The sequence below is a fragment of the Pinus tabuliformis genome, chromosome 2_1 (assembly GCF_031772625.1).
Source record: "Pinus tabuliformis cultivar Carrire ecotype Pingquan chromosome 2_1, CPIR1, whole genome shotgun sequence".
In the NCBI taxonomy this organism is placed as follows: Eukaryota; Viridiplantae; Streptophyta; class Pinopsida; order Pinales; family Pinaceae; genus Pinus; species Pinus tabuliformis.
Genome location: NC_142299.1, coordinates 39272119 through 39344207, shown reverse-complemented (window position 1 = coordinate 39344207; position 72089 = coordinate 39272119).

Genomic DNA, 72089 nt, shown 5'->3' with positions numbered 1-72089 from the left:
GGGAAGCATAATTTTTATTCCAAATCCAGAGCTGCTCCAATTTACCTGAGAGAAAAAAAACAATTCCCTCATGCTATTTCTCAGCACTTCGCCTCCTCGCTAGACCATTACTCTCATAGCCGCCAAAAACTCACTAGCTCCGATACCTTGTTAAAATTAGAAGAAACAAGCATATATTCAGAAACTGTGCAGCTCACAGGTGAGGAGTCTCACCTAGAGACTACCTCTAGAAGAAAGCTCTACACATTCATCATTAATCATCAAGAATATATAGTTTACATGCATATAAGACAGATAGAACAACCACCTAAAGTATAGGAACTAATTCCTAAACTAAGACTCACACACAACTGATGAACAAACGTTCTCCAATAATACATTCTACCTTAATTTGAACAAGGACATCGAAATACATGGGGAATAAGCAAGAAATTATGATCATGGAAAACTCAGTGGTTAAGGGATCCATCCTCAACAAAGGTTTCCACTTGCTACTGGAATTAATTGGGTCAGCAATATGCTAGCCAAGATGGTGCCAGCAGGAGAGGTTGGGTCACTGTAAGCATGTGAGGAGGATGGCACTCATGTTGAGCTTAATGGCAACTTCTATTCTAAAAAGGTTTGTATAGCAAGGTAAAAGTAAGGAGCTGGTAGGAGAAATGAATTGCAACCTACAAAGTGTTTATTATTAGGTGAAGATTGTTCCTTGGCATGGTACTAGTGGTTGTTGGTAGGGAGAAGATAGATTTGTAAGATGCAGTCTCAAAGAAAGGGAGGATTTTGTGACAAACATTGAGGTGCAATGGGTGGGAACTTGACCCAGAAGTTCAACGAAGCGAGCAACACAGTGGAAAAGTTTGACATGAAAAAGGGATGGGGGCCAAAGGCCCCTTACATCTGTATCAAGTAGTTGATTTTCTAGGGATTGATCGGTCTTTTGTAGTTTCTAGTTCTAGTTTTCTTTTTGACAATTATACCTGAGAATATCCCCCACCCTTAGCTAGAATATGTGAAAAATTTTGTAATGTTTATATTTATAATAATGTTTCTCACTATTGAGGTGGAAATGTATAAATGAGTGGATAATGTGGTGGATGGCATCTCTTGTCCCTTAAGGGGATATATAGATCTTGTTCCCTAGAAAGAGCTATTTGAGGGAATTAATTTAGTTGAATTTTGGTGCGGCGGGACCAGGAAAGGTCACATACTAGACGATAAGAGAAGCAAGGTATTGAGGGTGTTTCTTGGGTTTATCTGGTATCCATAAGATCATTTTGAAGAGAGGATGGAGAGAAAATTAGACCCACACCTATGGTTAGTTGCGAGTGTAGTGTGATGTGCATTTAGTCTTGTTTTCGATAGTATTTTATTCGTAGGCATAGGGAACAATACATTAAAAAAACCTGTGACTCAATGGAGTTTGACATTTGGTATAATTTAGAGTTGGACAATTGAAGTAATCGACGTTGTCCATCCTCCTTAAAGGGCTTCCTTGACATTAGAAGTTAAATAAATACTTAATAAACCATATCCTACAAATCAAACCAGTGATGTGAAGGTCACCATTCCAAGGGAGATGGGTTGAGCAAGAGAATATGTTTACTATGAAGAACAATCATGAAGGAGAAACTCCCACCTTCATAACGGATCCACATCTTTTACAACAAGATATCATGAAAAGACTCCCTTATGGATGCAGGAATATTGACATGGTGTTGATAGTGCTGGATTTCACCAAAATTGTAATGATATCTCCCTAATGTGAAGTCCCAATTAGACCTCAAATTGTTTGGAATAGTAGTCCTATTTGGTCATACAGCCCAGTTAACATTGAATGGTTTTCCAGGATATGCCTTGTTTACAATGAGACATAAGAGAACACAACGCCTCTTTGTGTCAGCAAGAATGCGAGCTTTGTGAGACACCTAATGTAAGGTATACTAGGAAGATTTACGCGACTGATGAGAGAAACGAGCCACAATTAGAAAAGTAATAGTACTATCCTAAAGGGGTACTCGATGAAATGAGAAAGACTTGTTGAGTGCTTGTAGATTATTCCACACAGTAAACAACAATCGTTAAAACATAACAACATTCATTCAATAGTAGACATAAATAAGCAACAAAATAATTCATTAACTTAGTATGTGAATAAAGCAACATATACCATACACATAACCAGAATATTCCAACTACACCTATGATACATGTATGAAGGAATGTAGGATCATTGAGCTTCTAATTATAAGCATGAGATCCCAAGTACATTGTTACATGAATGAAACATTGTATCTAGTAGTGAAGACGAAGCCACAACTTGCTTCTCCAAAGAATAATATTTCTCCTATGAGAGGCCAAGGCTAAAAATCCTAAGAGCTTGGTCCCAAAAATACTTTTTCTAGAGTTATGAGGAGCTATTTATAACAAGTACAATGACCTTTGATCTTCCTCATGACTCTTGAATTCCTATGACTATTCATATTCACTATATGTCATTTACATTCCAATATGTGGATTTTTATATTCCACGTGTCCCTTGGACTTCATTACATAACATTTATTACATAAAACAATTTACAAATGAGATGGTGGCCTAATAAGAAAAAACTGCTAAAAGGACAAAGAATCATCAAATGGATAAATCATTTTCTTCTTCATGTAGTTCATTTGTGATGTAAGTGTGCCATGCTTTGAACTACTTTGCGATGTCTTCGATCCGATCTGGAAAGTCCCCTTTGTAGCGCATCTTCACCTCCACTGCCTCCATCAGTAAGTTCTTGAAGCTTGATTGCATATTATTTCACATCCATGAAAGCTTTATGTATGCTTTGACTGGTGCAAATGCATACTGCTGAATAATATCTTTAGTTACTTCCAAGCTCTCCCATTATATTACTTGCTTGATTTGTTCAATGTAATCCCGATCTCCTGGAAGATAACCTCGCTGCCTCTAATTGCTTCAAGGGTTTTGATGGCAGGCATCCTATGTTTTTGTGTTATAGTCTCGAACCCATTATGTAGTCGATTGTATGCAGCCATATTACTAACCAACTGTGCTCCAAGATGTGAATAATTTTGTAGGTGGAGTCTCAAATGAACTCTATCTATCTCAACAGAAACCTTGTCTCTCCTTTCCAAATGTTACGGAGCATTTGGATATTTGGTAGCCCACTCCTGCATTTGATCAACTACTCTCTTTTCTATCTTCAGGAGTTTCACCACTTCTTGTTCATTCCTCTAAATGTCAATGAGAAGAGTCATGACCTGTTGTATAAGTATCATCTCATCACATAGTCGCACTATGGTATCCTCCATTGGTACCAATTATTCTAGCATGGATAATTGCGATTATGTGGCATTGATGTTCTATGATGATAGCTGTTGGTTTTCCACTGAGATATGTTCTACCTATTACTTCACTACAGTCATTTCTCTTCTCAACCTGGAATTCTCATTCAACAAGTATTATGAGTTATCCTATGATTTTGTAGCGAATGCAACATTTGTCAACATAATTCCCCTCAGATTTATTCTAGTGTTGGAGGTGATCACCTTTTTTTGTTTCTACTGAGACTAGGTTCTGAGGATCACTGGGAAAGTACCTATGCCTTTGCTGCATGATTTTCAACTTTAGTTGATCAAACATTGCGTTGAAAACATCTGTGACTCTATCTTCCAGTGGAAGTGTAATCCCCATCTCTCCAAATGGAAGATAACCTCATGTGAGGGATTGTTCATTTGAAGTATCGGGCTCATCATCGATGGTTTGGATGCTATCTTCTTCCACTAACTGCTCCTCCTTTAGCTCTTGAGTCAATTTTTATTCTTCTATTCTTTGCATTACTTCCTCCTCCTGGGATTGCCTCTCTTGCTTTTACTCTATATGTGTCCTCTCTTCTTCTTTTGTTTGTTGCTTCTCAAGCAACTCATCCTGCTTCCTTCTCTCCTCTTCTTCTTCTTCTTTTCCCCCTTCTCTACTCTCTGGCTCTATTTGTTTAGCTCCCATGTTGAAAATATCGACCTTCCATTTCTTGTTGCTCTCTCTGAATAAATACCTGATCCTTTTCCTGGTAGCCATCTTCTTCACTTGATGCATTGTTTCCTCCTCCTCTTGCTCCTGCAAGTCATGAGCTGATGGATCATGGGGTGAATTGGTCTTCATGGATGGATATGTATTGATTCTGGCATAATACCAATTCTTTATCTTTTCATCTTCTATTCTACATGTTGGTGAATACCCCGTGTTATGACTGATCCTTTGACAATGTTGCTTGACAATTCACCTAGGATCATATGCATGGAAGTATTTGGTGCCGAAGTGTAGATGCTTTGACTCTTCTATCTCAATTGTTATCACCCTGTGACTCTTTAATTCATACAATTCAATCCTCAATGGAAAGATAGGACACAGGGCTTTCTTTCTCCTGTGAAGAGTCATTGACAACCCCTTGTCCAACTAATTTTCCACTTATTGCATGACCACCTTGTTTGTCACATAGTGCGGCATAAGATGAGGGGTTGTTTGAAATCTGAAGCATATGATGTATGCTCCCTCAAGAGTTTCAAAGAAATATGCAATATCTTGAAGTGACTCCTTCACTTGCTCAGTTATGCATGGTTGATTGGTCTTGAGTATCATGCGAAAAATGGATACAAAGAAGTGTTTGGCTAATTTGTCATATGTGTCTTTGAAGCTTTCTTCTTATAACATCCTGTAGTGGAAATAAATTGGGAACTTCTATTTAGGAATCCATTTCCAATATAGTTTTGGGAATGCATACCGTGCACATATTCCATCCAGAAGAAATGCAAATAAGTAAAATTTTGATGCTTGATTTTCATGAAAAGATGCTTTATCCGGCCCCGCCTCACGCTGCAATTCGTATGATCCCAATTGAAATATTTTCCATGTGTCACCTCCAGATTGAGCGTATATATCCAATTCTCTTGGAACACTTCAGCGTTCTTGTGCCAAAACATTCGACAATACATAGTCATCAAATACTTATATACATCTCTTAAGATCTTTGTCAGATAAAATGTTGATGGGTGATGGCGAAACTTGGCAGGATCTCAGTATGATTATTTGATAACAATAATCATGTCGAGGGTAGCCCATATTTTTTATAAGTTGTCCTTTTTATATTCGTTGGGTTTGAGCATCTTCCTGAGGGCACATCCTTCACAATCAACATGAACATTTTTTAAAACAGGGAGACCATTGACCATACCTTGTTTTTGTAGTAGCACTAAATCAAGAATATTGATGTGTCTGAATCTTTGGTGCCAAAGATTCTTTGTTGTCATTGTTGTTGAAGTCAAAGCCTTGTGTGGTACACTTGTGAATTTCAACTTGTACAGGCATCCAACTCAACTTCCAGAAGCAATTTATTTATGTGTATCCAACAAATCCTTAATGATACAATAGGTTTTTAAAAACTCTACCTTCAAGTTTTGGTCTCCAATCATTGAAACATAAATTAAATTCTTTTTAAATTATGGTACACACATCACATTCTAGATTTTCGTGATATTGCCATCAGGAAAAAGCACAAGAATATCTCCATGTCCTTTGATTTGGTAGGCTCTGTCATCACCAAGGTATATATTATAACCACCATTGGTTTCTTTAAAACTTTTGAACCAGTGCCTGTTATCTGTCATGTTAGTGGAAGCTCCTGAATCCACAAACCAAATTTATGCTTCATCATTCTCAGCAGAGAAGGCAGAATCAGATACAAACAATTTGAGGTTCTGATTCTAATCTTCATCAGCAAAGTGCCTTTCATGCTTCTTATGTTTATGTCGACCTTCATCAAGCTTATTCTTATGGAAATTTCTAGAAATGTGACCAACTCTACAACAATAAAATAATTTGGTTCTTGAATCACTTCTGTTTGAAGACATACCTTGACGTGGATTTCTTTGTGGTGTACCTCCACCTTTCTGTCTTGTGCTTGCTTTCCCTCTGAAAGGCTTCTTCTTTTCCAATAATGCAAGATCTGAATTCTGGGGTTTCAGAGTCATCTGCGTCTCTTCCTCTTGCATCAGAATCCTTGTCAATTTTTCAAAATTTGGGGCTTTATCTCTCACATTCAAGCCTTTGATGAACATTTGATAATCATCATTCATACCATTCATGGTAACCATGATGAGATCAGTGTTCGATACTGTCTCCCCTATATCAGCCAACTTATTTCTCAGCTTCTTGATCCGAGAGATAAATGCAACAATTGATTCATTCTCCTCCATTTTAATGGAGAGAATCTTGCTCTTTAGGAATAATAAGCAATTTGTATTTTTTATCTCATACAAATCCTTGAGAGTTGTCCAAATCTCATTTGTTGATTTACACTCTCTGATGTGAGGGATAATGCAGTCTTTCACTGACAATTTCAACAACACTTTCGCCTTGTTCTCCCTCTTCTCCCAATCCTGAATTGCTGCAGTTGTTCCGCCTCCTGCTACAATTGGCTTCAATTCATCCCCATTTGCAATCGCCCATGCACTTTTCCCCTCAAGCAGGGTCTGCAACTTGAATTTCCAATTAGAATAATTGGACCCATCAAGCTTATTGCTCTTGTTCAAGTACACCTCTACCATTTGATTATTCATCGTGATAGGTATTCCTCAATAAAAAAACTTTCAACCTCATAAATTGATTAAAATACGGATCTATCTCCAAATCTAGAGAAGGGATCTCTCAAGAGAAAAAAAATATGGGTACCCTCTTTTGAAAAAAGAGTATAAATTTTTAAAATACAACCCCTTCAGATGGATGCTAAAAAAAATCCCTTAAAAAAAAAATAAGAGCCCCTTTTCACATGGGTGCCCCAAAAGAAACACAGAACCCGCTTTTCCTTTTTAAAATATTAAATTTTTTATTTTTATTTTTATGTTTATTTTATTTTTTATTTTTATGTTTATTTTATTTTTTATTTTTATTTTTATTTTTTATTTTTATTTTTATTTTTATTTTTATTTATTTTATTTTATTTATTTATTTATTATTATTTTATTTATTTTATATATATATGTTTTCAAAAAACGGTTCTGAAAATACCCTTAACAGGACATCTCAATATGTCTTCTTTGATTGTGTAAAGGCCTCACGCTCACCGCATCACTTCGGCCTTGATGCCACCAGCCAGCACGCAGATCCACCACACAGTCAAAGATCTGATATTTAAAAGGCCACCCATCAGTCCTGTGCTGGACCTGTGGATCTCGGCCACCAAGCAACGATTTTCAAGTCAATACACAATCGAGAACACAGAGAATAGCTCCCAACAATTCTTAGACAAACGATGTCTTGCGAGTAATTTCTTTAACGTTTAGTGCACCACCATGGATGAACACACATTATTTTTTGTCGCCACCAGCACCAATATCATAACCAGTGGATAGTTTCTCGAGCCTCACGAACTCTTCTCAAACACTTCATCTCATTGTCACTTTCGTTGTTAGATCCACACTACTTGCTCGGATCTTGCTCTCCAACTGGTAGACACACCATAACTGATGATCTACTGTCATGGCTACTGATATTCTTCTCCGACTGGAAGACACCGCAGTTTGGACCTCGGCTTATGTTGCACCTATTGGAAAAGAAAAAAATAAACATCTAGATCCACACCAGGATTCCACACCACATCGATGTCATTGCAGACTCAGAAGATCGGCCTACAAAACACCATGGGAGATCGACATACAAAAACACACCACAATTTCCAACTAGATTTCTAATTTACCTGTGAGAAGGCACCACGAATTCATCTTGTACCACACACCTGCAACAATCGAAGGCCCCATGCACTTATAGTGATCTAAGGCACCATAGTTCCAGATCCACCAATGCAGGCAGATCCACAACACCACGACAACCTTCCAGCTCAAACACCGTAGCTCATCATCTGGGGGTTGGATCCGTGCTTATTGAGCACGTTGAACAGAAATGGTAAGAGCAAAGAGTGAACAACACGCTTTTTAAAGCAAATCCCGCGACGCTCCAAAGCTAGGGAAGCACAATTTTTAAGGAAAATCCAACGCTACTCCAATTTACCTCAGAGAAAAGAAAAATCCCTTGTGCTATTTCTCAGCACTTCACCTCCTTGCCAGGCTAATACTTTCACAACCGCTAAAAGATCACTAGCTTCAATACCATTTTAAAATTAGAAGAAACAAGCATATATTCAGAAACTATGTAGCTCACAGGTGAGGAGTTTCACCTGGAGACTGCCTCTGGTAGAACTCTCTACACATTCATCATTAATCATCAAGAATATACAGTTTACATGCATATAAGAGAGTTAGAACAACCACCTAAAATATAGGAACTAATTCCTAAACTAAGATTCACACACAAATGATGAGCCTACTTTCTCCAATAATACATTCTCCATTAATTTCAACAAGGGCATCGAAATACATGGGGAACAAGCAAGCAATTATGATCATGGAAAACTCGGTGGTTAAGGGATCTGTCCTAAACAAAGGTTTTCATTTGCTACTGGAATTAATTGGGTCAGCAATATGCCAGCCAAGATGGTGCCAGTAGGAGAGGTTGGGTGATTGTAACCGTGTGAGGAGGATGGCACTCATGTTGAGCTTAATGACAACTTCTCTTGTGGGGGAAGATGTAGTCCAAAGAGCAACATGATAAAAAGGTTTGTATACCAAGGTAAAAGTAAGGAGATGGAAGGAGAAACAAATTGCAACCTGCAAAGTGTTTATTATTAGGTGAATATTGTGCCCTAGCATGGTACTAGTGGTTGTTGGTAGGGAGAAGATAGATTTGTAAGATGCAGTCTCAAAGAAAGGGAGGATATTGTGACACACTATGAGGGAGAATTGGTGGGAACTTGACCCATAAGTTCAACAAAGCGAGCAACACAGTGGCAAGGTTTGAGATGACAAAGGGATGGGGGCCAAAGGCCCCTTGCATCTATATCAAGTAATTATTTTTCTAGGGATTGGTTGGTATTTTTCCTAGTTCCGGTTTGATTTTGACAATTATACTTGAGAATATCCCCCACTCTTAGCTATACTATGGGAAAAATTTGGTAATGTTCATCTTTATAATAATTTTTCTCACTATTGAGGTGGAAATGTAGAAATGAGTGGATGATGAAGGATATTTGGACCGGTATTCTCTTGGTGATATATAGAGGTTTGGAGGCTAGTGTGGTGGATGGTATCTCTTGTCTCCCGAGGGGATATATAGATCTTGGGCCCTAGAAAGATTTATTTGAGGAACTTAATTTAGTTAAATTCTGGTGCGGCGGGACCAGGAAAGTTCACATACTAGATGATAAGAGAAGAAAAGTATCAAGGGTATTTCTTGGGTTTTTCTTGTATCCCTAAGATCATTTTGAAGAGAGGATGGAGAGAAAAGTAGACCCACACCTGTGGTTAGTTGCGAGTGTAGTGTGGTGTGCATTTAGTATTATTTTTTATAGTATTTTATTCATAGGCAGAGGGAACAATACATTAAAAAAATTGTGACTCAATGGAGTTTGACATTTGGTATAATTTATAGTTGAACAATTGAAGTAATCGACGTCAAAGGACTTCCTTGACATTAGAAGTTCAATTAATACCTAATAAACCATATACTACAAATCAAATCAGTGAGGTTAAGGCCACCATTCCAAGGGAGAGGGGTTGAGCAAGGAGATAATATGTTTACTATGAAGAACAAGCACGAAGGAGAAACTGCCACCTTCATAATAGATTCATAGATTTTACAACAAGATATCATGAAAATACTCCCTTATAGATGTAGGAAGAGTTGGCATGGTGTTGATAGTGTTGGATTCATCAACATTGTGTTGAAAATGGCAACAAGAAATGCCAAAAATAGAAGTGCTCAAATAGCACTGCTATAAATAGAAGTTTGGTTACCAGTGCTGGATTGAGCAACAGGAAATGAAAAATGGAAGTGCTAAAAATAGAATTCTATTTTTAGCAGTTTAGGATGGATTTCTATTTTAGTCAGTCCATGGACTAAAAATAGGAAGTAAAATTCAAATTTGAACTTAACAACTGTTTGAAAATAAATTAATTAATTCTCCATGAGTTAATTAGATGTGAAAAATCAAACATGAAGTCTATGTGAGGACATGCAACAGTTTCTCCATTAATTGAGGAATCTATCCATCAGTTAAAGCGATAAGAATGAGTTCTAATTTGAGTTGTAATTATTTGGCTTAGTTAACTGAGTCAAGTCTAGTTAGATTGATTTAAACAGTTTGTTTAAATTAATGTGAGTTCAGTTAGTTAATGCATGCTTGCATATAATTGTTGCAGTTCAGATAACTGAATATTATCTCATGAATAACTTATGCATGTCAGTTTAGATAGGGACCCAGTTGAGATCAAAGGAGGGACAATTTACTATCAATTGGATGGATTTTTCCTATAAAGGAAGCTCCTCCATGGAGAAGGATTTATCTCCTTCAGGATTGCACAATTAGATCAGAGGTTAGTGAGTGTGTGAAGAGGCCAATTCACATAAGTGGCTACACTAGACCCCAAGGAAAATTGCACAAAGAAATAGGAGGCTTGGAGGGCAGAGGAGAAGGTTTGAGAGAGGCTTTTGACTGTCTATGAGCAGTAGAGGGATTGCAGAGAGAGTAGGATAGCTTGTGAACTGATTCTTTTTGTAATCGAGACTATATTTCCACTTGTATGATAATACAGAGTTGGGGTTTTAGGCTGAGGCATTCCCCGGGTTGTTTCTTCTGTGTTATGTCTGATTGATTTGTCCTTATCAGTTATATGTGTTCAATTGATCTTGCTCAATTCGATTAAGCTTCCACATAATTGTTTGTAGAAGTGGATCGAATATTTTTCTTTAGTATATTGCATTATCAGGTGATCTACAGTGGGAATTTCTACATGGTACCGAAGCAAAGGTGATCAAGGAAGAACAATATACAAGAAGGGAGAAGTTTGAAGTTTGTGATTCCTGAATATAGAAATCAAGTTCTTATCACATCTCTATTTCACCTATGGCGTTCAATGGTTTAAGACTCAAATATGCCCTTGATGGCAGTTCGAATTATATAGCATAGAAGGATCGCTTGGAAGTAGTACTAGAGGATAACGGTTTAAAGGACTTCATTGATCAAGGAGTCCCCAACTCGATTGGTGCTGCTGAATTGGCTGAATGGAAGAAATGTGTGGCTAGAGCAAGGAGAATCCTTCTGGAGGGAGTTTGAGATCACATAGTCTCGAGTCTCCATGGGAAGGAGACACCATTTTCAATGTGGAAAACATTGAAATATCTATATCAGAATAGCAGTGATCAGAGGAAGCTGGCACTGAAAGACAAGCTTCGAAATATCAAGTGTGAAAAGGGCGACACAATCTCTATGTATCTGAAAAAGCTCACCACATGCAGGGATGAGCTTGGAAGTTTAGGGATCACAGCAGCTGATGATGATATGGTGAGTCTTTCACTCCTCGATCTTCCTAAGAGTTGGCATAACTACCAAGACTTGGTTAATGGAAGAGAGAAATTGCGAGATTGGGAATGACTTTGGTCGGATCTAATGCAGGAGGAGATAAGAAGAAGCACTAGAGATGGTTCTTCATCCATGGAGGATGAATAAAATTGTGCTTTAGTGAGTAAGGTGAATAAGGGGAAGGAGAAGGTTTCTCATTTCGAATCCAGTTCTTCCCATGGCGGGAAGAAGTTTGACAAATCGAAGGTGCGATACTTTCATTGTCATGAGGTGGGCCATTTTGCTCTAAATTGTCCATTAAGGAAATCCAAGAAGGGATCTGTGGAAGGATCAGAAGGTGAGGCACTAGCCTCATAGTTCGAGTTGGGTTTCACATTGTTCGCATGCATGGTTTCATCCATGGTGGGAAGTGGTTGGTTTCTTGACAGTGGAGCTTCTTTCCACATGACCGGTGACAAGAGTTTGTTCAGTACTTTGGAGGAGAAAGATCTCCAGATACTCATAGCGATGGATAATAATGAAAAGTATAGTGTCTCAGGTGTAGGCACGATTGTTTTTCAGAGGGAGCATGGAGCTCGCATTACCTTGACTGATGTCAAGTATGTACCAGGATTGAAGAGAAATTTGGTGTTGATCGCGATGTTGGAAGACAGAGGCTATGATGTAGCCTTCAGTAAGGGAAAGGTTTTCCTTAGACACATCATCACTAGACAAGTGAAGCAGATTAGTTCACGGGTCAAGAACCTGTATGCTCTTGAGGTTCAAGATGCATGCAAAACCTTGAGGAGCAAGGCAACTGATGGAGACGTGGTGGTTGAGAGGGAGAGTACATTACCTCTCAACATGCAGCACTAGAAGAAGTCTTAAACGATTGTGGAGGAGCCATGATTGGTGAAGCAACTTTAGGAGGTTGTGGAGTAGCCACAACTAGAGAAGCTGAGAGGAGATCAAGTAGAGACATCTACTCATGCAGAGACCTCCAGTAGGGGGAAATTTCAAGCCAGGTGGGTAGCAGGATCACATGCATCCATACCTCCAGGTAGGTGGTGGGGCGATGTGGAGTGATCGTCCCACGAAGGCTGAAATAGGGGCATGATCCTTGAGGTACCCAAACTCTTTGATTCGAATTTACTATAGGAGCCCCATCAAGGAGTAGTAGGACTGATTGATTGGGTAGAGACAGATGCAGATGGAGCAACAAAGAGAGCTACGGTGCAGGAGTCCTAGGACTGTATAGAGCTAGCAAGCTGCAGCAATGCGAGAGGCACAGAAGTGTTGCACCAGTGTAGGATGGCACAGAGAGGTGTGCAACAGTGCAAGATGTATGGATTGTTGCAGCAGCTCAGAGGTCAGAGAGGGAGAACTTGTCAGCAGCAGGTAGAGCTTCAGCATCAGAGTATGTTTCTATCCCAACAGAGAGGTCAGTGGGAGTTCTTTTGTTTTTAGAGTTGCTGAAGCAACCACACTTGGGAGAAGTGTTGCATGCAGAACATTCCAAAGGTACATGATCGGGTTCGAGCTGAATGCCTTTCTTGTTGAGAGGGAGTGTTGAAAATGGCAACAAGAAATGCTAAAAATAGAAGTGCTAAAAATAACAGTTTGGGTACCAGTGCTGGATTGAACAACAGGGAATGAAAAATGGAAGTGCTAAAAATAGCATTCTATTTTTAGCAGTTCAGGATGGATTCCTATTTTAGTCAATCCCTGGACTAAAAATAGGAAGTAAAATTAGAATTTGAACTTAAACAACTATTTGAAAATAAATTAATTAATTCTCCATGAGTTAATTAGATGTGAAAAATCAAACATGAAGTCTATGTGAGGACATGCAACAGTTTCTCCATTAATTGAGGAATTTACCCATCAGTTAAAGAGATGAGGTTGAGTTCTAATTTGAGTTGTAATTAGTTGGCTCAGTTAACTGAGTCAAGTCTAGTTAGATTGATTTAAATAATTTGTTTAAATTAATGTGAGTTCAGTTAGTTAATGCATGCTTGCATATAACTGCTGCACTTCAGATAACTGAATATTATCTCATGAATAACTCATGCATGTCAGTTCAGACAGAGACCCAGTTGAGATCAAAGGAGGGACAATGTACTATCAGTTGGATGGATTTTTCCTATAAAGGAAGCTCATCCATGGAGAAGGATTTATCTCCTTCAGGATTGTGCAGTTAGATCAGAGGTTAGTGAGTGTGTGAAGAGGCCAATTCACACAAGTGGATGCACTAAACCCCAAGGAAAATTGCGCAAAGAAATAGGAGGCTTGGAGGGTAGAGGAGAAGGTTTGAGAGAGGCCTTTGACTATCAATGAGCAGTAGAGGGACTGCAGAGAGAGCAGGATAGCTTGTGAGCTGATTATTTTTGTAATTCAGACTATATTTCCACTTGTATGATAATACAAAGTTGAGGTTTTAGGCTGAGGCTTTCCCCGGGTTATTTTTTCTATGTTATGTGTGATTGATTTCTCCTTATCAGTTATATGTGTTCAATTGATCTTGCTCAATTCGATTAAGATTCCGCATAATTGTTTGTAGAAGTGGATCAAGTATTTTGCTTTAGTATATTGTATTATTAGGTGATCTACAGTGGGAATTTCTACACATTGTAAGGCGGTCTCCCCAATGTGAAATCCCAATTAGACCTCAGATTTTTTGGCATATGAGTCTCATATGGTCATACTGCCCAGCCAACGTTGAATAATTTTCCAGGATATGCCTTGTTTACAATCAAACTGATTTGAAAATGGGGCACTAAAGGCTTCTTGCCAATCAACAAGAACCTCTCCCACTCCAAAGCTTATATATTCCCAAGATATATGCTTATGTTTACAAATGCGGAATTAAGAACTTGAAATAGGTATGCTTGCATTTGTCTTTAACTGTTTATGTGCTTTAAGTTGATTTTCTTTTTGTGATATAAAAAAGATATAACATCAAATAATGCAAATAATAACCAACACACATAACAACAATATAATTAGGAGTTCACCCAAACCTCTTGGGCTACATCTCCATGAGCTCTTGTCAACTCGACTTGGCTCTTTGGGATTATGTCTTAAATTCTTTTACAAGTTCCACACTCAACTCCATACGTTTACAACTGTACCTATGGGCTTAGAATACCATATTATCCCTAGTTGTCCTTGTTCTGCAGACAGATCTAGGCTTCTCTGGAATAGACTCCTTCAATTAGTGCTGGTGAGCTCCAGTATTGCAGCAATAATGCTGCAACTCCTCGGACTCCCTTCTTTACTTTTATCAACCCGGTAGTTCGTAACAAACTTGGAAGCGACGGTGTTATATGCACAAGTACTAGCTCTTGCCGCAGCTGTCACTTGGTCAGTTGGCACAAGTCCGCTAGGAGCTTAAGCCAACTTCTATGAGCTCTAAGAAGAAGCTTTTTAACTGATGGATGAAAGCTAATTCAAAGAAGACTGATCTACTTGCAGAAAGAACTGGAAAGCTGAAAGGAAACGTAAACCCTAGCAAACCCTAATTTTACCAGCTATCCCTACCGATGCAAGAAAGAGGATGCAAGCTAATGAAAGAAATGCCATTGACTTCTAGGAAGGTAAATACATGTATCTAAGCTACTTCTACAGTAACATCTGAAAAAAAACATTTTTTTGTATTTTTGAATAAGTTGCCAGAATTATCATGCATGCGATTTGACTGTGTAGAGGTGGATCGGCGAGAGGAAATGCTTGGATGAGGTCGGGAAGGTTCAGAGAGGGCCTAAGGGGTCCCTAACACCCTTCCAGAGAGTTTCACAGAGTTTGGCTATCAAGAAACCTCATTCGTGAGCTTCTACAGGAATTATGCAAGGGTTCTACAGGATGTCTGTGATTTTCTACAGGATGTCTGTAATTTTTCTACAGGCTGTTCAGAAATGGGATTTTGGAGGGTGGATGGAGGAAGAAAGCTGAAGGAGTGGGTATGGAGGTAAGATAAGGGTTGGAGGTGGTCCAGGACTTGGTGGATGGAGTTGAGGATAGATGTAGATGGCTGGATTTGTTCAAGGAGGACTGAAGTGATGTTGCACAAAACTAGGGTTATGTGAGCAAATGGAAAACGTAAGGCAAGAAGCTGAGCTAAGGGATGGAGTAGATGGGTTGATGGAGTATGGGTAGGTAGAGAAGTGGTACAGGTGCTCTGCAAGTTGTTTTTCCAACTGAACCAACGAAGACTTGTAAAATCAAAGACCTAGTTACATTGAACTAATCTGATCTAGCTGCCAGTAAAGAGAATGAACAGAAGTTTGACCTGCAATGAAACCATGTATACTAACTTATGCAACTAAGCAAGCAAAAATCTGAACATGTAACCAACTTCTACAAATGAAAATCAAACACTAGTGATTGCATGGCAAAGCAAAGTCAGTGTTTTTATGGGCAGCAAGGTCATCCTGTTCCCAGCTCCTAATCCCACTGATGGAGAGGTGAAATCAGAGGTGTTTGATGGCCCTTTTTTGAAGTTTTTCATTGTTAACAACTTATCAACTCAATCTGAACATCAAAAGTCTTTCTAACCACTAATAGTGACCTAGTTAATCAACAAGATTTAATCTACTTAACAAAAATGATTTTGCAAATACATAAAGAACAAATAACAATACATAAAGGAGGCCTTAGCACTCGGGTTGGGCCCAACCCCAAGAGCTGTAGGCTCCTATAAAGAACTCAGATTTGATGCCAAGTAAAGCTGCTTCTCATTACTCAAAAATAATCATCACAAGAAAGTTGTACAACAGTAGCTAAGAAAAACGAGCTGAAAAGGATAGCACTCTAGTGCAAATACCAACAGTTCCAAAAGTAAACTACGAAGGCTGAAGCCTTCCTATTTATACAATACGAGGGGGCTAGTAGCCCTCCTAAATTCAAGGGACTCGGCCGTTCCAACTGCTAGTAAATATTCACTCTTCCCAAAGCTGCTTGGCTGCCTTTAGAACTCGTTTTAGTGGTCTGTTGAGCTCGAAGTTGAGGGTGGAAATTTCGAGGAAGGGAAATTTAATGCCACAGACAACCTCCCTACGAATCCTCACCTCAAGTTTGGCTGTCACCTGGGCCATAATTGCTTGGTTTTGCTCCAAAATTTTTCCAAAAAACCTGAAATGACCATGTATTAGCCTCGTTGGTAGAGTGAACACCCTTATTCGTTCAAATAGCATAAACATACTATAAAAACATGCATAATATATGAAAAATGGAGGATTGAACAAGGACAATTAGGCAAAATGAGCCCAATAAGTTACCCAATTCGGGGCTCATCATCACCCCCTGCTAAATGGGTTGCTCATCCTCTGAGCAACTAGTCCAGCTCATCATCCTTTATGGCTTTGATTGCCTCCCTCACGTCCCAGGCCTCTACGGTGATATCCTCTTCCCGGTCGTGGAATCCTGCCTTCCTTTCCTCTTCCTCCCATTGTCTACCTTCCTCCTCTTCCTTCACTCCTTTTAGCAATCCCTAAAGTAAAGGAGGACTGAATTTCAAGCCAATCCAATTGGCCTGCAAATTCTGCATCAACTGTTTGTAGAGAGGTACCCTTGCCAAGGCTTCCCTCATCTTGGTGGGAGAGTGGTATTCTTTTATCTTCAGGCTATGAGGCAGTGTGTTCCACCGCCTTGTGCATGCATGCAGGCAGTTTTCTCCCAATAGTCTCTCCATGTCCTCAAAGTGGGCAGTGGCTTGAGCCTATTGCTCAATGTATTCTGGTAGATCCTGAGGACTGTTGGCCAAGTGTTGGTGGGAACTTATCACTGCTGAGGGGTCATCCGGCTCTGCTTTGATCATGAGTGGCTCACTAAGCTCTCAGCCTATGATACTGCGGACCTCTGCTGCTCTCTTCTCCTCATGGCTCATCCAAGAGGCCATGGCCATAAGCTGGAAATCTCCTATCACTATGTTGGGATCCCATGCGTTCATGTTCGGAAGGGCAAAGTTGTGCAAGTAGAACTCTGATAATTTGGCCCTATCCTCAGATGAACTACTGCCACATAGAGCTGCAAACTGATGATAATTTTGGAATGGGGTGATGCCCCTTTGGGCCAAGGTATTGATCTGAAACTGTAACCATTGATCCTTGAGTTATAGGGCATTGGATTTGGCAGGATGCCTACACTATAGAGCTTCCATTGCCCAGCTGGCCATGCAGGCCAGTTGGGCCTCCTTTTCTTGTACCTGCTGTTTCAGAGACTGTGTCTCCAACTCTTTTTCCTGTAGCTGTCGATTCAGTGTCTCAATTTCAGTCTGCATCCCTTCCTTTCTCTACTGTTCATCAGGGGTATCTTTGGCTATTGTGGGCTCCTCCTGTTGCTATTGTTCTCCCAAGATATGAGGCTTGTCTTCCTTCCTTTGTCCCTGTAATTGTAGTTGTTGTCTAAGCAGCTCATTTTCTTCCTGTAGCTTGACCCGCTGGCTGCTCTCCACATGTCATACCATAGCCAATTCCCTCCTTGCCTCTTTGAGTTGTTCCTCCAGAGGACCTATATCTGCCACACCCTTGGACTTAGCGATTTTCATCCAAGTGTGGGTCCTCACTCTCTCTTCTTCTAGTGCAAGGAAAAGTGGCACTGTGAATTTTTGAGGAATGATATTTCCGGCCTCTAAGAAGTTATAGTAGGAGCCCAAGCTAGGCTAGGGGCTCGGTTCCATAATTTTCTCCACCTTTTCTTCCTCTTGTGGTGATTTAGCTGCCTCACCTTCCATTGCTTCAGTCTCCTTCAGCCTAGCCAGTGTTTCCTGTAGAATAGTCTCAGCATCTTGTAGAGAGGCCTTTGTGTCCAACATTTTCATTCTTTCTCTCCAGGTGGATGTCTTCGGGCTTCCCCGTTCATAAGTGATGGATGCCTTGGAGGGGGACCTCTCCTTTTGTGTGGTAGGGGTGTCTACAATTGTGATTGGTTCTTTTGACGGTGGCTGGGGTCTGCCAGTCTTAATCCTCACACTCCTTCTTGCCTTAAAATATAGGGGAGGCTCCCTCTTTCGCTTCCCCTTCTGCTTGGGAGATGTGCTTAGAGTGGCCAGCACAGCTGCTGCCTCCCTAGCTAACATTTCCGGTGATTTTCCCGTTTGTTGCTTTGTCTTCAGATTTCCTGTAGAAAGTCCTGTGCTGGCTGTTTTATGTCTTCCTGTAGAAACATTTTTCGGGCTTCTTGTAGAAACAATTTTCACTGTTTTGGCCTGCTTGGCTGGGGGTGCCTTCTCCTTCAATTTTGCTGTGGTTGCCTTGGATGTGCCCTCACTTGCTTGGACTTTTTCAGTCCTTTCTCCCCTAATTTGCAACCGTTTCTCCCTTGGCGTTTGTGCCTTTATTCCGCCCACAGTTTTGGGCTCAGCAGCTTGGCCCTTCTCTTGTTTCTCTTTTTTCTTTTTCTATGGTGGTCTGTCTTGGGGTTCCTTACCCTTGGCTTTCTCTTCGGCCTCAATGTGCTCCCTTTCCTCACTGCTGGATGAAGTAATTTCCTCAGCCAGAATCCGGATATCATCATCCTTGGACATATAGCGGAAAATCTCCCAGGAGAGAGGGACAGTATAGGTATGGAGGGCATCTTCTACTAGAAGCTTGATAAGCCCGTGATGAGCCATCTGGTCCGGTGTCCCTTCCTTCATTTTTGTGCTGCACTCCATTAATGATTGTAGGAGGAAATATGGGATGCTTAAATTTTGTTCTGTGGGTAAATCCATCTTATGCCTGAGCTCAGTTAGCAACCAGAAGTGATAACCATATACAATACTGAACCGCCCCTCACAGGTAATGTATTTCATGATCTGAAGGCTGACCTCGCTCCAAAATGGATGTAGGCTGGCTCTCCGGACCCCATTTTTATCCTCTGAAAACTGTTTCTCTGGTAGGAAGAATTCCTTTTTAGATTTTTGGCCCAATGCCCTCTCCTCTTTACTCCAGGGTATCCCCAATGGCAGATCAGTGACACGGTTGATGAGTTGTGGGGTAAGTTTTAAGGTCAATCCTCTGAAATTTACAGTGGCCAGTATCTTAGATTTAGGCTGCAGAGACATTAGGAATTCTTCTATTACCTCATCATCGTGACCTTGAATCTTGTCACAGAAGGTCATCCAATTGGCACGGGTAAATAGGTCTACCACCTCAGGAGTTTCTTGCAATTTCCTAGAATCCGAGGGTTCCTTTCTTATAAACCCTCCTGGCATGGTGAAAATGCTTTGTTTTGGCTTGTGTTCTGATCAGAAGGGGAATTCTGTGTATGGTTTCCTCCTTTGATTCTCAAGACAGGGTTTCTCAGATGTTTGTATCTCCCTTTTCACCAATTCCCTAGTTATAATGCTGATGTTGCCCAAAACTCGACTGTCAAAAGGAAATTAGGCTCTCACAGATAGAGTGCAGAGCTTAATTATCACACCAATCACATACAAGTCATAATTTTCATGCACAGGTCAACCCTTATAGTGGTTTATCGTTTCTACAGGAGGAATTTGTTAACAGGAACCGTGGAGGAGAATGTGACGCAGAACCAACTAAAAGAAATCCCGTGTATCACACAGGCAAACCACCATTCTTGACCCACAGGCAGACTTGTTTTAATTCTCCTATTCCAAATAGTTTAATTTACCACCTTTCGAAATATCATGCATGGGAATGGCGGTTTTCGAGCCTACCTCTCTTCGAAACTCCAATTCCGACGCAGAAGATCCGGGTTTCTCTGCTCCGGGAGGCTATGCTGTGCTTCTTGTAGAGCTCCTTCCTGTAGAGAGCTTTGCCGGCTTCTGGAGGATGTCACGACACTTCTAAGCAAGCCTGGGACGTGGGAGGAGTTTAAAACAGGCCGAGAAGCTTGGGCTAACGAACTACAGAGGAGGAGGATGCATATGTTGCTGAAAACCGGTTGCAAGAGTAAATGACAGTGGTTAATGTGAGTGCTCTGGCCAAAGGATTTTGAATTATGGCACGATTCATGGCACGGGGGTGAGGTGTCCAGGCTGATCCGTTAGCCAATGTCACGGCCATCATTCTCCGGCGTGTCTCTGACTGCCATTTTCTATCTCTGCCATTACCCGCCGTCATCACTGCCCATCCGCCGATTTCACTGCAAATCCGTCGATTTTCCTCGACTGGACACTTCCCACGTGTCGGCTCCACATCCCTTTGGCGGATTTGAGTGTAACCGAGCTCGTTCGGATCCCACGAGGCCATTCGACTGACTGTGGGTGGCCAGTTGACTGGCCACCGAATTCGTTCAATCCGCACCATTCACAGACATGCAGTTTTCATAGTATAGTCTATGAAATTTGACGAAATAAGGTTAGGCACTTACCTGTGTGGCCGTGGATGTGCTCTGCAGGTTTCTGGACGTGGAACGATGGCTTTGCTCACTGTTGCTTCGTGCACAGGCACTGGAATTCCTTCGTTCATTGGCTGATGCTGCATGCAAGGCTTCGGGACCTGATCCTCTGGTGGTGAACGTTGCATGCACGACTCTGCCTTTTCTCAGCTGTCAAGGAGGTGTTCACGTTCAAGCGGAGCTAGTTACATGCCTCTTGCATTGATTTCAACTGCTATTGACTCCATAGTGTGTACTCCAAGCGGATCAGCTGCTACAGGATTCCTATAGGACATCCTATAGCTGCTTCTCCTCCTGGGATGCATGCTGAAACGAGCATGGTTGCATTCACGATTGAAGGGTCCTGATGGAGCTTTAACAGGTAGAGTGTATGAGCCTTCATGTGCTTGATTTGTCCCTTGAAAAAATTGTAATTTGAGGAAAACCGGACTCTTTGCATGACTGTGCAGGAATACAGGACCAGATTGTTGTAATGGCGGTGGAAAGAGATGAAACTGGTGATGGATGGAAGAGAGGAGTGGCTGTAGGTCTCATCAATAGACTTCAAGCTTTAAATCCCTTTCTAGAATCGACTTTGGCCTGCCTGAAGGCTCTACAGGATGTTTCCTGTAGAAATGCAAAACTTCTTGTAGAAAGCCCCAAAACTTCCTGTAGAAAGCTCAAAACTTCCTGTAAGAGGTTGAATCTCGACTCGAATGTGTTCAAATCCTAGAAAAAGTGAGTGGCCATGGAGGGGGTTTTTGTGAGTATGTCTGGTAGCTTGGTACGGACCCCTGTCCTCGTTTTGCGCGACCTTCTTTATTTGCAATGTATTCCCTGCAACCTGCAATAATTCCAGAGATTAGACCTGTTTCTTTTTCTTTTTTCTTTCTTTTTTTCTTTTTTCTTTTTGAGAGACAACAGGGGCGCCTCCATGAGGTTTTCACCCCCACTATCTGCCCTGGGTGCCTCAGAGAGGTTTTTGCCCAAGGATCTTTTCCATTTCTTTATTTTCTGAGAGACAACTGGGGCGCCTCCATGAGGTTTTCACCCTCATTGTCTGCCCTGGGTGCCTTAGCGAGGTTTTCACCCAAGGATCTTTTTATTCCCTTTTTTTTTGTGATGATCAAGGTGTGGCCGGAATAGAGGCAAAACCCTCCTCTACTACCAACACTGATTTTTCCACAGTTTCAATGAACTCCTGCCTTGAAAGGGGTTTCTTGTAGATTTTCAATCGATGCCCATTGACAAGCATGGGGATGGCTTCTTCATCAATGGTTCGGATAAGGACTGAACCATTTTCATTGCATTTCTCCACTGTATATGGTCTTAACCATCTTGTCCTTAGCTTTCCTTTGAAATCCTTGTATCTTGAGTCATACAACAGCACCCAATCTCCCGGTTGGAATTGCTTCTCATTAAGGTACCGATCATGCCATATCTTCCTCTGGAGTTGAACTACTTCTGAGTGGAGGAGGGCCTGCATTCTCTGTTCATCTAATCCATTCAGCTGCAATAATATTTCACGTTGAGCATGGCTGAGATCTAGGTCCAGCTGAGCTGCCACCCTCAATGTATTGTACTCAAACTCTATGGACAACAAAGCTTTCTTCCCGTAGACCAGCTCATAAGGTGTGAAACTTGTTGTAGTCTTCCAAGTGGTGTTGTAGGCCCAGGTGGCCTCAACCAGGCGATCTGCCCAATCCTTTCTGCTGCTGCTCACAACCTTAGTCAAAATCCCTTCCAATGCTCTATTAGTGACTTCCACCTGCCCATTTGCTTGAGGATGATAGGGGGTGGAAGTCTTGTGCTTGATCTTGTGATGAGCGAGCAAATCTTAAATTAGGTTGGAGGTGAACTGGCTTCCTTAATCGGTGACTAACTCTCTTGGGTAGCCAAACTTGTAGAAGATATTTTCCCTCAGAAACTCAACCACCTTTTCTTTTGTTGCTGATTTGATTGCCTTCGTTTCTACCCACTTGGTCAGATAGTTGGTGCACACAATGATGTAAGATCGTTGCTTTGAAGGAGGGTTGATAGGACCCACAAAATCCATGCCCCACTTCTCAAATGGCTCGAAGGTCACTTGAGTCCGGAGAGGCATTTCATCCCTTGGAGTCGATTTTCCCATCCTTTGACATCGGTCACACTGGCTGATGTATCTTCTGACATCTTGATGAAGAGTAGGCCAATAGTAGCCTGCCTGTAGAATTTTGAAGGCAGTCCTTTTGGCTGCAAAGTGGCCTCCACAAGGTCCGTCATGATAGGTTAGGAGGATGTCAAAGACTTCCTCCTCCCTAACACAACGTCTCAAGATCTGATCTGGGCCAAGTTTAAATAGGTTGCCCCCGATCCAAGTGAACGAGGCACGCTTCCTTACAATTCTGCTCTTCTCCTTTGAGGATAGATGCGGAGGGAACTGTGTTGAGACCAAGTGATTTTCTATATCAGCAAACCATGGAGAGAGTACTGAGATAGCAAACAGATGTTCATCAGGCATCTGGTCATCCACTGTTCCTTCTTCACCTACAGGCAAGTCTAATCTAGACAAGAAGTCAGCAACAACATTTTCCTTACCTGGCTTGTCGACAATAGTCAAATCAAATTGCTGCAACAAAAGTAACCATCTAATGATACGAGCATTGACATCAGGCTTATTCATTAAATATTTAATTGCAACATGATCAATGTGTACAAATGTTTGATAACCAGTGATGTAGTGTCTGAACTTGTTTAGGGAATGGACTACAGCCAGGAACTCTTTCTCAGTTACAGTATAGTTCATTTATGCCTTGGACAGGTTTTTTCTGACGAAGTATATGGCATATGGGAGTTTCTCCTCAACTTGTCCTAAGGCTGCCCCTATGGCTTTGTTCGAGGCATCAGTGTGGATGTGGAAAGGTAAGGCCCAGTTTGGACCTCTCAAGATCGGGGCGGACACCAGCTTATCTTTCAACTCATCTAATGCCCCTTGACAGTTGTCAGTCCATTTAAACTCAACATCTTTCCCTAAGAGGCCAAACAAAGGCGAGGCTAGCTTGCTGAAGTCTTTAATGAATCTTTGATAATATCCTGCTAAGCCTAGGAAATTCCAAACATCTCTTACCTTTTGAGGAGGTGGGACCTTTTGGATGATAGCAATTTTATTAGGATCCACCTGTAATCCTTGCTGAGAAATGGTGTGACCTAGCACAGTCCCTTCAGTCATCAGGAATTCACATTTTTCAGGACTAAGGGACAGGTTCATTTCAATGCACTTGGTTAGAACTTTTCCAATATTAGTCAATGCTTCTTGGAAGTTGGACCCATAAGGAGTAAAGTCATCCATATAGATTTCTACTGAATCATGGACCAACTCAGAAAATATGTTTAATACTCCTCTCTAGAAAGTGGCAAGAGCATTGCATAGCCCAAAGGGAAGGACTTGGTAGGCAAAGGTACCACAAGGACAGGTGAAGGTGGTTTTATCTTGGTCTTTTGGGCTGATTTGGATCTGGTTATACCCGCTGAACCCATCTAGGAAAGAGAAGAACTTCTTCCCTGCCAGTCCATCCAACACCTGATCGATGAAAGGCAAAGGGAAATGGTCTTTCTTGGTGGCTTTGTTAAGTTCTCAATAATCTACATAGATTCTCCACTTCCCATTCTTTTTGGGCACAAGCACTAGAGGCGAGACCCACTCACTATCGGAGATAGGGTAGATGAATCCTGCATTCAATAATTTTTGCAATTCTTCTTTGACAATGTCTTTAAGGGCTGGATTCATTCTCTTCTGAGGCTGTGGCTAGTTTACAATCTTCTTTAATGTAGATGTGATGGGTAGACCGAAGGATGGACTCCTTTCATCTCCTTATAGCTCCAAGCAAAATCATCTAAATGATTGTTCAGTAAGCTACACAGCTCCTTCTCCTGGGAAGGAGATAGGGAGGAGCTGATCTTTAAAGTTCTTTCGGGACCAAACTCCACATTCTTAACTCTGGGAGAGGTTGGATTAGTCACACAGAGGTCCACTAAGGTGCTGGCTTGGGTATCTTCCACCAATTCCTCTAAGGACAGTGCACTGGGAGGTGGATTTTGAATCAAAGTCTCAATCAAATCATCCTCGGTTTGAGGGCCTCCCCTAGTGGTTTCTACTATGCACAATGGTGCAGAGTAGACCTCATCCTCATCTCCTTCTTCCAACCAGAGTGGTAAGTCATGTTCTAGTAGAGGTTGGGCAGGAGGATATAGGACTAGCTGCTTGGACATAGGCCCATTCTTGATGGTCATGCTTCCAGCTCGGAAACTGATGTAAGCATCCACAGTGGCTAACCAAGGCCTTCCCAAAATGAGGGGGTATCCAGTGAGATTTTCCTTTGGCTGAAGGACGAAGAAGTCCGCAGGGTACTCCCAAGAGTCAACAGAGACCAAGACATCTTCCACAATCCCTTCGAGAGTCACGGTGGAGTGATCTGCCAATTGCACGACTGTTGAGGTCTTTCTTAAGGAACTCTGAAGGTTGAGTTTAAGCATGGTGTCCCTAGTCATCACATTAATGGCAGCCCCTAGATCAATCAAGGTATGGGGGATTATGGTGCCATTGATGTGGAAATCAACTACAAGACTCCCAGGGTTCAAATACTTTGGACAGATTACTTGCCCCAACATTAGATTGGACAGTTGTCCGATGACATTGATAGTCGAGGCATCTCTCTTTCACCTACCTAGGTGCCTGAAACACTTCTCCTTAATCAATTTGTTGTATATCGGTACATCTTTGATGGCCTGGAGAAGTGGTATTTTCACACACAACTATTTCAGTTCTCCCAGAAGTTCAGTCTCCTCTGGGTTTGGTTGCGTGGTTACTGTTAGTCGCTCAGGAAAGGGTGGAATGGCTTTGGGTTCACTTTCCTATTTCTCTTCCTCGTCCTCTGGGGGAGGAGGTTGGCGATCTGGAAGGGTCTTCCCGGATCGCAGGTTGATCTCCTGGATCTCCACAACATAGGTAGGACATGTTGTCTCCCCAGTGTATACCTGTTGGGCCTGTCGGTTGTTGGGGTTCGGGTTCAGTTGAGCAGGCATCTGGGGTTGTCTCAGAGGAGCAGGAGGTAATGGTTGTGGCTGAGCGGGTGGTGGAGGCAGAATGGTGGGAGGAGAGTTGTATTGGGGCCTCCACCCCGGTTGAGGTGCATTCCACTAAGGCTGTGGCTAGACATGTGAGTGAAACGAATGAGCAGTGGGTTGAGTATGGTATTGAGGTGGATAGGACCACGGAGGAGGTGCAGACTAGGAAGGATGAGCAGGGGGACCCCAAGAAGGCATGTGAGCAGATTGGTTGGGGCTATAATAAGCTTGGGATGTCCCTTACATCCCCTGCTGGTAAGGTCTGGGTCCATGCGACCTCCTTTGGTTGAGGAAGTAGAGAGGTTCAGTGGGTGCCTCAGTCCCTCGGTACATGGCTTTGAATCCAGGCAAGGTTGGGCATTGGTTTGTGGGGTGGTTCTCCTCACAAATGAAACATACCTCTACTGAGTGCAATGGACACTCGTTCTTAGGATGCTTCCTCGTACATCTAGGACAGAAAATGGCCAAAGCCCTCTCAGCTTCCTCTTTCTTTTGTTGGATTCGGAAAGTATCAAGTTGCATGGAAATGGTCTGTCTCATCTCACTTTTGAAGTCTTCCATCTAATTAGCAACCTCATGCTTGGAGAAGGTAGTACTAGTTGAAAGTGGATTCCCCCTACCTCTTTTCCGAGCTGCCCTAGAGTGGTTTCTAAACACAGTCTTTATGTCCTCATAAGGTAGTTGGTAGATGTCTCCTCCAGCTAGCATGTGAAGGGTATCTAGAAGGTCTTCGGGGACTCCTCGGAGCAGAACCAACTTTAGAGATTTAGGGTCAAGTGTGAACCTGGCCCGTTTATAGCTGAGTTGGAACCTTTCCTCGTAGTCTTCTAAAGATTCATCATTTCCCATGGTCATCCGAAAGATTTCTCCCTTGGTTTCCTTTGACCTACAGTAGTCTCGGTATTTGTTGTTAAAGGCTTACTGCATCTGAGCCCAAGTGGTGATACTGTTTCTAGGTAACCCCATGAACCAGCGTAATGCTGTATCCTTGAGAGTAGAGGGAAAGAGTTTCAACTTTTGCTCATCTTCTGTATAGTCATAAGTTCGATAAAGGACAACAAACTCAAACAGGAAGGTATCAGGGTCTTCAGTGGTCAATCCATGGAAATGAGGTAAGGCTGAGTGACTTATGTTCTTCATTTTCATGTCCCCGTTGGTCTCTCGGATGGGGAAGGTACCTTCTATTCTCTCATCATCGTCTCTACCATTTCTGTTGTCAGCCATGGTCTCAAAAGGAACGTTTTCTTGCTCTTCTTCTGTTATAGGATCTTTGTATATCTCAGGAGGTTCACCTATAGGTTCTTCTGGGTCACTGCCACCAAAGAAGAGAGAAGGGTGACTTAGTGAAGTGGTGGGGGTGTTGGGTAGGAATTTTCCGGTATTATCTCTATTCCTACGAGGCATGAAAAGATTTTTGGTTGCTTTTGCTTCTTTTTCTCTGCTTGTACCTACAAAACTGAAACAGATGGAATTGCGACTAACTAAAATTTATCTTGCAGAAATGAAAATGTGGAATTGAAATGAAAGCATGAAAGGGCTAATCTATTTTGCTGAAATCAAATTGTGAGAATGAAATGCTAGACTATGCTTGCAGAATTGAAATTGTATTCTACGCTTGCAAAAATGAAATTGTGGAATTGAAAGGCTAATCTATGAAAGTAGGAAATGTCTAATTTACTTTTGCAGAAATGAAATTTCAGAATGGAACTGAAATAAACTACTTAGCAGAAGGTTAGAGTAGGAAAATAGAAGAAAAGTAGCAATCACAAATACTCTGACGCTTCCCTGGCAATGGCGCCAAAAAGAGCGGTGAGCTCCAGTATTGCAGCAATAGTGCTGCAACTCCTGGGACTCCCTTCTTTACTTTTATCAACCCGGTAGTTCGTAACAAACTTGGAAGCGACGGTGCTATATGCACAAGTACTAGCTCTTGCCGCAGCTGTCACTTGGTCAGCGGGCACAAGTCTGCTAGGAGCTTAAGCCAACTTCTATGAGCTCTGAGAAGAAGCTTTTTAACTGATGGACAAAAGCTAACTCAAAGAAGACTGATCTACTTGCAGAAAGAACTGGAAAGCTGAAAGGAAACGTAAACCCAAGCAAACCCTAATTTTACCAGCTATCCCTACCGATGCAAGAAAGAGGATGCAAGCTACTGAAAGAAATGCCATTGACTTCTAGGAAGGTAAATACATGTATCTAAGCTACTTCTACAGTAACATCTGAAAAAACATCTTTTTGTATTTTTGAATAAGTTGCCAGAATTATCATGCATGCGATTTGACTGTGCAGAGGTGGATTTGTGAGAGGAAATTCTTGGAGGAGGTCGGGAAGGTTCAGAGAGGGCCTAAGGGGTCCCTAACACCCTTCCAAAGAGTTTCATAGAGTTTGGCTATCAAGAAACCTCATTCGTGAGCTTCTACAGGAAGTCTGCAGGGGTTCTACAAGATGTCTGTGATTTTCTACAGGATGTCTGTAATTTTTCTATAGGATGTTTAGAAATGGGATTTTGGAGGGTGGATGGAGGAAGAAAGCTGAAGGAGTGGGTATGGAGGTAGGATAAGGGTTGGAGGTGGTCCAGGACTTGGTGGATGGAGTTGAGGATAGATGTAGATGACTGGATTTGTTCAAGAAGGACTGAAGCGATGTTGCACAAAACTAGGGTTATGTGAGCAAATGGAAAACGTAAGGCAAGAAGCTGAGGTGAGGGATGGAGCAGATGGGTTGATGGAGTATGGGCAGGTAGAGAAGTGGTACAGGTGCTCTGCAAGTTGTTTTTCCAATTGAACCAATGAAGACTTGTAAAATCAAAGACCTAGTTACTTTGACCTAATCTGATCTAGCTGTCAGTAAAGAGAATGAACAAAAGTTTGACCTGCAATGAAACCATGTATACTAACTTATGCAACTAAGCAAGCAAAAATCTGAACATGTAACCAACTTCTACAAATGAAAATCAAACACTAGTGATTGCATGGCAAAGCAAAGTCAGTGTTTTTGTGGGCAGCAAGGTCACCCTGATCCCAGCTCCTGATCCCACTGAGGGAGAGGTGAAATCAGAGGTGTTTGATGGCCCTTTTTTGAAGCTTTTCCCTGTTAACAACCTATCAACTCAATCTGAACATCAAAAGTCTTTCTAACCATTAATAGTGACCTAGTTAATCAGCAAGATTTAATCTACTTAACAGAAATGATTTTGCAAATACATAAAGAACAAATAACAATACATAAAGGAGGCCTTAGCACTCGGGTTGGGCCCAACCCTAAGAGCTGCAGGCTCCTATAAAGAACTCAGATCTGATTCCAAGTAAAGCTGCTTCTCATTACTAAAAAATAATCATCACAAGAAAGTTTTACAACAGTAGCTAAGAAAAATGAGCTGAAAAGGACAACACTCTAGTGCAAATACCAACAGTTCCAAAAGTAAACTACGAAGGCTGAGGCCTTTCTATTTATACAATACGAGGGGGCTAGCAACCCTCCTAAATTCAAGGGACTCGGCTGTTCCAACTGCTAGTAAACAGTCACTCTTCCCAAAGCTTCTTGGCTGCCTTTAGAACTCGTTTTGGTGGCTTGTTGAGCTCGGAGTTGAGGGTAGAGATTTCTAGGAAGGACCATTTCATGCCACAAACAACCTCCCTACGAATCCTCACCTCAAGCTTGGCTGTCACCTGGGCCATAATTGCTTGGTTTTGCTCCAAAATTTGTCCAAAAAACCTGAAATGACCACGTATTAGCCTCCTTGGTAGAGTGACCACCCTTATTCGTTCAAATAACATAAACATACTAGAAAAACATGCATAATCTATGAAAAATGGAGGATTGAACAAGGACAATTAGGCAAAATGAGTCCAATAAGTTACCCAATTTGGGGCTCATCAAGCTCTCTGAGCTATCTTGAGCTCTAGCTTGCACAAACTCCCTCAGAATTCTTTTAACTCTCTCTAGAACTCCTTCTTCTGTCTTCAGCACACATAGGACATCAACAATAGCTTGATCTTTTGATCTCTTTGCTGTTGTAAACTTCATTACAACTCCATGGCTTGTAGAAGTCCATTGAGCCCTCTGGCTCTGCGGCTCTGCCTCTAACCTCTGGTGGCTATGCCTCTGTTAGTGCTCTGGCTCTACCTTCCAACCTCTGGTGGCTATGTTGAGCTTCCCTTACTCTACACTGATCATCCTATACTCCACAGGCCTCCTCTGCCATACACTGAGAATCCAAACATCTCTGAGCTTTTTATAAGCTTCTCCGAGCTTCCTCTGAGCATGATCTGAGCCTCCCGAGGATCCATTGCTCCTTGTGGTTTTTGTTTTCACTAGGCCACTGTGCATTCCTACCAATTGTGTTCTCCATGCCTTTTTAGCACTTCAGTTACAGTCGCCTAATGAATGGAAGCCCGACTGTTTTCTTACAAGAAGCAGTTTACAATTGAAAAGGAATCGGTGGGCATGGGAAACCCAACCATTCGGCCTTCCTCCTACAGAAATCCCGCATTCAGACACGTAACGCAATACACAGGAAAACTGATGAAAACCCATCATGGGGCATTTTGACGGAACTCAAATAATATAGAATCGCCCCTCTAAACCTATCAGGTCCGTGTTCTTCATTGTGCATCGCAAATCGCATTGCCTATGGCCAAACACCAAATACACAGGAATACACTGAAAATCCGAAATCTGGACTTCAAATAATATGCAATGCGTCCCTTAAGCCTTTCAGGTCCATCCTTTCATCGCATATCACAATCTCTTTGCATAGGCCAAAAACCCAAATACACGGAAAATAAAAAGAAAATCCGCAAATCCAGATTTCAAATATTATGAAATCGTGTCCATAACCTTATCGGGTCAGGCCTTTATCGCATGTCACAAGTTGCAATGGCCCTTGTATCGAAGATTTGCCGATCGCCAATCTTGGCGCATCGCATATCGCAATCGCAACGGCCCAGGGGTTCTTTCCATATACCATGGAACATTGTGATGCAATTTCATATCGATGATGTCGATCCGCCGTTGCGATCATCGCAATCGCAAGTCGCCCCTCGCAATCGCTAATCGGCTCTGCTTGGGTGCTGAAATCGCGTGAAGGCCTACCTCCGATGCGATATGTCAGAGGTTGCAATAGGGGAGTTCTTCCGCCCCCGCTTAAGTCCTCCCTTTAACCCTTTCAATGTGATTTTTCCATAGAAAGCCTTAAGTCCACTTTTATAAGGAAATGCCTCCTTTTTAAAGGACATTGGGCCAACTTCTTTCTACAATAACTCCTTCATCCGGAGTCCGTTTTGGTCCATTCAAATTGCATTGGATTTAGAATGAAACAATCTACGAAATGAGAACATTTTCAAAATCATCCAATGAATTTAAATTTTCCTCTGTGAGGAAAATTCATAGACTTAGAAGTCTATGTTAGATCCATTTTGGATCACGTCTTCCCACTAAAAAGCTTGTGGACTTCAAAAGACTGATATGCTGATCTAAATAGTAAATGAGAGTACCTCACCCTCTTCTTTCAGCCTCCATACACTTGCCTTTCATAGTGCCTTTGAACCAAAGCCTTTGAACACTCCCTTCCTGGATGTGCTTGTCCTCCTGGGAAGAACTGTCTTCCTCCTTGACTTCCTGCAGAACTCCTACTGAGAAGGTCACAGAAGGTAGTTTGAACTTCTCTTCCTTGATCATTGATCCAAGGTGGCTCAAACCAATGTGAAGTTACATCTTCTTCACAAAAATTTACATTTGTATCTGTTTGACATATTGTCAACAACAACTGTTAACAACAACAAAATTATAGACAACAACTAGATGGCCTAAACTCCTGCTTCAACAAAAGAAATAGATTTCACACCTTGTGAACACCTCCATGTCTTTACATCTGCATACAAATGATTGACTAGATAACAAGCCAACAAAATAGGCCTTTAAAACAATTGACCCTTCAAGTCAAGCATGTAGAAAAATAATTCTAAAGTTCTTTTTCAAAGATGAAACACTTCATCATCATCTCCATCTTGGAGACCAAATCAACTTTTCCCAAGTCAACATTAACATTACATGCATGCTTAAAAACAAAGCAATCAACCCTTCAAGTTAATTACACATACATGTTTAAATACAAGGAAATCATCAACATCCCTGTGTTCATGCATATCATGCTTATGCATGCATTTCATCCTTCAACTTTTGCTTAAGTACACTGTACTTTCGAAGCTGAAATGAATATAATGTTGCAGCAATAAAGTGAGTCTCCTACTCAACTTTTCCATTCACCTTCTTGGTAAAATCCTGCAACTTGCATTCCATTAACAAAGAAATGCAAATAGATGCATTATATCAATAGACATGCAATCTTAATTGGATAATAATTCTAACCATTTCTTACCAATCCATTTCAAAGGTCCTTCCTTTGTCTGCACGTTAGCATCAACATGTGAATCATCCTGAAACACATCAATCATGGAATCTTTCTTTCCATTCCTGCCATTTTCTCTTTCCACCTTCTTCAAGTTTCGTGGAAGAATTATTGGATTTAGAGTCCAACATTTTGCAGCAATATGTCCTTGCTTATGGTAGTAAGTGCAACACATGTGCATCTTCTTGACAACATGATTTGCCTTGTCCAATGGACCTTTGGCTTCTTGCTTCTTTTCCTTCCAAAGTTTCCTGTATGTGGCCATTCTCTTCCAACATCTAGAAACATTATGGTTATTTAAAACACAAAAGGAACATGCAATTCTTTTCCCATACTTATATGGAAATTTACCATGCTGAACATAATCAAAAGGAATATGGTTAAAATTAGATTTATACCTTTCCTTTTCACCTTTATTACCTTCATGAGGAGGTGAATTGAATGAAGAAGTAGCTCCCTTTGGAACACCATCAACGTCTTCAATGGTTTCAGAGTTTCCACAACTCTCTGGTTCAAGTGTATGCTTATGCACACCTTCTTTCTGCAAAATATGCTTCACACCATTGCATTCCCCAAGAATACAATCTTTACACTCTTAAGGTAGAAGACTTGCAATGAAACTCCTTCTAGGAACTGTTTCAATTGTCTTCATGGCAGCTTCAGAACTTTCTCCATAAGATTGTCCATAGCCAAGACCCAAATACTTAGGCCTTTCCTCAACCATTATTGGCTCAACAATACCTTGTGCATGTTTTCCCAAGCATTTTCCTTCATAGCCCATCTTGGACATTAACTTGGACCCTATGCCTCTGGTATGTTTTTCAAAAGAACCAACATAAACATTCTTAGAAGAATTTGAAGAAAAACATGAATTGTTTACCTCTTCTTCAAGCTGATACTTGACCAAGGCTTCCTTGGCAACAAGGAGCCGTGTCTCCAACTCATGCATCCTTTTCAGGTTCATATTTGCAATATGAAGTTGCCTCTCCATTTCCTACAATTTGTCAGAAAGAAACTGCTTCCTTCCTTCATGTAATTCAACTTCTCTCTATGTATGATGCTCTTCCTTCCATCCTCATACATTTATCTCACCATATCCATCACGATGAACAAATATTGCTTCATGTATTCATCAAAGAATCTTGTGAAGAAAGAAGAATTTGAGGACTCACTTGTAGAAGTTGTCATTATCAGAATGAACAAAAGAACTTCAAACAAGATTAACAAAGAGCTTATTCAAGCAACCTTTTGCAACAAATCTCTTATGCTTCAAGGATTGCCTTGAAGTCCTTTGGGATAAGAGGAATTACTTCAGCCCCTCTTCCTTTTTGTCCTCTCCTGGACTTAACTATCAATAGGTTTCACCTCTGTAAACTCAAACGACAGCCAGTTTACAATCAATCAAACAGCTAAATTCTTTCTACTATTTGAACACCTTTCAAGTCAAAGAAGAATATAGATTGCTCTGTCGATCAAGCATATTGATATGATATCACCTACATCATGATATAACCTGCTCCATGATACAACCTGCATTAGTATAACTTAAGCTCTGATATCACCTTCTTTGAAGGTGGGGTTAATCAACCTGAAGCTCTGATATAAACAGCTCTGATACCACCTGATCTGAAAATGGGGTACTAAAGGCTTCTTGCCAATTGTTTGGTCAATTTAGTGTGTCCTAAATTGATATATAAATTGTCAATCCGGGAGTCGTAAACTGCTGAAGTGAAGTGCATTATATATGCAAGATAACCGATTTCTTAATTCTTTGCCATTTGTGATTTTTGGTTTGTTTTGGTTTTATCTTTTGTTGATTCCCTAATGTGAGATGGCAAAATAAAAAATCAAGTATGGATATAAGTGTTCAAGGCAATGGTGACCTCTACAATGATTTCCAAACTTCAAAGTTCTCAAAAAGGTTTCAAAACTTGCAATGATGAAATCAATTACTAAGAGAAAATAAAAATGTACCAAACAGTGAGCTAGTGACAATGAAGCCCAGTATCCTTGCTGTTGTATAAAAAGAGAAAAAAACTGAACTTAAAGCAATTCAAAAACTGTAAGCAAAGTAAACTAGATCATACTACTTCAACTCATATTTTGACCCCTCACCAGTAGTCTCGCTCTGGCTATAGGAGGTAATCATAAACAAATTGAGTAATCTGATATCTAAATTGCATAAAATGAAATTGCATAAAATGAAACTAAGATCAAACTATGCATTCATACTTCAATCCCTCACCAGTAGTCTCGCTCTGGCTATAGGAGGTAACTGAAAATGACATGAGTAATCTAATCACTAACTTGCAGAAAAATAAACTAAATCATATCACATCAACTCATATTCTGACCCCTCACCAATAGTCTCGCTCTGGCTATAGGAGGTAATCATGAACAAATTGAGTAATCTGATTTCTAAATTGCATAAAAGTAAATGAACAAAACAAAACTAAAAGGAATAACAATGCTGGAATTAGAACTCAGAAAATAAATCAGCAGAAGGACAAGACGATTTCATGTCATTAGTCATTAAAAAGATATGTAAATTGCCCAGGCTGTCTACAAGAACCTGAAAGAAAAACATTGATCAATTAACAATCATGAGAAAGCATAAAAGAAAATATGGACAATAATTAACATGAATATCAAAAACAGTATAGTATATACTAACAAACGCTTATGGAAACAGTAACATAATGGAAGAAAGCAAGAAACTATACAGTAGTTACAGAGCCTTGGTGTACAGGGGCCCTCTGCAACCTCGGCCAATCAACAATCAGTCACAAGTTGAACTTAAGAACACTGTCTTCTCATATATTAAAATGTAGTCATAAGATAAAGATAGAGCACGACACAGTGGGCTCATAAAACAGTCAAAATTACATATATCAAGCTAACTAACAAGCGTATGATAACGCGTTATTTATAACTGAGGATGCTACAACTACTTCCTAAATTCTACGCTGCTAAACAGACACGTGAATAACCACGTCCGAAGATCTAGCAATATGGTAGCCATGACAATTAAATCCAAGGAGTGGTGGCTGTTGGATTTGGGTTCACGGAACAGTCCACAGGTGTTAGCACACCTCCTGAGATTGAGGAATTTTCCACACAAGTCTTCACGTGGTGAAAAACAGAGTCCTGCCACTGCAAAACTCTTAGGTTGACCACCGCTTTGACTATCCTTGACCATGGCCTTTTGTGGGTGATTCGGCTGAACCAAGGGGACACGTTCCATGTACACATCATTTGCAGCTTGCCCATGTGGCCGGATTCTCCAGTGGACACCTGTAACATAGATTTCAACAAAATGGCTGCGGAAACTGACAAGATTCCATAGCTGACTGAGCAAAAATCTAAATCAAACAGCAGTCACAAGACATAGTTAGGAAACCATTTTATAAGCTCTTTTTAAACTAATATGCAATGATTTGATAGCTTTGTGGTTCAAGTAACTGGAAAAGAAGGCTAAAAAGTTGTATAGGGAAGATGCAAGTTTGAGACTCAACACCAATAAAAAATTACCTCTCCCACTCCAAAGCTTATATATTCCCAAGATCTATGCTTATGTTTACAAATGTGGAATTAAGAAATTGAAATAGGTGTATGATTGCATTTGTCTTTAACTGTTTATGTGCTTTAAGTTGATTTTCTTTTTGTGATATAAAAAAGATATAACAACAAATAATGCAAATAATAACCAACACACATAACAATAATATAATTATGAGTTCACCCAAACCTCTTGGGCTATGTATCGATGAGCTCTTGTCAACTCGACTTGGCTCTTTGGGATTATCGCTTAAATTCTTTTATAAGTTCCACCCTCAACTCCATAGGTTTACAACTGTACCTATGGGCTTGGAATACCATCTTATCCCTGGCTATCCTTGTTGCGGATATATCTAGGCTTCTTTGGGTTAGACTCCTTCAATTAGCGCTTTGAGCTATCTTGAGCTCTAGCTTGCACCAACTCCCTCAAAATTCTTTTAACTATCTCTGGAACTCCTTCTTCTGTCATCAACACACATAGGACATCAACAATAGCTTGATAATTTGATCCCTTTGTTGTTCTGAACTTAATTACAGCTCCATGGCTTGTAGAATTCCATTGAGCCCTCTGGCTCTGCGGCTCTGCCTCCAACCTCTGGTGGCTATGCCTCTATCAGTTCTATGGCTCTGCCTTCCAACCTCTGGTGGCTATGCCTCTATCAGTTCTTTGGCTCTGCCTTCCAACCTCTGGTGGCTATATCGAGCTTCTCTTACTCTGCACCGAGCATCCTCTACTCTGTAGACTGCCTTTGGAATACACTCAGCATTCAAACATCTCTGAGCTTCTTCTGAGCTTCTCCGAGCTTCCTCTGAGCATGACTCTGTCTAAGCCTCCCGAGGATCCACTGCTCCCTGTGGTTTCTGTTTTTGCTCAGCCTCTGTGCATTCCTACCAATTGTGTTCTCCGTGCCTTTGTAAAACTTCAGTTACAATCGCCTAATGCATGGAAGCTCGACTGTTTTCTTAAAAGAAGAAGTTTACAATTGAAAAGGAATTGGTGGGCATGGAAAACCCAACCGTTCGGCCTTCCTCCTGCAGAAATCCTGCTTTCGGACACGTAATGTAATACACAGGAAAACTGATGAAAACCCATCATGGGGCATTTTTCCAGAACTCAAATAATATAGAATTGCCCCTATAAATCTATTGGGTCCATGTTCTTCATCGCTCATCCCAAATCTTATTGCCTATGGCGAAACACCAAATACATAGGAATGCATTGAAAATCCGAAAATCCAGACTTCAAATAATATGCAATCGCATCCCTTAAGCCTTTCGTGTCCATCCTTTCATCGTATATCGCAATCGCTTTGCGTGGCCAAAAACCTAAATACATGGAAAATACAAAGAAAATCCACAAATCCGGATTTCAAATATTATGAAATCGCGTCCATAACCTTATCGGGTCTAGCCTTTATCGCATGTCGCAATCACATGTCGTAAGTTGCAACGACCCTTATATCCGAGATTCGTCGATCGTTGATCTCGGCCCATCGTATATTGTAATCACAACAGCCAAGGGGTTCTTTCCATATACCATGGAACATTGCGATGCGATTTCATATCACCGATGCGGATTTGCTGATCCAATCATCGCAAGCGCAAGTCACCCCTTGCAATTGCTAATCAGCTCTGCCTAGGTGCCGAAATCATGTGAAGGCCTACCTCCGATGCAATATGTAGGAGGTCGCAATCAGGGAGTCCTTCTGCCCCCACTTAAGTCCTCCCTTTAACCCTTTCGATGCAATTTTTCCATAGAAAGCCTTAAGTCCACTTTTATAAGGAAATGCCTGCTTTTTAAAGGACATTGGGCCAACTTCTTTCTACAATAACTCCATCCGGAGTCCGTTTTGGTCCATTCAATTTGTGTTGGATTTAGAATGAAACAATCTACGAAATGAGACTATTTTCAAAATCATCCAATGACTTTCATTTTTCCTCTGTGAGGAAAATTCATAGACTTAGGAGTCTATGTTAGATCCATTTTGGATCATAAACATAAGAGAACACAACACCTCTTTGGGTCAGCAAGAATGTGAGCTTTGTGAGACACCTAATGTAAGGTATACAAGGAAGACTTACATGACTGGTGAGAGAAATGAACCACCAGTTAGAAAAGTAATAGTATTATCCTAAAGGGTTACTCGAGAAAAAGAGAAAGACTTGTTGAGTGCTTGTAGATTAGTCCACACAGTAAACAACAATCATTAAAACATAACAACATTCATTCAATAGTAGACATAATTAAGCAACAAAATAATTCATTAACTTAGTATGTGAATAAAGCAACATATACCATACACATAACCATAATAGTCCAACTACATCTATGCTACATGTATGAAGGAATGTCGGCTCATTGAGCTTCTAATTATAAGCATAAGATCCCAAGTACATTGTTACATGAATAAGACATTGTATATAGTAGTGAAGATGAAGCCACAACTTACTTCTCCAAAGAATAATCTTTCTCCTAGGTAGTGCAACAGAGGACAAGGCTAAAAATCCTAAGAGCTTGGTCCCAAAAGGACTTTTAATAGAGTTATGAGGAGCTATTTAAAACAAATAGAATGACCTTTGATCTTCTCATGACTCTTGAATTCCTATGACTATTCATATTCACTATATGTCATTTACATTTCAATATGTGGCTTTTCATATTCCACATCTGTCCCTTGGACTTCATTACATAACATTTATTACATAAGACAATTTACAAATGAGATGGTGGCCTAATAAGACAAAACTTCTAAAAGGACAAAGAATCATCAAATGAATAAATCATTTGCTTCTTCATGGAGTTCATTTGTGATGTAAGTGTGCCATGCTCTGAACTACTTTGCAATGTCTTTGATTCAATCTGGCAAGTCCCATTTGTAGCGCATATTCACCTCCAATGACTCCATTAGTAAGTTCTTGAAGATTGATTGCATATTATTCCACATCCATGAAAGCTTCATGTACGCTTTGACTGGTGCAAAGACATACTGCTGAATAATATATTTAGTTACGTCCAAGCTCTCTCGTTATATTACTTTCTTGATTTGTTCAATGTAATCCCGATCTCCTGGAAGATAACCTCCCTGCCTCTAATGGATTCAAGGGTTTTGATGGTAGGCATCCTATGTTTATGTGTGATAGACTTGAACCCATTATGTAGTCGGTTGTATGTATCCATAGTACTAACCGACCGTGCTCCAAGATGTGAATAATTATGGAGGTGGATTCTCAACTGAACTCTATCTATATCAGCGAAAACCTTGTCTTTCCTTTCAAAATGTTGCAGAGCATCAAGATATTTGGTAGCCCACTCCTGCATTTGATCAACTACTATATTTGTTATCTTCGGGAGTTTCACCACTTCTTGTGAATTCCTATAAATGTCAATGAGAGGATCCATGACCTGTTGTACAAGTATCATCTCATCATATATTCGCACCATGGTATCCTCCATTGGCCCAAATTATTCTAGCATGGCTAATTGCGATTATACGACATTGATGTTCTATGTTGATAGCTATTGGTTTTCCATAGAGAGATTTTCTACCTATTTCTTCACTATGGTCAATTCTCTTCTCAACATAGAATTCACATTCAACAAGTATTCCGAGTTATCCTATGTCGTTGTAGCGAATGCAACATTTATCACCATAAATACCCTCAGATTTCTTCTATTGTTGGAGGTGATCACCATTTATGTTGCTACTGAGACTAGGTTATAAGGATCATTGGGAAAGTACCTATGCCTTTTTTTCATGATATTCTTCTTTAGTTGATCAAACATTACGTTGCAAACATCTGTGACTCTATCTTCCAGTGGAAGTGTAATCCCCATCTCTCTAAATGGAAGATGACCTCATGTGAGTGGTTGTTCATCTGGAGTATTGGGCTCATCATCGATGGTTTGGATGTATCTTCTTCCACTAAGTTATCCTCCTCTAGCTCTTGAGTCAATTTTTCTTCTTATAATATTTGCATTGCTTCCTCCTCTTGGGATTGCTTCTATTTCTCTTACTCTATATGTCTCCTCTCTTATTCTTCTACGTGTTGCTTCTCAAGCAACTCATCCTTCTTCCTTCTCTCCTCCTCTTCTTCTTCTTTTTCCACTTCTCTACTCTCTGGCTCTATTTGTTTACCTCCCATGTTGAAAGGATCGACCTTCCATTTCCTAGTGCTCTCTCCAAATAAATACCTGATCCTTTTCCTAGTAGCCATCTTCTTCACTATAGGCATTGTTTCCTCCTCCTCCTGCTCCTGCAAGTCATGATCTGATGGATCATGGGGTGAACTGGTCTTCATTGTTGGATATGTCTTCATTCTGGCATAGTACCAATTATTTATCTTTTCATCTTCTTTTCTACATGTTGGTGAATACCCCATGTTATGATTGATCCTTTGACAATGTTGCCTCACAATTTGCCTAGGATCATATGCATGGAAGTATTTGGTGGCAAAGTGTAGGCTCTTTGACTCTTCTAGCTAAACTATTATCACCTTGTGACTCTTTAATTAATACAGTTCAATCCTCAATGGAAAGATAGAACACGAGGCATTCTTCCTCCTGTGAAGAGTCATCAACAACCTCTTGTCCAACTAATTTTCCACTTATTTCATGACCACCTTGTTTCTCACATAGTGCAGCATAAGATGAGGGGTTGTTTGAAATCTAAAGCATCTGATGTATGTTCCCTCAAGAGTTGCAAATAAATATGCAATATCTTGAAGTGACTCCTTCACTTGCTAAATCATGCATGGCGTATCGGTCTTGAATATCATGAGAAAAATAGTTGCAAAGAAGTGTTTGGCCAATCTGTCATATGTGTGTTTGAAGCTTTCTTCTTATAACACCCTATAGTGGAAATAAACTTGGAACTTATCTTTAGGAGTCCATTTCCAATATATTTTTGGGAATGGCACATATTCCATCCAGAAGAAATGTCGACATGTAAAATTTTGGTGCTTGATTTTTTTGTAAAGATGCTTTGTTGGCCCCACTTCACGCTACAATTCGTATGATAATATATCTGCCCAATTGAAATATTTTCCATGTGTCACCACCATATTGAGCGTATATATCCAATTCTCTTGGAACACTTTAGCATTATTGCGCCCAAACATTCGACAATACATATTCATCAAATACTTATATACATATATTAAGATCTTTGTTAGATAAAATGTTGATGAGCGATGGCAAAAATTGGTAGGATATCGATACGATTGTTTGATAACAATAGTCATGTCGAGGGTAGCCCATATTTTGTATAAGTTTTCATTTTTATATTCATTGGGCTTGAGCATCTTACAGTATGTGTGGATATCCTCACCATAATGTGGCGAGTTGGTTGTCACTCTCACTATGCAGCACAAGGTCAGAGTCATCCATGTGTGTGATGATCCATTCAATAGCTTTTGCACATGGAATGATCGGGAATATGCATGTGATCTTGTGCATCTTGGACTTCTTAATGTTGATGTATGCATGCACATCTTCTAAGTGCTTAGAAAACTTCTCCTGCATGAATGTATTGTAGATATTGTTCCATGTGACCTTTGTAGTCTTTTCAATGAAACACTGAGTGTATGCATATATATGAGTTTTTGGCTTTGCAAATTCTACAGGCTCATCAGTGCTTGCTACTGAAATTTCTTTAGAGGCTACTTTACGAGGTGGCATGTCTCCAATAGATGACAACACAGTGGAAAAACTTGTGGCATAGGCACATGTTTGTGGAATCACACTCATAACAACAAGATCAGCTTAAAACAACTAATTTTTTATTTTTGTAGCTTGAGAGGTACTCTAATCTTGGAGGATCGAGGGTTTGGAGGAAGGAGCTCCACAAGTGGCCTTGTGGACTTGAAACCCATGCATGGAGTTTTGCACCAATCGATGTTGGGGAAAAAAACCATGGAGAAATTTCGACATGTGATGGATGAGGATGATAGTACACGTCAAGATGAATCCAACACTTCAAAAATCATCCAATTCCGAGTTGTGGTTGAAGAGAATTAAATTTTTGAAGTTTGTGTGTGGGCTTATGGTACAAAGTTAAGGTCGACTTGAGGTTAAAATAATGCCCAAAGAAAAATTCATTGGAGTCACTTGATTCCTATAAATATAGGTCAAGTGTGAGGCATTTAGACATATCCTAAGTGCATCTTCCATCAAGATACAGACAACGGATCTGAGGCATGAATAAAAGAAGGCCAAGAGAACAAGTTTGAGAGTGTTTTCTCTGTGATTGGGTGTGATTTTCTTGGCAGCTAGGCCACAGGTCTGAGGAAAACTTCTACCTGATGAGAAGAGGACATGCCTTGGAGAATTTTGTGGAGAAAATTATCTTTCCAGTTCAGGTCCCAGATCATAGGTATGTAATTGGGTGAATTTTGTGCATATTTATGGTGTAGTTTGTCATTATTTGGGCCACAGGAAAGTGTTGCTACAATGGCAGATTGGAGGCACATTTTGGAGGGTTGAGATTCCTAGTAAAGGCTCTCTACCCTAACCACAAATACTCCTAGGAACAACGCATTCAAACAATGGTGTCTTCCTTCATTTGTGGGCAGTGTGTATTGTTGTGGTGGATAGTCACTTGTAGGGTGTCTTGTGTGATTGTAACAAGGTCCAAAATAGTGCACAAAAATCCCATAGGGGACAGAAAGGAAGCAGACCTTTTGGAGAGGAATACACCATGTTTGGGTAGTGGTTTTGGGTTTTTGTTGTGTGCCCTAACCAGTCCTATGAATGCACAAATCCCAAGTAATGGAGGCAACACCAATATTTGCATATGTCTTCTTTATTGATGGGTGATTGGATAGTTGTATGGGGTCCTAGAAGAAGACATGTTGAGGAGTCTATTAGTAGCCATGTGTAAGGCTCTCCTAGATGATTGGATGCTACAACAACATTGGTCACTCATGGTTTGTTGGAGGGTAGCGTGAGAGTGGACCAAGTGTGGACGTGGATTGGGCATTTATGGTATGTTGGAAAAAAATGTGATAGTGCCCAAGTTAGAGCCCAATGTGCACCATCTTGATGGACTTATGTGGTCGCTAGAGTGGCAGTTGTTGAGCTCAAGGGTATGATCAACCAGGAGCAGTTTGAGTAGCCCTAGAGCAGTGTGTGGAGAAGGACTTATACAAAAGATGATGGGTAGTCCTCCTAGCCCATTTTCATTGTGGGAGATGGACATCTTGTAGTGATAGGTGGCAATCCTCCATCACCTATGTTGGAATTCATTGGAGTCGCGTAGGAAGACCATAGTGGGCTGAAGTCCTTGAGTAGCTGAGGAGAAGTAGTGGGCAAATTGAGAGTTGTTCATAAACGGAGTTGTGAACAACTCAACAAGAGTCTCGATCTATTGTTCCCTTGATGGAATAAGGCACAACTAGTGATCATATTGACTATCGAGGTTCAGTGGTCAGAAGGACTTGGAGCATTGGTAGAGGCAGTGCTACATATTGGGAGTCGAAGTACTGGGAAGGTACAAGGTATGACTGAGAGGACCTGAGAGAGTCGACCACATCAACCAGATGTTCAGTTTATCTTGTATGGGTAGATTGGTTGTCGATGGACTGACACTAAGCCCTAGCTTTGTGTCTTGTATCAATGGATGTATGAAGGCCATTATCCCTGGTACCGGAGCCCTAGACTGTTGTATTATATGTTTATTAATATAGAGAAGTTGGGTTGAAAGTTGTAAAAAGTTGTCCATATTTTTTTTCACTAGTATATTTATTGTTGTTTATATTTCATTTTTTAAAGTAGTATCGTTGTAATTTTTGGTTTGGTAGCGTTAGAGATTCTAAGATTCTATCCTAGACCCAAGATCATGGAAAAAAAGAATGGTATTAGAGAGTATTTGAGCTACTTTGAGGGATAGTGAATTATAGTGTGCACAAAGAAGAAACTTAGAGGGAGTTGTGGGTGTCTAGATCATGGAGTAGAGGGTTCAACTGAAGACATGTAGATGTGGTCTTGACTGGCTTGGCAACGACATTGGATGGGAATTCTAGTGCATTGGTGGTAAGCCTAGTGAACAACAATTTGTTGTAGGGAAAGTTTCTAATTATGGACTTCCTTTGACTTGCCATGGATGGTTGGGATAGCTCGAGGGTTTCTTTAGCTTGGATGAGATCAGGTTGATCAATATGGCTTCATGTGATGGACTACAGGTTGGTATGCTAGAGTATTAATTAGATCATGATGTTGCATAACCGAGATTGGAGGGATTTTCATGTGATATTTGATCCAGGAGGATGAAGGATTGCAAGATTGAGCTAGTGGAGATCGTGTAGGCTCAGAGGGATTCTACCCTCAAAGGGAGTAGCCCTATGTAGGTTTGGGATATTTAGGTTCATATGTGATGAGGTAGAGACACTACCGAGGTTGTTGGGTTCATTCTACAGGATATGTTGTAGTGATGGATGACAAATGGGCTACTTTCATCGATGTTGATGGTCACTTCCTAGTCTTGGAAGTACCTCCCTCGCTAAGAGGGAGTGTTGATTTTTGTATCTTAGGAGGTGCTCCAATCCTTGAGGATTGAGGGGTTGGAGGAAGGAACTCCACAAGTAGCCTTGTGGGCTTGAAACCCAAGATTGGAGTTTTTCACCCATCGATGTTGGTGAAAAAACCATGGAGATATTTCGACATGTGATGGATTAGGATGATATTACACATCGAGATGAATATGATGCTTTGAATATCATCTGAATCCGAGTTGTGGTTGAAGAGAAATGAATTTTGAAGTTTGTGTATGGGCTTATGGTACAAAGTTAAGGTTGACTTGAGGTTAAAATAGTGCCCAGATACAAATTCGTTGGAGCCATTTGATGCCTATAAATATAGGTTAAGTGTGATGCATTTAGAAATATCCTAAGTGCATCTTCCATCAAGATAGTTTTGAAATAGACATCTGATATGAGGCAGGAGGAAAAGAAGGCCAAGAGCATGAGTTTGAGAGGGTTTTCTCTGTGATTGGGTGCGAGTTTCTTGGCATCTAGGCTGCAGGTCTGTGGAAACATTCTAGATGAGCAAAGGACATGTCTTGGACAAGTTTGTGGAGTAGATTATCTTACTAGTTCAGGCCAAATATCAGAGGTATGTGATTGGGTGAATTCTATGCATTTTTTTGGTGTATTTTTTCATTGTTTGGGCTGTAGAAAAGTGTTTATACAATGGAATATTGGAGGCACATTTTGGAGGGATGAGAGGCCTAGTAAAGGCTCTCTACCCTAGCTGCAAATACTCCTAGGAACAACACAGTCAAATAGTGGTGTCTTCCTTTATTTATGGGCAGTTTTTATTGTTGTGGTGGACAATCACATGTAGGGTGTATTGTGTGATTTTTACAAGGTCCAAAACAATGCATAAGAAGCCTAGAGGGGACAACAAAGGAAGAAGGCCTTTGGAAGAGGACTATACCATGTTTTGGTAGTGGTTTGGGGTTGTTGTTGTGTGCCCTAACTAATCATATGAATGCATAGAGCCCAAGGCAAGAAGGCAACAACAATATTTACAGATGTTTTCTTGTTTGATGGGTGATTTGCTAGCTGGATAGGGTCCTAGAAGAGGACATGTTGAGGAGTCTGTTAGCATCCATGTGTAAGGGTCTCCTAGACGATTGTATGCCCTAACTAGGAGCATATCCTATAGCAACATTGGTCACTCATGGTTTTTTGGAGGGCAACGTGAAAGTGGACCAAGTGTGGATGTGGATTGGGAATTTAAGGTCTGTTGGAGGATGGCATGATAGTTCCCAATGTCGAGCTATAAAAAGGGTCTCTTTCACCTCTAATTACCTCACATTAGTTGTCAATCCAGGAACATTTTGTTATTTCAAAGAGTTTCTTAGTCTGAGGCTATCATGTTCCAGAGTAATGCTAGTAGTACAATTTTCAGAAATACAAGAGTAAAAAGATGCTTGTTTACAACAAACTACTTCAAAAGATTAAACTACACATTCAGAAAACTACGCAATTTATCAGTCAAGGGTTCAGTAGCAGTAACTCATCCCTTTGTAAACTGATGGAACTAAGGTAAATCATAGAACAGATCGTGGATCTGGGAGCCAGGTAGTAAATGTCAGTGCTCACTACAGCCCTGGATCGTTCTTCACACCAAAATAACAAAGGACAGGAAATGGAACGACAGATAAGAAATGGAACAGCGAAATAAGAAATAGAATAGCAAATCTGAAATGGAACAACAAATCTGAAATAGAACAACAAACAGGAAATTGTAACAGCAACTAAGTCTAGCAAGCAGTAACACCTTAGTCTACAAGATCAAATGCACGAATCGTGACCTATAGGAATCAAATGGAAATCCTTCACTCTTAAGGACGAATTGAACAACACACCAAAATGGAACAGCACTGATTAATGATGAATTATAGAACAACACTTCAAAACCATATATGCACACGACACACCTTAATAGTAACCTGATCTTGGTAAACCAGTTATCACTCTCAGTTATAAAAGATTACGACTGTGTTTCAGAATGGAACAACAATGTCTATAGATCCAACAATCACAAAGAACATAATCGCTAAGGTGAATTCCGTAATATCAATGAATAAGTGCACAACACAGAGGCTCTATAATTGAACATCAACAATATTCTGTAAATACTGACAGTATTATATCAACACTTAGAAGAACAGTGATACGTTGCACAGTTAATGCAATAGTTCTGTCTCAGTAAAGTAAACATAACAGAGCATGTGATGTAAACTAAAAAAACACATCAGATTACCAAATAAAGCTAATAAGCAAACCACGCATAAACCAAACATAATTGTACAGGAGCAAGTGTCCTCCAGGGCCGAGCCCTTAGCCTCCAGGGGTACACCGCTTGAATTTATCCCAGGGTCAGGGATGAAATAGCAACCAAGTTTGTATTAATGCATAAAATGGAATTACAATAGATCAGTTCTCAACGAGACTCGATGATCAAAGTTTCAATCTTTAGAGAAATTACATAAAACATAAGGATTCGAACGACCCCCCGAGCTAACAGTGCTGCCCCTTTTATATGATGAAGGCGGAGATGTCTAGGTAAAAAAATAGGTAAAGCAATGATCCCTCAGGATCAAAGGATCCTGAGGGATTCGCCGAACCGTTAGTTCTCAGTTATCTCTTTTCCTTCTTGCGCCGAGTCGACATCTCCACTTCCTTTCAAGGGCTGATTCACTTTGATATGTTTTTCCTTGTTTGCATATGGTTCCCCGTCAAAGGGACAGCGGTTAACCCGGCCTTGTTCTTTCCTTCAGAACGGCAGTCTTTTGTTTTCCCTTCTTTCTGCATAAGAAAATGACAATTGTCAGTGTTTCCGCTTTGCACATTAATCTCACAGGTTTTATTACAATTCCTTATCATTTTCTTAGTTCATGATGCAAAAGGTTTGTAAGTTCTAATGAAAAGATGCTGAAATAATTACAAAAAACATACCTTCTTTAGTACTCCACACACCCCCCTGCTTACCCTTTTTCATGCCCTCATGAAAACATTGTAGTTGACATGTAAGGCAGTGAGAGAGTAGGCTGGAGATGGAATCTCATGTGGAGGTCTACAGCCATGATGCATAACTAGGTGTTCAAAGAAATGGCCTGTTTGACCCTCAAGCATCTCATATAGGGCTTGGTACCCAGGTGCAGGGTGCCAAATAATTGGACTCCGGAACCTATATCCTAACCAGGATGGCCCTACCCTCAAAATGACTTTGCCATAGAGGTGCAAGCGGTTGGCGGCTAACTTAAAATTTTCATACTTAAATGGCTCCCTGAGTTGGATATTCGGATTAGAGATCTGATATCGAAATTTAGCCGCATCAATGGCAAGGTCTTTAATGGTGAAAAAGTATTCTATTCCTTGTTGATTAATTGCTGTGTGAATGGGTCTTAATGCTTCAATTACACTTGGAGTCTTCATGAGGTTCCTATGTTCTCTCCACAACTATACTGGATTCCTAGGCTCAGCTCTTACCCACAAATCTAATCCATTTTCTTGCCTTTGGAAAGCATTATAGGCTTTAAGCCATTTAATTTGATTAACCTCAAATGAAATAAATGCCTGCAATTGGATATCCCCAACAAAAGGCCCAGGGTTAGCTCGGTCTCCTAGTCTAATACAAGGTTATGTAAGTAAAACTCACACTGTAGTCTTTGAACTTTTACCCCGTAGTGCTTACAGTAGTTTATAAAAATCATCGAGGGTATTAATTTGTATGGGATCACCTGCTTTAACAGCCTTTATTTTCAATTGCAAATATCATTCCATTAAAAACAAGGCATAATTCTTAGCAGGGGCTCTACATGCTAGGACGTCATCTTACAAAGAACATAAGGTATCCATATGCTTGATAACTATATCTAACCTACGAGTTACCTTCGCGACTTTTTCTTCTTCCCTTCGCCACCCTTCAAAGGCCTGGCTTTCGGATAGATTGACGTTCCTAAGCTGTTGTTGTAGCTCTTCATACCTTTCCCGAGGGACCGTTTGCTCTATGAGCTTTTCTGTTGCTTGCTGAGCTTGCGTCAAACCCTCCCGTAGGGTTTTCATTCTCGGATCTCTTTCCCATGCGGCGGTGGAGACCGGGAGTTTTACCTAAATTTTCCTATTGCGTTGTCTTGCATTCATGACCCTTATCACTCTCGAGGGTGGTGCCTCTATCTGAATTTCCTTATCGCAGGTCAATCTATCATCCATTTCTATCTTAACGTGGATATCAGTCAAATGTTGTTCCTTTTTAATTTGAACAACAGTCTGCTTCTCAACAACACTTGGAACAGCAGCCCGTTTTCGACAGGGTTTTGAATAGCAGGGTGGACTCTGGTCCTCCGATCCTTTGTCTTGAGGGGTTTTGCTGGATCGATTGCATGTTTCCTCCCCGAAGTCCTTTTTACCCTTTTCCTTGCTTTCAAAATCTTGATTTTTTGTCGAAGCTGAACTATTACATTCAGTAGTCGCTGCTGTTCTTTCCGTAATTTCTTAATTTCCTCAATTTCCTTAGAAGGAACAACAGACTGTTCACTGCGGCCTGGACTATGATCAATTCCCTGATTTTGTTTCTAGGGTGCTTCTTTGTTGCTCTGCTCTGGCTGCTCCAGGGCAAGAACCCTAGCTGGTTCTATTATTTCTTGGGTGACTTCCTTTTCTGCCCCCCCTGCCTCCGGAGTTTCTTCTGGTGTCATCTGGCTAGGAACGGATTGTTCCTGTTCTGCATCTCCTGTCATGTTTTCATCATGAACGGGCTGACTCTCCTCTTCTACTTCCTCTGCATGTGATTCTTCAGGTGCATTTCCCTCCTGAGCAGAGTGTTCTTTTGGTTCTTCTTCAACATGGAGGTCTGATGGGCTGGAAGATTGGCCATATTCACCCATATTGGCCAAAACTTTGGCCAATTCATCTTCTCTCAATGGATCATGCACTGGGCTACCTTCCTACTGTTTCGTTTCCTCCTCCTGCTCAGATTTCTCGGTTTCTTCCTCATTTTCTCCTTCCTCATTTTCCTGCATTACTTTCTCATTGTCTTCTCCTTCTAATCATGGGGGTTGCTCATCCCATGTATCTTCTATCTCTACCGGTTGGCTGGTATTTCCTTGGGGCTTCTCCAGCCTCCCTCATAGCCATGCTAGTCGGACCGATTTCCTTCGTTTTTCTGGACGCTTAGGTGTACTGGTGGCATGTTTACGTTTCGGGGATGGTGTGGTCAATCTTCCATCTATCATGGCAATTAGCTCTTCCTAGCTGCTCTGCTGCTGGGTAAGGCTATGGCTGACTATTAACCATATCAACCCATGATGACTAACAAGTGATTCTACATGCTGTGCCTTTTTCATGCTCCGTGCAACATCATTCAGTGATGAATTCAAGAAAGCTGGTAAATTTACAGAGCATTTTTGTTTTAACACAGCTAAAAGTTTAAGGTGCTGTAGTCTTACCATGTCTTTTCTTCCTTCACAGGTGATGTAGCTTTGAATGGTCCTTTCCAATTCTGCCCACGGTTCTCCTAATGCTGCTGGTAGAACCCCCTTTCCTCTAATTGTCAGGCTCTAGCCTTCCTCCTGGAAGGTTTCTATAATCTTCTGCAATCTCTCCTTCTTTAGCGTCCATACAGGCCCAGTGGCTGGCAGTCCCGAGACCTCTGCGATTGTGTCATCGGTGACTACTATGTATCTCCCCCTCACTGTGGAGTGATCCTCTTGCAAGTTCTGCAAGAATTCAATTGCTATAGTCTCGTTGGATTCCTGTAAGCGATTGAGATAAGTTAGCCCCCTGGCTCTTGCCAGTATTTCCCATGCTGCATCAGAGACTGTTAACACTAGCAGTTCTCTCCGAATTGATCTCCCTCCCATGTTTATGGTTTTGCTATGAAATCTCAGAATTTTGACAATGGAACGACAACTGTTCACGCTGTTAGAAACACAGAGAGGCTGACAGACGCGAGAATCGCTCAAAATCTAATGCTGCAGGATATACAATGGAAATGGCTTAGGAACAGCAAGTCATGCAAAAAATAAAAAATAGTATACCGTTGAGCCGTGCTATTCCCAAGTACGCAGTTTCCCGAATAGCGGTCTGACACGTCATCCAAGGAATGATGAGGTTAACCTCCCCCCCCACAATGTGATAGGCCATCCCGGCCGTCAAATAAAGGAGTGGCGTGCCGGTCTGTTCTGAAGCAGAGTCATAAAGGAACAGCGTATGGCAATATGCCATGTTTACAAAGGTAGCAGATTACCAAAATCGAGGTGTCAAGTTGGATCACTTAATACGTAAGAGACTGCTGTGATATGATGCGAGGCTGGGAGGATAGGACATCTGCCGTACATACCGAGTCTCATGCGATCATTGTCAACTGCTCTGTCATGATTGGTGATAATAGATTTACATGCGTTGTATGGTTTGGAAAATAACATGCATTCATCTTATGTGATTGATTACTAAGGTATAAGAAATAGAAGGGTGCTAATAACTACCTATTGGTGTAAATAATGTGACTTCAATACCATTAACAGTGCTCTACTGCCGACAGGTGTCCATAACCTTGGCAGAGTTGTTTATTTCACCCATGGAACCATGATCCTTTGTGTATGCTTAGGAAGTGTTGTGTGATGTCAAAATGTAGGCCATTATGCTGGCTTGGTAACCAGTTAGTCATAATGCCATTCACGAGGAAGGAGCAAAAGGTGGGTAGGCCGGCTCGTGATGAGACCTCCTGTTCCAAGGGTTCTTTATTTGATATACCTTTTGGACCATATCCCTAGTGTGGTGGCCATAGTGGGAACGCCACTTCACTTTCTTCCTCATGATCATGGTAGGCTGGCTCTTGGTGAGACCCCCTATCCTGCATTTGACAACTTTATATAAACAAGTCAGTTTGCCCTTTTTTCTCTTCTTTTTTCTTTTTTCATAAAGTACTATCCCATTTATACACAAAGGGTGGTTCAACACTCCTTAAGAGTAGGAATGGTGGAAGAAGTCTTAACATCTCAATAGGAAGATATAAACCCTTTGCTCTTATTCCTGAATAATAATCAAAGAGGATTTAAAAGGAACCAACATGATAAAGATAACCAATCAGAGCGGAGTTAGTGAAGCAATGACAACAAAAGATAATGGGTAAGTGTGTCCTTCCCTCTGTCCTTTTACCAATTCAGAGAAATTTCTTATAAAAATAACGATTTTATAATTGTTAGGGTCCCACCCTAACCCCCTTATTTATGTCATGGGATCACGTCATAGTCAAGAGTCAATAAAGCCCATATTAATATTTGTAAGTGGTTAACCCGCAATTAATGACGGGACCACAGTTAGTTGCAAATGGGTCGTAGTATTAGATAGATGGTATTAATAAAACCCACGGTATTGGCCCGTGGTATTGCATGTATGAGTTATATATAAAGGATAGAGACTCCCTGCGAGGAGTATCATGTCTTATTTTGTAATCGAGCTCTGCTCTATTGGAGGTTGCCCCCTCGAAGAGGCAAGTGAACATTACTCTCTGAATAATAAAATCATTGCTATTCTGCGTTCTGGGTATCTTTTCTTCGCATATTCTGTATTGGGTATCATTTTGTAGGTTAAGAGCATAACAAGTGGTATCAGAGCACTTTCCAGGGCCGGTGGGATCGCCAATTCTTAGCAATTTTTTTTTTTTTTTTTTTTGGCTAGAGACGTGTTCCGGCGTCTTTAAACCACGGGATCTGTCGTTGAGCGCATAAACCTGCGGATCTGGGAAGGCATGCATGCAGGAAATACAAGAGGTGGTCACGTCTGTTGGACTCCCTTGTAACCGTTGTGGGTACCCCTTCGAGTAGTAGCGCATTAGACAGAACCACGCACGGACTGTCTTCCACGTACCCTCTGGGTATATCTGAAGCCCCTAGGCTCCCTTGAAACCTCACCATAGATAAACCGTCGGCCGTCTTGTGGCTACAGTACACCGAGAATAGCACTCGGAGAGATTACTCGCCCGTACGATAGGGTAGTAGGGTTGTACGGCTAAGGGTACGGTCAATCCTCCTTAGTTAGAGCCCTGAAACATTGGGCCGAGTACTACTGCCAGACCCTTATGTATATTGCGATCTGTAGCACCTGACACTCCTCAAGACCATAGTTCCCTTTTCTATCGGGGGATCGCACATCATCTATTCCAGATCCGCTGGTGCAAAGGGGTGCAGAAGCAGCCGACATCAGTCCCGCAGTCTCGAGTTCGCAGATCAGTCATTCCGATCTATTAGAGCCAACTGATCCACAGCAGCAGTCTGTTCCACCGCCCAGAGCTATCCGATCCGCCATTCAGATCTCTCAGATCCACCAGATCGGAGTTGTTGTGAAGGGTTCCTATACCGAGGTATAATTTTCGTAGGACTTTTGGCCGCATTGACATTTTGAGGATTTGGTGACTGCAGTATTGATGATCACGGTGGTACCATTCAATTATTAGTGAAAATTTTTAGGCGGTCCCAATTTTTCATCAGGTTGGTGTATGGTAGAAACTAGAGCTCAAGCAATGGCCAATGAAAGACTGGACAAACTTGACGAATCCATCCAATCCATCAATAAGCAGCTTACCGGACTATCTCTCCAGGTCCAGCAATTAATCCCGAAGGGCAAGGAGCAAGCCCACGAGGAGGCGTATAATGACAATGAATACAATGAGGGTGAGTCTAGCCACTCTCCTCACGTCTGGCACACCCACCCACCACCCAGCCAGCGACCTCCCAAGTTGGATATGCATAAATTTGACGGTTCTCACCCGTCCGCATGGATAACACAAATGGAGCAGTATTTCAAACTGAATCATATCTTAGATGATGCGACTAAGCTTATGTTGGGGAGCATGTACTTGGACAATGAACGGTGGCAGTGGTGGGAATGGCATCAACGTTGCAATGGACCTTTTAAGACTTGGACCCAATTTACCAAAGCTCTTCAAGACTGCTTTGAACAGGAGGACTCTTTTTTGGGTCGTCTTACTAAGCTCCGACAGACAGGTACCGTGGATGAATATATTACAACTTTTGAAGCCTTAGCCTTCCGCACTTGGGGTCTCTCAAATGAGATCTACATGGAATGTTTTATCAGTGGTCTTAAAGAAGCCATCAAAGCTCAAGTCTTACTACACCACCCTCCCACTTGGACAGAGGCTTGCAAGGTAGCCCGTAACGTGGAACGTCCATTAGCAGCCCAATACAGTCACCCAAATTTCCCCGCTAAAGGTCGTCTCCCACAGGCTCACAACACGACTCAAACACTTAAGGTCCAAAAGGTGTCACCTGCGGAAACAGCCGAAAGAAGGAAGCAAGGACTATGTTACTACTATGATGAAAAATACTCCCAAAGTCATAAATGCAAGGAGCCCAAATTTTTTCAAATAGATGCCACTGACTACAACTCAACAGAGGAAGATCCACCACTTGAGGAACATGAGGCGCTAGAAGAAGACAACCCAAAGGAGAATGTCTCTGACGAACCAGTTATTTCGCTGCATGCGTTGGCAGGGATTTCTTCCCCTCAAACTCTTAAAATCAGGGGTTTTCTTAAACATCGCCCAGTAGTAGTCTTGATTGATAGTGGAAGTACCCATAATTTCATCCATCAAAAAATCGCAGAAGCAGTGCATTGTTTTGTACGAGAAGTTTCTAACTTCCAAGCCCAAATTGTGGATGGGGGCACAATGAAATGTGAAGGCCGCTATGAAAATGTCAAACTTCAAATGGGGGATTATCAGTTAAAAACCCACATGTTTGCCATACACATGGGGGGTTGAGACATTGTCCTCGGCGTTGAATGGCTCCGCACGCTTGAGCCAATCACAATGGATTTTTAGGAGTTATATATGAGTTTTAAGCAGAAAAACTACACACATACCCTCCGTGGATTCCAGGCGGGAGCCCCCTCTATCATCAGCTCTCATCAGATGGAAAAATTGTTAAAAAAGGGTAATCATGGAGTGGTGGCTCAATTTAATGCCATCTAGGTCGTCGAAACCAAGTCTCTGCCAATTCATCCTAAGATGCAACAGATTTTAAATAACCATCTTCCGGTCTTTGACAAGCCTCATGAGCTTCCACCCTCGCGAGGGGAACATGATCATAGCATCACCTTGGTTCCAGGGGCCCAACCCCCAAATGTGCGGCCATACAGATATCCGTTCACCCAAAAGAATGAAATAGAAAAAATCATCAAGGAACTTTTGGAAGCAGGTGTCATTCGTCCCAGCATTAGTCCTTATTCATCCCCAGTGGTCGTGGTGCTCAAGAAAGATGGGGAGTGGCGGATGTGTCCCGACTTCAGGGCCCTCAATAAGTTGACAGTCAAAGATAAATTTCCCATTCCAGTGGTTGATGATTTGCTGGACGAACTCAATGGGGCGCAATTCTTCACTAAGCTGGATCTTCGCTCAGGCTACCACCAAATTCGCATGAAGGAAGTCGACATTCCCAAGACTGCTTTTTGAACTCATGAAGGCCATTATGAGTTCCTGGTCATGCCATTTGGTCTTTGTAATGCCCCCTCTACTTTTCAGAGCCTTATGAATCACATTCTCAAACCATATCTCAGGAAATTTTTCCTTGTCTTCTTCGATGACATCCTCATCTATAGTGGCACTTGGGCTGCACATCTTCAGCATGTAGATCTACTCTTACACCTGCTCCGCAAGCATAAATTATTTGTCAAGATGTCGAAGTGTTCGTTTGGCATGGAAGAAGTTGAGTATTTGGGCCACATTTTGGGGTGTGAAGGTGTCAAGGTGGACCCCAAAAAGATCCAGGCAATGCAAGAATGGCCTCAACCTAAGACTTTGAAGAGCTTGAGAGGATTTTTGGGTCTCACAAGCTATTATCGTAAATTTGTCCGCAACTATGGCCGCATAGCGAAGCCCCTCACTCAACTCCTAAAGAAAAATTCCTTCTTCTGGAATGAGGAAGCACAACAGGCATTTACCGCTCTCAAAAACGACATGTGTTCCACTCCAGTCTTAGCACTACCTGACTTCACCAAATCCTTTGTCATTGAATCTGATGCTTCAGGGACTAGTATTGGGGCGGTCTTAATGCAGGAAGGGCGACCTTTGGCCTTCACAAGCCAACAACTAAGTGGGAGGAATCTGGGCCAATCTACCTACGAAAAAGAAATGATGGCCATCTTACATGCCGTCGAGACCTGGCGACCTTACTTATTGGGGCGACATTTCCAAATCCGCACAGATCATCACAGTCTTAAATATTTTTTGGAGCAACGCCTATCCTCCCCACAACAAAATAAATGGCTCGCCAAAATGCTGGGATATGATTATGAGATCATTTACAAGAAAGGGAAAGACAATAGTGTAGCAGATGCATTATCTCGCCAATTTGAGGAAGAAAGTACTCTGCTAGCAATTTCCCTCCCCATTCTAGAATGGATTGAAGAGGCTCGAAAGGAATGGTTTTCACACCCTGGGCTATCCCAACTCATTTCTCAATTGCAGGTAGATCCAAATTCCACCAAGGGCTACTCGTGGCAGGATGATATTCTTCGCTACAGGGACAGAGTCGTAATATCCCCAACATCCACCCTCAAAGGTCGCATTTTGGAAGAATTGCACTCATCGCCCATTGCAGGACATTTGATCTTTCAGAAGACGTATGCTCGCACCAGAAGATCATTTTTTTGGACAGGCATGAAAAAGGACATCCTTACTTTTGTAGCAGAATGCGATGTCTGTCAACGCCACAAAGGGGAAACAGTCAACACACCAGGCACATTACAACCATTGCCCATTCCGACATCCATTTGGACGGAAGTTTCTATGGATTTCATTACAGGTCTTCCAAAGTTCGGGAACAAGTCAGTCATCATGGTGGTTGTGGACCGACTATCGATGTATTCTCATTTCTGCGCACTACCCCGCCCATTTACACCAACTTTAGTCGCTCAATATTTCATTGATCAGATTTTCAAATTGCATGACATGCCCACTTCTATTGTGTCCGATCGCGACCCGATCTTCACCAGTAATTTTTGGCAGGAACTCTTCAGGATACAAGGCACTCAACTAAAACTCAGTACTTCCTATCATCCGCAAACGGATTGTCAAACTGAAGCCGTCAACAAATGTCTAGAAATCTACCTTAGGTGTTTCACTTCAGAAAAGCAACACCTTTGGGTACAGTGGTTACCTCTGGCTGAATGGTGGTATAACACCAACTATCATGCCACCACCAAAATGACTCCCTATGAAGCAGTATATGGTCAACTTCCGCCTTCCCCTACTTCTTATCTCAAGGGGTGCTCCAAAGTACAAGCAGTGGATCAACTCCTAAAACACCGCGCAACCATGCTCGCCCATCTTAGAGAGAATCTTCATCAAGCTCAGAACCGCATGAAGCAACAAGTAGACCAGCATCGCTCAGAGCGCCAATTTCAAGAAGGGGATCAGGTCTTTTTGAGGCTGCAACCATATAAGCAAACATCACTCAAAGACAAGGGTTGTCAGAAGCTATCTCCAAAATTCTACGGACCATACCAAGTACTTCAGTGCATTGGAGAAGTGGCTTACAAGTTGGCTTTGCCACCTACTGCAAAAATCCATCCAGTTTTCCATGTATCGTGCCTCAAGAAAGTGATCGGGAACAATTGTCGAGTTCAAACCAATCTACCTGAATTGGACGAAGAAGGGTCAATCTGGCTTCAACCCGAATAGGTTCTAGACACAAGAGACAAACACCTGCGCGGCCGCATGATTAAGGAAGTCCTCGTCAAATGGAAAGACACCTCTTCGGAAGATGCAACTTGGGAACCAGCCACTATTCTTTAGCAGTTTCTGCAGCATCAGCCTTGAGGACAAGGCTAGTCTTAAGGGGGAGGGCATGTTAGGGTCCCACCCTAACCCCCTTATTTATGTCATGGGATCACGTCATAGTCAAGAGTCAATAAAGCCCATATTAATATTTGTAAGTGGTTAACCCGCAATTAATGACGGGACCACAGTTAGTTGCAAATGGGCCGTAGTATTAGATAGATGGTATTAATAAAACCCACGGTATTGGCCCGTGGTATTTCATGTATGAGTCATATATAAAGGATAGAGACTCCCTGCGAGGAGTATCGTGTCTTATTTTGTAATCGAGCTCTGCTCTATTGGAGGTTGCCCCCTTGAAGAGGAAAGTGAGCATTACTCTCTGAATAATAAAATCATTGCTATTCTGTGTTCTGGGTATCTTTTCTTCGCATATTCTGTATTGGGTATCATTTTGCAGGTTAAGAGCATAACAATAATTCACTTGATTTCAGTATGTTGTGATTTTGTATCCATTGCATAAGTGCATAACTGTATTCCAAAAGACTTGAAAGAACAGGAACAGTAAGCATCCTTAATTTAAAATAGCAAGGGGAACAAGCATAAGTAAAAGGAATACAAAGATGTTGCTGCTTCAAAGAGGAAGAGAAAAAGAATAAAAGTGGTGTTCCTTTTAGAAAAAGGAACAGCAAAGATCAGAAATGCTGTTCCTTTGGAAAATGAACAGCAAAACACACAAATGCCGTTCCTTTGGAAAAGGAAACACAAAAATCGAAACCGTTGTTCCTTTGGAAAAGGAACAACAAAACACACAAATGTCGTTCCTTTGGAAAATGAACAGCAAAAATCAAAACCGTTGTTCCTTTGGAAAAGGAACAAAAAAACACACAAATGCCATTCCTTTGGAAATGGAACAACAAAAATCGAAACCGTTGTTCCTTTCGAAAAGGAACAACAAAACACACAAATGCCGTTACTTTGGAAAAGGAACAACAAAAATCGAAAATGTTGTTCCTTTGGAAAAGGAACAACAATAATCGAAAATGTTGTTCCTTTGGAAAAGGAACAACAAAACACACAAATGATGTTACTTTCGAAAAGGAACAACAAAAAACAAAAGTGTTGTTCCTTTGGAAAAGGAACAACAGAAAGAAAAAATAAATAAAAAGAACAAAATTAAAGTAGAATGACGGCTGATCCAACAGGTGCTATTCTTTTGAAAAATGAACAACAGAACGAAAAATGTTGTCCCATTTAGAAAAGGAACAACAAAAATAATAACATTGCTGCTTCTTCGAAAAAGTAACGGCAAAGCATTTGATTCAAAAATATGTACAAAAACAAAAGAAATTATGTACAAACTGTGAAAAGAGATAAATTACTTAATGAATAATAGGTGAGGAAGACTTCTCTCCCTCTCCCAAAATTTCCATATCGGAGTCTTGGCGTAGCTACTGGCAGAAGGACTCCCGAGTGAGTGGTTTGCGATAAAGGCAAACTCGGTGGCCATTTGCCTTGAAGGAATATCCAGAACCACCAATAGTGATTAGAGTAAGAGTACCATTGTCATGTACCTTCTGGATTTCGTATGGTCCCAACCAACGAGTCTGGAGTTTCCTGGGAAAGTGCTGAAACCTGGAATCGCACAAAAGTGCCCAGTCTCCTTCGTGGAAGACTTTATTTTTAATGAGAGCATCATGCCATTTAGCTCGCTGTTGTTGGATAAGTGCAGTATTTTGGAGTGCAGAGAGCTTGATTTCATCGAGCTCATTGATGTGCTGCAATCGATTAATCTATGCCTCAGTTAAATCTAAGCCAACTTCCTGTGCTGTTCGCAGTGTTTGGATTTCGAATTCTATGGGAAAGATGGGTTGCTTGCCAAACACTAATTGATAAGGTGAGTAACCAGTGGTACTTCTCCAAGTTGTTCTGTAAGCCCGCAGTGCCTCTGTTAGTCTGGCAACCCAATCACGTCTATGTGACGTGATTGTTTTTGTTAGGATTGCTTCTATTATTTTATTGCTTCTTTCTACCTGACCATTTGCCTATGGGTGGTATGGAGTAGTAATTTTATGATGGACATGATAGTTTTTGAGTGTTGCGACTATTTTGTTCCCAGCAAACTGTGGTCCACCGTCTGTAATTATATCTCTTGGAAGGCCATAATGCACAAATATATGGAACAAGAACTGTATGACATAATCTTCTGTAGCTCTCAGCAACACCTTTGCCTCAACCCATTTGGTGACATATTCTGTTGCCACCAAAATATATGTTTTCTGGTTTGAGGGTGGGTTAATTGGTCCGATGAAATCAAGGGCCCATCGTTCGAATGGTTCAATGACTAACTGTGGGTTCAAGGGCATCTCATCGGACTGACCAGGGTGTCCTGCTCTCTGGCAACTGTCACAAGCTTGGACGAATTTCTTTGCATCTTTGAAAATTGTAGGCCAATAATACCCTGTTTGCAGGACCTTATGTCCAGTTCTGTGATTGGCGAAATGTCCGCCACATGGTCCGTCATGGCAGGCTTTTAAAATGTCGAAGATTTCATCCTCTTAAATGCATCTTCTGATATGCATGTCTGCCCCTATGTGGAACAGGTAGCCTCCAACCCACGAGAATCGAGCACTCTTCTGAACAATATGTTTCTGCTCATTAGGGGTTAGATGTTTCAGTATTTTACCTACTGCTAGGTAATTGGCAACATCAACATACCAGGGTGTTTTAACAGCAACAACAAACAGATGCTCATCCGGAAATTGATCTTCAACTGCTGCTGCATCGATTGGCTTTGGCATTCTTGAGAGAAAATCGGCTACAGGATTTTCTTTTCCAGGTCGATCCTTGATTGTAATATCAAATTCCTGCAATAAAATCAGCCATCTAGTTATTCTGCCATTTGTGATAGGCTTGTTTGCTAAATATTTGATGGCAGAATGATCTGTATACAAGATAACAGGGTATCTAGTAATGTAATGTCTAAACTTATTGACAACATGTATTACAGCTAAAAATTCTTTCTCAATAATAGTGTAATTTAATTCAGCAGGAGATAAATTTTTGCTAATATAATAAATTTCATATGGTTTTTTATCCTCTTCCTGCCCAAGGACTGCTCCAATGGCTGTATCTGAGGCATCAAATGATATCTGAAATGGAAAATCCCAATTTGGTCCTCGAAGGACTGGCGCTGTGGACACAAGCTTCTTTAGATCCTGGAAATCACGTTCACATTTTTCTGTCCAAAGAAAATCAATGTTACCAGTTAGTGCATACAGAGGTGCAACAATATGCGAAAAATGTTCTATAAACCTCCTATAATAACCAGAAAATCCAAGAAAACTGTGTACCTCCATTTGAGTGGTAAGAGTGGGAATAAGCAAAATTATTTGGATTTTGGTTGGGTCTACCTGAATGTCAGCTGTTGAAATATAATGTCCGAGAATAAGTCCTTCAGTCATCATCATATAGCATTTTTCATGGCTTAAACAAAGCCTGGTAGCAATGCAGCGTTGTAGGACTTTTTCCAGTGTATCCAATGCTGGATCAAAATTGTTTCCATGTGGTGTAAAGTCATCCATGTATACTTCAAGTCCTTCATTTATTAGGTCTGCAAAAATGCTGAGGATAGTCCTTTGGAATGTGGCAAGAGCATTGCATAATCCAAAAGGTAGAACTCTATAGGCAAATGTTCCCCAAGGACAAGTAAAACTGGTATTGTCTTGGTCTTCAGGGGCAATCTGGATCTGATTGTATCCACTGAAGCCATCCAGGAAAGAAAAGAATTTCTTTCCTGCCAAAGTGTCTAATACTTGGTCGATGAATGGGAGAGGGAAGTGGACTTTTTGTGTTGCTTTATTTAGTTCTCTGTAGTCCACACAAATTCTCCATTTCCCATTCCTTTTTGGTACCACCACAAGCGGAGAGACCCATTTACTATCAGAGATAGGATAGATGAAGTTGACATCTAAAAGCTTTTGAATTTCAGCTTTTACCACATCTTTTAGATGAGGATTAAGTCTCCTCTGAGGGTGGTGAACAGGTCTCGCATCTTTTTCTATGTAAATGTGGTGGGTACATAATTGAGGGTCAATTCCTTTCATATCAGGATAGTCCCATGCAAATGCTTCTTTATATTTCCTCAACAGATGGATGAGATTCGTTTCTTGTTCGGAGGTGAGGTTGGCATTAATGTTTAAGGTTTTTCTCAGTTCGATTTCCACAATTTTACTATTTGCAACAGAGGTAACAGGTATCGTTTGATCATGTGTATCTTTAAGAGGATCTTCTTCTAATTCGTTATCGAATGCTGCCTCTATCATGTGACACTGTGTGCGAGATTTGGATTCAGTTTGACTAATAAATTTATTAATGGCATCGTCCTCTGTCTGATCTTTAAAATCAAGTGCCTCTTGTATAGTTAATGGAGATCTAATGTTGTCAGTAAGGTATGATACAGGGTGCTTATTAGTTTTGATCATTGTGACACTTGGCTGTGCTGGAGGATATAAGGCTAAGTTCTTGATATTCGCTCCCCTCGTTATGGTCATATTGCCTTGTCGGCAGCCAATATAGGCATCGACAGTTGCAAGCCAAGGTCTTCCTAAAATAAAAGGGTGTCCATCAAGTCGGCTTTTGGGATTTATTACCAGAAAATCAGTAAGATATTCCCAAGAGTAAACAGATACCATGACATCATGTAGCGTGCCCTCTGGCCTAACCACATATCGGTCAGCCATCTCTAACAAGGTAGAGGTGGGTTCTACAGATGTAATGCCTAGCTTTTGGCAAGTAGTAGTTGTTAAGATGTTGATTGCAGCTCCTAGATCAACTAAGGCATTAGGGAAGGTTTGACCATAAATTTGTACGGTGACTATTGGATTTCCTGGGTCTTCGTATTTAATGGGCATTTCTTTTCCTGATAATAAGTCAGATAGAGTGCCAACTACTTGGACTCTTGGATTGTTTGCTGCATTCCTCCTTGGTTTCTTTACACACAATTCTTTGATAGTCTTTGCATATATCAGAATGTCTTGAATGGCTTGGAGGAATGGAATTTTTATGTACAAATTTTGTAATTCTCCCAGAATGTCAAAATCAGGATATTGTGTAGGTCGAGGTATGATTAATAGTTTTGGGAATGGGGGAGAGGATGTGGTTGTTTAGTTATGAGTTTGTTGTTTGTTCACATCCTCTTCTTGTGACAGATGTTCTCTGGGTAACTGATTTTCAACATGGGCTGTCTTTTCTCCCTCAGTTTCAATAATACGCTCTGATCTTAACTGAAGATCATTACACTCCCTCAAATTAGCTCCTATTTCTGATGTTTCTATTATTTGGATAGATTGGACCGGTCTTTTATTTGGATTGGGGTTGGGTTGGGCTGGGAGTTGCAGTCTCAGATTAGACTGGGGATTTTTGTTGTAAGGCTGGCAGTGTAGGTTGAGGGAGCAGCATGGTTCCTACTGACTGATGCATCGGTCTTTGCCAGTTTGTTTGCCAGGCTGAACTTTGTGCAGTAGGCGGAGTCCATTGTGGTGGGTATGCATTACTTTGCCAATATGGTGGAGTATAGGGAAAAATCGGCCAACTAGATGGGATTGCCTGATTCAGCCACGGGGTTGATGAAGGAAACGACTGAGGTGACTAGTTTGGGGGCGGGGGTTGGGATTGACTTTGCCACATATTATATTGTTGAGCATTATACTGCAGAGACTGAAAAGAAGAGGTCGGGTCCGAAAACATACCAGATTGTCGCGGCTGCCACTGACGGTGCTAGTTGAGCAAATATACCGATTTTGGTTCTTCTTCTACTTCCTTATATACTGCTTTTAATATGGGAAGTGAGGGACAACTTTCCGTAAGGTGATCTTTTGTGCAGATGGCACATGTTCGGACTACATCTAGTGGACACTCCTTATGGCTATGTTTCTTCCTGCATCGGGGATAGAAGATTGCCAAATTCTGTTCTGCCTCCATTTGCTTCTGCTTGGCCTGCATAACATCAAGTTGTGTAGTTAGCGTCCCTAGTATATCAGTTTTAAAATTTTCCAATAGATTTCCAATTTCTGCACGCGTTACTCCTTCTGTCGAAATTTTATTATCTCTTACAAACCGATCATGTTCTGCCGGTTTCAATCTTGTGCTGCCTCTTGAACTCCTGATACATAAGTCAATAATGTCAGCAAAATTTTCCTGATAAATATCTCCTTTTCCCATAATATTTAATGTTTCAATCCATTGTTCCTTCATGCCCCTAATTAATGTTGTTTTTAACACATTATCAGGTAAAGGTAGTGATGCATAAGGAGATCTTTGAAGATTATACTGAAAACATTCCACATACTCCTCTAATGTTTCATTTGGTCTAGCTACCATCTGGAATATTTCATCCTTCAGTTCTCTAGACCTGCAATAGTCCTGATATTTCTTTAGAAAAGATTCTTTCATTTGATCCCAGTTATTTATAACCCCACCACCTAATCCCATAAACCATCTTAAGGCAACCCCTTTTAATGTAGAGGGAAATAATTTTAGTTTCTGGGGGTCGGTGGTGTAATCATATCCCATACACAACACATCGAACTCAAATAGAAATGCATCCGGATCTTCTGATGTAAGACCGTGGAATGTAGGGATATGTTGAAGAGGGATTGCTTTCATGGGCGCATTTGTTGCAGTATCCACTATGGGGTATTGCAATGTAGAGGTTTGGGTGTTTGGCTGGTTTTGAGCCATTTGGTCGAATATATGCCAATAACCTTCTGGGATATCTAGGAGGGTATTCCTAGGTTGAGAAGGAATGGTTTTAACAAGAATGGTTTTAATAACACTTCCTTTGTTTGGGATAATGAGAGTGCCTAATGTCTGAGGAGATTGAGTTTCTTCAACAATGATTTTTGCAGCACTTCCCTTGTCTGGGCTGTTTAATGGCTGAGTTGTCCCAAGAGGAGACCTTGGTTCCTCAGTTTCCCCTGTTTCTCCTTCTCCTTCACAAAGATTGCTGAAATTCCCTTCTTGCAATAGTTCTGGAGTAGAATTTTCAATTTCTTGAAAGTCCTGCTCTTCAGTTTGACTATGCACCTTAGCAAAGGCTACAGATGGTGATCCTGTGGCCTGAAGGGAACTAGTAGGCTGTCTAGAAATAAATTTTTTGGGTCCTACTGAAGGCTGAGATTCTGCTTTCTTGAAGATTTCATCTATGAAGGTTGATCGGCCAAGGGTCACCGACCCCTTAGCTTTTTCTGGCTTGGGTAGAGGTTTGGAATTCTTTTCTGGCTTTTTCTGCTTAGTCATGCACACAAATCAACTGCTAGATTTTACCCAAACAAAACAGCAGCAAATCTGTAGGAAAGCGGGCAGGGGAGCAGAGCTGTTACATGCTCCACACATAGGTTCTTACCTTCCATTTTTAAAACCCAATTCTTCCCTAACAGGTTCTTACACTACTATGGAAAAAACAAATGGCTACACTCTTTCCCCGGCAACGGCGCCAAAATGTTGAGCTATAAAAAGGATATCTTTCACCTCTAATTACCTCACATTAGTTGTCAATCCTGGAACGTTTTGTTATTTCAAAGAGTGTCTCAGTCTGAGGCTATCATTTTCTAGAGTAATGCTAGTAGTATAGTGTTCAGAAATACAAGAGTAAACGGATGCTTGTTTACAGCAAACTACTTCAAAATATTAAACTACACATTCAGAAAACTAAGAAATTTATCAGTCAAGGGTTCAGTAGCAGTAATTCATCCCTTTGTAAATTGATGGAACTAAGGTAAATCAGAGAATAGATCGTGGATCTGGGAGCCAGGCAGTAAATGTCAGTGCTCATTACAGCCTTGGATCGTTCTTCACACCAAAATAACAAAGGACAGGAAATGGAATAGCAGATAATAAATGGAACAACTAAATAAGAAATAGAACAACAAATTTGAAATGGAACAACAAATCTGAAATAGAACAGCAAACAGGAAATTGTAACAGCAACTAAGTCTAGCAAGCAGTAACACCTTAGTCTACAAGATCAAATGCACGAATCGTGACCTACAGGAATCAAATGGCAATCCTTCACTCTTAAGGACGAATTGAACAACACACCAAAATGGAACAGCACTGATTAATGATGAATTATAGAACAACACTTCAAAACCATATATGCACACGGCACACCTTAATAGTAACCTGATCTTGGTAAACCAGTTATCACTCTCAGTTATAAAAGATTACGACTGTGTTTCAGAATGGAACAACAATGTCTATAGATCCAACAATCGCAAAGAACATAATCGCTAAGATGAATTCCATAATATCAATGAATAAGTGCACAACACAGAGGCTCTGTAATTGAACAACAACAATATTCTGTAAAGACTGACAGTATTATATCAACACTTAGAAGAACAGTGATACATTGCAGAGTCAATGCAATAGTTCTGTCTCAGTAAAGTAAACATAACAGAGCATGTGATGTAAACTAACAAAACACATCAGATTACCAAATAACGCTGATAAGCAAACCACGCATAAACCAAACGTAATAGTACAGGAGCAAGTGTCCTCCAGGGTCGAGCCCTTAGCCTCCAGGGGTACACTGCTTGAAGTTATTCCAGACTCAGGGATGAAATAGCAACCGAGTTTGTATTAATGCATAAAATGGAATTACAATAGATCAGTTCTCAATGAGACTCGATGATCAAAGTTTCAATCTTCAGAGAAATTACATAAAACATAAGGATTCGACCGACCCCCCGAGCTAACAGTGTTGCCCCTTTTATAATGATGAAGGCGGAGATGTCTAGGTGCAAAAATAGTTGAAGCAGCGATCCCTCAGGATCAAAGGATCCTGAGGGATTCACCAAAACGTTAGTTCTCAGTTATCTCTTTTGCTTCTTGTGCTGAGCCGACATCTCCACTTCCTTTCCAGGGCTAATTCACTTTGATCTGTTTTGCCTTGTTTGCATACGGTTCCCCGTCAAAGGGACAGTGGTTAACCGGGCCTTGTTCTTTCCTTCAGAATGGCAGTCTTTTGTTTTCCCTTCTTTCTACATAAGAAAAAGACAATTGTCAGTGTTTCCGCTTTGCACATTAATCTCACAGGTTTTATTACAATTCCTTATCATTTTCCTAGTTCATGATGCAAAAGGTTTGTAAGTTCTAATGAAAAGATGCTGACATAATTACCAAAAACATACCTTCTTTAGTACTCCACACCCAAGTTAGAGCCTGGTTTCCACCATCTTCATGGACTTAAGTTGTCACTAGAGTGGTAGTTGTTGAGCTCAAGGTTCTGATCAACCAGGAGAAGTTTGAGTAGCCCTAGAATTGTGTGTGGAGAAATACTTCTACAACAAATGATGGGTAGTCATCCTAGCCCATGTTCATTGTGGGACATGGACATCTTGCAGTGATAGGTGGTAGCCCTTCGTTCCCTATGTTGGTATTCATTGGAGAAACACAGGAAGACCATAGTGGGCTGAAGTCCCTGAGTAGTGTTGAAATATGGCAACAAGAATGTTCCAATTTAATTCATCCTTGAATTAAATTGTGAATTAAAATCAAATTTAGTCTTAACAACTACTTGGAAATAATTAATTAATTTATTTTAATTTAATTAGTTGGAGAAATTCAAGTTAGAAGTCTTTCTAAAGTCATGCAAGAGTTATCCCTTAAATTAAGAAGATAATATTGAGTTATAGTTGAGTTGTAATTAGTTAACTCAGTTTATTGGGTTAATTCCAGTTAAATTAGTTCCAAACTGTTTGAGGAACTAATAGTGAGTTAACGATTAGTTGATGCATTAATGCACTCAACTAGTGCTACTCCATTTAACTGAAGATTCCCTCATCAGAAACTCATGCATGTCTATTATGAGAAATTCCCAGTTGAGATTAATTTCAAGGACAATGTACTATCAGTTGCATGTGTTTTCACATGTAGAAAACTCATGCATGTAGTCAAGGATTTATCCTTGAGGATTGCGCAATTTTGAAGGGAGATCATCCACTTGGTAAAGGAAAATAATCCACAAGGAACAGTGCAAGGAAATAGGATCTTGGAGGGCAAAGAGGAACGCTGGAGAGAAGCCAAGATTGCCTGTGAGCATCTGTGAGGATTGTACTGAGAGCTCGCTAGCTGTGAGAGCTAAGGCTTTGTATAATTCCTATGTATTTCCACCATGTATGATAATACAATAGTGTGGGGTTTTTAGTTGAGGCTTTCCCCAAAGTATTTTCATGTGTATTGTGCATTGATTCATCTTCTTCTAGTTATATTGTTCAGCTCGATCTTTAAGCTTTCATAAATTGATAGTAGAAGTATGTTATAGTATTATTCTTTGATTTATATTGCATTATTGGGTTAACCTACATAGATTCTCTACATGGTATCAGAGCTATATTTGTAGTCCCTCCTATACATTATCCCCTTCCCTCATATATTGATTCTGAGCGATGGGGATCAGACTGGTAGCTGCAGGAATGAGCAGACCTCCTCGCCTCATTACGGGATTGGGCAACTTAATGCCCATATGATAGCAGCAATTCGCTACGCTCCCATCGATCTTGATTTCTGCCACCACGCCGCGGAACGTGATGGGATTTATGCGAGCTCTACATGGTATCGAAGCTTTGAACAATATACTGAGAAGAGAATTCGAAGTTTGAAGTTTGGGGTTCCAGGTACAAATCAAATTCATATCATACTTCAAGGTTGGCCAATGGCGTTCTATGGCTTGAGACTCGAGTATGCCTTGGAAGGTAGCTGGAATTATATAGCATGGAAAGACAAAATGGAGGTTGTATTAGAAGACAATGTCTTGAAGGAATTCATTGATCAAGAAATCCCAAATCCAGCTTCAACTAATGCACAAGAGTTGGTAGAGTGGAAGAAGTGTGTGGTGAAGGTGATACGGATCATCCTTGAGGGAGTTTGAGACCATATTGTCTTGAGTCTCCATGGGAAGGATACTCCATTTTCAATGTGGAAGACATTGAAGGACCGCTACCAGAACAGTAGCGACCAGAGGAAATTGGCGCTCAAGGATAAGATTCAAAGAATCAATATGGAGAAGGGCGAAAATATTTCCACATATCTAAACAAGCTCACCACCTATAGAGATGAGCTTGGCAGTGTGGGAATAACTACTGCTGATGATGATATGGTGAGCCTCGCTCTCCTTGACCTTCCAAATAGTAGGAATAGCTACCAGGACTCTATGAATGGAAGAGAGAAACTGTCGGATTTGGAATGACTATGGTCGGATCTTATGCATGGAGAGATCAGGAGGAGCACACAAGATGGTTCTTCATCTAAGAATGATGATGAATAAAATCTGGCCTTAGCAAGTAAGGCAAGGAAAGGGAAGGGGAAGGCATCCCATTTCAAATCGAATTCTTCTCATGGAGGGAAGAAGGGTGACATGTCTAAGGTAAGATGCTTTAATTGTCACAAGATGGGACATTATGCGACTAATTTCCCATTGAATAAGTCCAAGAAGGGATCCTCAAAAGGATCAAAAGGTGAGGCATTAACCTCTGAGTTAGAAATGGACTTTACCCTCATCGCATGCATGGTGTCATTGATGATGGGTTTTGTCTAGTATCTTGACAGTGGAGCCTCATTCCGCATGACCAGTGATAAAAATTTATTCAGTGCCTTGGAGGAGACATACCTCAAGATGCGCATAGAGATGGGTGACGACAGAAGGTATAATATTTCAGGAGTGGGCACGATTGCTTTTCAGAGGGAGCATGGAGCTCCTCTCACCTTGATAAATGTGATGTATGTGCCTGGACTAAAGAAGAACTTGGTATCGGTCGTGATGTTGGAGGACAAAGGCTACAATGTTTTCTTCAGTAAAGTAAAGGCATTCCTAAGACACATAGCCATGGGTCAGACCAAGAGGAAAGGGATTCGGGTGAAGAATCTCTATAAACTAGAGGTAGATGATTGTGCAGCATTGAGTACGAAAGCAGAATTGGTGCAAAGCCAAGACATTAGCGAGTTGTGGCATAGGCGGTTGGGCCATTTGCATCATGGGGCTTTGAAGATAATGCAATAGATATCTACTGGACTTCCCAAAGGTAAACTTGAGCAAGTTGACACATGCAAAGGTTGTACCTTGGGAAAGTACATCAAGTCTTCCTTTCATGATCGAGACAGTCAAGCAGAGGCTATCTTAGAGCGAGTTCATACTAATTTGTGTGGACCATTCTCGATGGAATCCACAATGAAGCAAATGTATTATGTGATTTTCATTGATGACTACTCATAAATGCTGGATTTATTTCATGCAGAAGAAGGACCAAACTTTCATAAAGTTTTGTGAGTTCAAATCTTTGGTCGAGAAAGAGTCAGGGAAGAAGATAAAGGCCTTGAGAAGCGGCAATGGTGGAGAATATGTCTCTCAAGAGTTTAAGGACTTCTGTGCAGCAGAAGGAATTAAACGAGAGTTGATGACACCTCATAACCCACAGCAGAATGGGGTGGCTGAGAGGAAGAACAAAACTATTCTAGGGGTAGCACAGGCAACGTTGCATGACCAAGGCCTACCACTTCACTTGTGGGTTGAGGCATGAAACACAACAGTCTAATTGTAGAATAGAAGCCCACATCGCATGCTTGGGATGAAGACACCAGAGGAAGCTTTCTCCAGTAAGAGACCAGATGTGGGTCACTTCAGGATCTTTGGCTCATCGATATATTTCCATGTGACAAAGGATGCACAAAAGAAGCTTGAGCTGACAACAGAGTTGGGGATATTTGTGGGGTACACTAATACACCTCACAACTATCGGGTGTACTTGCTTACTAGTCGGAGGATAGTGGTTCATAGAGATCTCAAGTTTGATGAGGAGAAGCCCATGCGAGTTTCCATTGATAGGGAGCTCCAACTATAGGCTATGGAGGAACTGTTGGTTCCTAAGGAGGAGGAGCCTCAGATTGATGCAGAGTAGCCACATGCAGAGGTTCTAGGAGTGGAGGCATACACTCAAGTAGAGTCTTCCAGAGATGGACAAAAGTGCACAAGAGAGGCTGACAGATTGTTGGAGGATGCGAGAGAGAATGTGGGAGCACCATCTTCTGAGCACAGATAGAGGAAGTCACCTGAGAAGTACACTGGATACATGGCCCTTGCTGGGGAATGTGTTGAGACCGAGCCATCTTCCCTTGAGGAAGCAGTGCAGCAGCAGATTTGGGTTGATGCTATGGTGGAGGAGTATGGCTCCATAGTTTGTAACAGTGTTTGGGACGTGGTTCCAAGACCAGAGAACAAGTCAGTTGTGAGTTCCCATTGGCTTTACAAGCATCATCTCAGAGATTGTGTAGCGAGGAGGATCATGTTGCTGCTATATATTTTGACACAGGAGCAAGATGCTAACATTTTGACAAAGGCATTGTCAAAGTGTAAATTTGAGTTCCATAGAGACAAGATCCGGGTAGTAGATAATCCATTTCTTGTTGAGAGGGAGTGTTGAAATATGGCAACAAGAATATTCCAATTTAATTTGTCCTTGAATTAAATTGTGAATTAAAATCGAATTTAGTCTTAGCAGCTGCTTGGAAATAATTAATTAATTAATTTTAAATTAATTAGTTGGAGAAATTCAAGTTAGAAGTCTTTCTGAAGTCATGCAAGAGTTATCCCTTAAATTAAGAAGATAAGATTGAGTTATATTTGAGTTGTAATTAGTTAACTCATTTTACTGAGTTAAGTTCAGTTAAATTAGTTCCAAACTGTTTGAGGAACTAATAGTGAGTTAACATTCAGTTGATGCGTTAATTCACTCAACTAGTGCTACTCCAGTTAACTAAATATTCCCTCATCAAAAACTCATGCATGTCTATTCTGAGAAAGACCTAGTTGAGATTAATGTCAAGGAAAATGTAATATCAATTGCATGTGTTTCTGTAGGAATTTACAGGGTAAGTTCCTCAGAAAGAATACCAAAAGGACACCGCTCACAACCAGATCTCAAATCAATACACCAGTATTTTTGACGTGGTTAAAACCCTCAAAGTGCAAGGAGGGAAACAGTCCACGGCCTGTCCAAACGTGGGTACTACAGGCAATTTATTAATCAAAGAATGAAAATTTACATAAGCTTCTCTCATGCACGGATTACCCGAACAATGACCCTCCATGCGCTTTAAATAGAACTCATGGACCAATCGGGTGTCAAGCCACGGATCAAGTGTCGGTAATACCGAGGTGAGAGTGAACCGTCGGATCACTACATATCGTGACCGTCGGATTGTAAGTTACAAAATGTACAACGGTAAAGAAACACACTTTACCTAACTCTAACCTAACTCTATACTAGACCAAGTTGAACTTAACTATATCCTATGTGTCGGAATATCCTAACATCCCCCCTTAAGAACAACTTGGGATAGGATTGAAGGATTTACAAATATGACACAATAGGAGAAGGAAGGAGGCACTAGAGCCTATCCCCCCTTAGTGACAACTTCCTGAACTCCAAGCATATATCGAAGTTTAGTGAACTTCGCCTCTGTGAGAGCCTTTGTGAAGATGTCTGCAACCTGATCATCTGTTGGACAATATTGCACTTCAAGAACATGGTCATGAATGAGCTTTCTGATGAAGTGCATGTGTAGTTCAATGTGTTTGCTGCGCTGATGCTGGACTGGATCTTTGCATAGCTGAATGGCACTTTGATTATCACACCAAAGTGTGGTTGGATGCTGCTGCTCAAAGCCAAACTCTGATAGGATCTGACGAAGCCACAAGGCTTCCTTACTAGCTTCCACGGCACCACGATACTCTGCTTCTGCTGACGAAAGAGAAATGGCAGCCTGTTTCTTACAAGCCCATGTAATAGGTCCTGAACCAAGAGTGAAGACATAACCGGCAGTAGACTTCCGATCATCAGGGTCACCAGCCCAATCAGAATCAGTGAAACCAACTAACAGAGGAGCTGCTTTGGCA